This window comes from Sceloporus occidentalis, unplaced genomic scaffold (genome assembly GCF_023333645.1).
Source record: "Sceloporus occidentalis isolate IW3139 unplaced genomic scaffold, rSceOcc1.0.p SCAF_126, whole genome shotgun sequence".
Classification (NCBI taxonomy): Eukaryota; Metazoa; Chordata; class Lepidosauria; order Squamata; family Phrynosomatidae; genus Sceloporus; species Sceloporus occidentalis.
In genome coordinates this window covers 818,802-880,124 of record NW_028317106.1, presented here as the reverse complement: position 1 = coordinate 880,124, position 61,323 = coordinate 818,802, and the positions used below count along the sequence as shown (strand labels likewise).

The 61,323-nt window shown below is 43.6% G+C and overlaps 2 protein-coding genes across 2 annotated transcripts; both read left to right on the top strand.

Moving 5' to 3' along the window:
* The first annotated feature begins 4,081 nt into the window (after positions 1-4,081).
* LOC149281909 (glucagon-like peptide 2 receptor) lies at positions 4,082-26,598 on the top strand. Its single transcript, XM_089498816.1, has 10 exons — positions 4,082-4,165; positions 13,609-13,705; positions 16,781-16,888; positions 18,614-18,738; positions 20,582-20,688; positions 21,105-21,261; positions 21,887-22,046; positions 23,014-23,074; positions 25,233-25,371; positions 26,266-26,598. Exons 1-10 carry the CDS (start codon positions 4,082-4,084, stop codon positions 26,596-26,598), a joined length of 1,371 nt encoding a protein of 456 aa, XP_089354942.1.
* Positions 26,599-31,113: 4,515 nt separating this feature from the next.
* On the top strand, positions 31,114-34,949 carry RCVRN (recoverin). Its single transcript, XM_089498781.1, has 3 exons — positions 31,114-31,494; positions 34,055-34,166; positions 34,837-34,949. The coding sequence occupies exons 1-3, from the start codon at positions 31,114-31,116 to the stop codon at positions 34,947-34,949; spliced, it is 606 nt and encodes a 201-aa protein (XP_089354907.1).
* Positions 34,950-61,323: the final 26,374 nt, after the last annotated feature.

Here is a 61,323-nt window from a genome sequence, read left to right as displayed (position 1 = left end):
TCTCCCCGGCATCTGTCACGGCTTTAATTACCAGACCGGATGACCCGGCGTTTAAAATAAGGGTGTGCTGATTGGTTATCAATATCGCAGTCCGGATTAGCGATCGATTAGCGGATTAACCCCCGGAGATTTATCGGTAACAGGCAGAGGTTAATCACCAGACACGCCATACGGGCGGCTTTACAAATCCCATTAACGTGACCGCTAAATATATTTTACAGAAGCGTCCTTTTTTCCGCCTAAAACGCTGTAGTTATGGGAAATAATACCATCGATACAGAAGGAGCTGTCACTGTCAGAGATTTTTTATTTTATTATCATTTTATTCTATTACGAAGTGCGTACGATCTGTTAAGTAACTCAAAAGATCACCGTAATCAGTGGTCGGTCTCGTCTTAGATTCAGGAGCCGTATGTCTATCCCATGCGTGTTTAATACCCTCACTGTATTACCCTCTACCACCTCTGCTGGGAGGCTGCTCCACTCATCAACCATCCTCAGTAAAGTAAAAGTTCCTTACATAACAAGAATGTAATTGAAGTAATGGCTGTTGGGGTTGATAAACCCGGCCACCAAGTCATGGTACCCAGATGTTCACTTAGGGTTAAGAACACTCCGACGCAAACCGACCGTACAAATGTTAGTCGGCGCAGTGCGTCTTCTGGGTCTCCAACCCTTTAAATACCAAGAGAGCCCAGCACTGAAAGGGTGTCCCTAACCGTCCTCACGCGCCCTCGGGAAATAAATCAGGTGCCGTCTGTTTTCTTTGGCCATTTCTACATTTCTAACTCTCCACGAGCCGACGGGTGTTTAGGACGTCCCGACGGACCTTCTGCCCCAAAATTAATGAACGCTCTGGATTTTTTAAGCCTCCTTATCTTCTAAAACCCAGCGAGCGATCCCCCTCCTGGCACAAAAACTCTATAAATGCATCCCGTTATCGGGTATTTATAATCGCTCATAAAAACGCCGCTGGTAATGTTTAGCGTGGAGATCTTATCTGCCAACTCGGGGGCACAGAGTAACGGCGCTCCAAAGCCCCGCCGTCAGCCTTTAAGGGCCGCACTTCAAGGAGACGATGATGAGGTTTTTAAATAAACTAAACGTAAAGATGCTCCAAGCGCCAAGTAAAACGAGATTTTCCGTGGAGCCAAAGGCTTCCTCGGGGTTTAAGGTGAAGACTCTTTGTGTAGGACAACCTCATTATACGAGGGGTTAGTATGACGCGCGGTGTGATATGGCGTGGCCACCAGCCATGTTATCCAGCGGCCCACGCCGGGGAAGGCGGTCATTTTACGGTGGTGTCCAAGACGTTCTCTCATCACAAGTGAATAACGTATCGATCGAACATGCCAAACCTCTCGTTCCTCAAAGGGTTAACTTTTTTTTTTATGCCCAGTATAAGAAATGCCTGGCTCTGTTACGCGATCTAATCCTGGCTGACAGAGATGATGACATCACCAGGTGATACCTTCTCCTATGCCGTCATCAGGTGACGCAGATAAAAGTCCGGTCCCCCCAGCTATACAAACATTCAGGTTCCTGAGAATGCGAACACGGGAACACACGGCTCCGTCATACAACAAGTAATCCACGGGTTACCGAAAATGTAATTCCCGCGTCCCCTCTCCCCGTAGGTCCTCCTCCCGTTCTCGTTTGGTTCCATCAGGTGTGAAGTTGGAAGCAGCTGCGCGGGGAACGCGTTTCAGGAGGCGTCGCGTCTGATTATGCGAAACTACTCGGGACGGCGCAGTATACGGAAACCACACGGCAACGGATGCCCGTTACATACAGAACCGGTCGCCGCGGCAAGGAACGACCACCAGGATCAAAGAGAAGTAACCACGTCTAAAACAACCCCCCGGGGATTTATCTCCTCGCATTCTTTTAACCGTTTAGGGGTTTCTCCCACTGGTTGAACATATCCCATTTCCGACCTCACCGTGCATAACGGGGGCCGACCTGGAGAGCTTAGAAATTAGCCCTGTATACTGTGTAATATGTAACATTTCTGCAAATTTCATGGAAATAACAGAGTTTCTGCATAATACACAATGATTTTGGGGGGGGGCTGCGGATCGGGCACCCGTCGCGTTTCCTGTCAATCATGTAGTAACCATAGTAAAGGCTGCCGGGACACGTACACAGGTAGCGGCTCCATACATTTTTGGGCATGGGCCACATTCAAACCTTATTTCATTGGGGAGGAAAAAACCGCAACTGCTGCTTATCTGAGATTCCAGGCCGCGCTTTGTGTAAGAACGGAAAAACCCGTCTGAAGAGAGACATAAATCAGCGCAGGATATCGGAGCTGGAACTGATGAACCGCGTCTGCAAAGAGTCATAGAACCGTCTGATCTTTATAGCGGAAAAGCCGAGGGGTAAACGGGGCGCCCGGTGGGTTTCCGGATAACGAGAACCGGAATGGAAGAACCGGACTCCAGATTATTGGAATCACGCTGACCGTAGTTAGAGCGCCTTTTAGATGAGAATTCCTTTTTATTCTGTCTTTGCAGAGACAATCAATTAAAGCCGATTCGTAAAAACGCAGGTTTTAACTCCGTAAAAATAAAGCGCAGGCTCAGCTTTGGTCAAATCCTTTTAGATTCATAGAGATTCGAATATTTCATGAAAAACAATGTAACAAATTTGTTAACAGACCGTTACTTTTACCTTTTTTCTACAAGAAAAGGGTTGGACGCAGGGGAAACACGAATGAGGGGACACCAGTGAGTCCTCCTTGTCTCTGGGGAGATTATGCCAAGAGGGGCCAATTGCAGTTGGTAGGGGCCCTCACGGGGCAGCCCATAGTAAGCATAAGGGCAAATCAGGGGCAATCCCAGGAAACTGGCGCCCTCGTGATTCCGGTTGTTGGATATGGGCCGCCGTGCCTTGTGACGCCGGTAGCCACCACAGGGATATAATGGCTCGGCCTTTGCCAGCCGGCGGGGGGGGGGGGGGTGTTACAGTACATTGGTTATTTTATGTTGATGTTATTGTTTATAAAGTGTATTGGATTGGCTCGGTTGCCAACTCATGCTAATGAAGCTTACTAAATGTTAAAATGTTTGCGCTTATTTGCATATTTATATATTTATATTACCGTTCATTTGATTAAGTGGCATGTTGAGCGTCACGGTGCGGAGATACGCGTGGAAAGCACCGCGGACAAAATGTATCCGTCAATAAAATTGTTAAACTTTTTGTGTGGTCTCATTTATTTGGGGTTCAGGGGGTGCTGACTTGGGCTCCAACTCATTGGTGTGAGATTGGATTCGCATTTCATGGAGGTAACAAGGTTTTGATGGACCGGGGTCTGCTCCATCCCCAGTTACCTGCATTTTATGTGTAGTTTTTCTTATGACCGTTGGCGCCTTAACGTTGGAGGCTGAACGCTGCCTATGTTCGATTAATTACTATTAATTGTATTTATGGATCTCGCTTGACCCCCAAATATCGCAAAGGTTCCGTTTTCTGGTAAGTGAAAGTCTCCGGGTTATTGAAGCCCCCCGTACGGATCCTTTCCCCGTTTTCACGTTGGGTCCACCTGCCCCGCCGTACGAGGTTACAATATTAATAACACTTATTGGAATGCGGCTTTAAGGTTTTCCAAAATATCAGGAGTTGTTCCACGCACTAAAGCGAAACGGAATTGGAAATGCTCGGAGATCGTCCTCTTCTGGATGCGTAGCTTGGAACGTTTGAACCCTCGCTGGAAGCTCCCATTGGATGTCCAGATAAGAAAAAAAGCAGCTGTGTCTGACGGAGAACAAGGAACATTTCTGTCTGCTCCAGAAACATAACTCAGGGGCTGCGATCCGGGCTGTGCGATCCGGGCTGTGCGCTGCGTCATTCCGCTCCAGACCGACACGCAGATGTTTTCAAAGCTTTTTACGACTCGCGGAGAGCCGGAGGAATCAGCCACAGCTTCTCTGTTATTGTAAAGGGGGTTTTTTTTTGCCAAAAAGAACATTAGCGATGCTTGTAAATGTGTCATTTCCAAATGTTTGGCGGTGTCCTGAACCCAGAGCAGAGTAAATAGTACATAAAGGAAACTATCGGCGGTGGCAATCGACAAAGGATGGGGGCATCTTCCAGACGGCCGGACGTGAAGCGCGGTTACAGGACGGCTTTCCTGCTCATCGTGCTGCTCCCCATGAAACAGGTAAGAAGAGTTCTGGCGTTCCATCGCGCGTCTGGGATGTCTCTTAGACAGCAGAGAGGTTCAAGGAGCCAAAGAGAAGACTGCCATAAGGTACAATGAAGTGGCAAATTCCCGCGAGGACTTTTCTAGCCTGCATTATCTATCGAGTCGAAAACCGATCTTTTCTAGTGGGGGACTTTATACAAAAATCACAATATTCATAAAACTTTTTAGATTGATTTAAAAACAAAATAACTGGAATTAAAATAATTATGAAGGCACCTTATATGACAATAGTAAGATTCATTAAGCTTATTTTAATTATTAAATAATTGGAATCAAAATCTGACTTAATTTTATATAATGCTTCCAAAATAGAACCTTAAAACCTATTAAAAATATATATTTTTTAAAGATTCTGTCCTGTCGATGTTGAATGGTATTTGCCCTGCCTGCCACGAGATATTTGTACTGTAAAATATTTTAGAATTTACTTAGATGTTTCCTATTTTTTATTTTGATAACTTTTATAACATTTTGACTTTTGTTTAGCTATTTTTTTTATTTATTAAGTGTTTTTTTTGGGGTCTAATTACATTGATCTGGTTGTATATATTTCGTGATTCTCCTCATTCATTGTCTGCGGCTCGAAATAAACTCATTCTGCTCACCATGCGGAGGGTTTTCTCGGTTTTATCTGGAAACCTTTTGTGGTCAGTAATAGTTTTTTTTTGTGTCAAAGACGCTGCATCATAGTGCAAAGGTTACAAAGGGTTACTTATGAATTTATAATACGGCTCCCTTTTTTTAAGCCAGACTAAAAAAAATAAATAAAAAAAAATGTGCGTTCCCGGAATGAGCAGGTGACTATTTAAAGCGACAGGGTTCTATTTTCTACATTATAGGATGCGACACAAAATATCAGTTAGAACTTTCTAAGATTCTGATGGGATTATAGATTTTATGGGGTCTATTTAAGGCATTTTTAGTTTAGATATTACTTGTTGAAATATATTGTTTTATATATATAATATATATATATATTTTATTATTATTATTATTATTATTATTATGTTTTAAACTTGGAGTTAAGTTGTTCTAAATGTGTTAAATGACCAAAAAATAAATATTTTTATTTAATTTGATTAAATATTGAAATACAAACCTCTGCCTGATATTTCCTAATAAAATTGTTGCATGTGTTAAAAATTACAGGGCGGAAGCCATTTATTCACCAAAGTAAAAATATCTAAATTTTGAGTTTTGGAAGATAAATTAAAAAGAAATGATAAATAAAAATAATGTTTGAAGGATCAGAGGTGAAGCGGACGGAGGGCTGCCTTATATAGATATGTATTTTTGGACAGTATGTCATAGTCCAGAATATGAATTACGTTGGAGTCGTTGCCTGCATTCTTAACGGTGATATATATCAGAATTCCTACAATACCTAAAGCGGCGCAGGCAGCGTGGTGTTTGAGACACAAATCATAAAGTGTTTAAATTACTTAAAGCTCTGTTTTGCGTGAAGGAACGAAAAATTTACCAATCTAGTCAGGTGCCATTAACCCTTTTCTTGGAAATTACTAAATTTACTTAAAGACACGTTTCAAAGATAATTCAGGATTTTTCTCCAAAAAAAACTTCAAGAAAGTTATCTAGATAAGAATTTACGGTCAGCGGAAAGCGATGAGTGGGACGGCACGGACGGGTTTAGGAAAGTTTTTGCTCCAAATGCAACAAAAAGGTGCCTCATAAATAAGCTGAGATTTATGGGGAGAAGGGAAGATCTCCAGTTACTTTTAGGCACCCTGTAGTTTTTTGGGGCTTTTATTATAATATGATATATTGTTGCGCTAGCGTTGGAGGATGAGCTGGCCAACGACGTCGAGATTCCACGTTGGCAAAATAAATATTATTGAAGTCGATAATAGACTAGGAGTGCTGAGTATGGGGGGAAAAAAAGTCTCAAAAAATGAAAAAAAATCAGCCTAAGGCCATTTATTTTATCTTATAGAGGATCCCTTCCCCCATTAAGCCACGCTCTGTAATCAACCCAAATTCAGCTGAAATCTTCCATCACAATGGCAACAGTAAGACGCCCGGCGATTAGAGGCCGCGTCAACAAGAACCGCACCGATTGGCCTATTGGGAAATTCTCGGACCCCCATTTTTATTCCTAAAGATGTTTTTGTTCACTTTTTTTTTGGTTAAAACGTTGCCTTTTTCAGACTCTTCTCTGACCGGCGGGTAATAATAACGATATTCCACTTACATTACAAGAGCAGAAGCAAATCCTGTTTGGACAGAACTTAGACCGTAATGACTGATGTGAAACGAGTCCCAATAAATCCTAGCGGTCAGGCTGCGTGTAAAAGAATGTTTCTGAACTATAGAGAATCTGCAGATGGAAAGTCTACTAAAGACGGAAAAAATCCCCATCACCCCCTGTGTTTGAGTAGCCATTCGATAAAAAGCTCTTGGTCTTAGAAGTTAAAAAACATGGCGACGACCGGCCTTTTGGACAATCAAGCTGAACGGTAAAGTTTATCTTTTGAGGAAATGGCTGATGGCATCAATATTAAGGTGTCTGCCAAAGACATGGCCGTCTGGCACTCCAGGCGCTTGCCCATTGGGCCAGCGGCTAACATCGTTTCATACCCACGCGATCTGTGGCTTCGCCGGCTGGTCATGCGCAGCTATATACTACATGAGCATAAAAGCGCGTGGCCTCTCATACCCATCCACCGGCTGGTGGCCACCAATGACATGCGCGAGCCACCGCTTCATCCCCAGTCCTGCCCTGGCCATATAAACAGCATGCCAGGCAGGAACGCCATTTTATTTCGATGCGTGAAATGCCTGCGGCCAAAGAGGGCATCTGGATGAATGAACTCATTTGTACCTCCGTCTCTTCCCGTCAGCGCATGATCTTATACCGTTTACCATAATAACGCACAATTCCGTTTTGTTGGGAGTTCTAAAGCGTGCGGCCCGAATTGACGTGTTTAATAACTAATGCTTTCTTATTTTACTGGCGATCGTCTCCATTTGGAGCGTTCAAGCAGCAGGTTTATACAAGCACTTAATTTATCATCTGTTTACAGAGACTTGGATGCTTAATAACGAGCAATAACTCAAAACGGCCTATTTACTTAGTAAGATCGGCAATGAGTCACTCGCCGATACGTTACGGGGTTACAGAGAAACCATAAAATACAATCACCCCACCCAGGACACGGAGCGCCGACGCTCGGACGCGGAGATCCAAGCAAGTGAATCAGAGGACGCTCTACAGACTCGAGAAACCAGATCTGCCAAACATCTATCAGAATTGTGCAATTACCCAAAACCCAAATATATATATTTTTTTTAAGGGCAGATGTCGTTAAAAGAAATCTCCAAACCCATCACAACGGACTAATAAAACACCTTGCCAGGTAACCCGAAGTGTTTACCAAACATCTTCTACCGGCTCAAACATCTGCTCACCATCTAATAGCTACAGGAAGAGGAGACCACAGAGGTCTTCAATAAATACAACTGATAACCACGATGGCTTTACAAATTATGCATCAAATGACACTTTACGATCCCCATCGAGGAGCCTTTTAAGAAGAAATACTGAGAGCCTGGAACAGAGGGCATGCCGGGGGGGAAGAAAGATGGATTCAGGTCCGACATTCTTAAGTCTTCTTCAAAAAGTCTTCAGGTAGCCATTCAGCAGAAAGGGGCTCGGAAACACAGTTGGTCCGAGCTGCATTTGTCTCAATAATCGTGTGGGGGGGTTCTCCATTCTTTAAATATTTAATGGCGTCCACATGGAGAATTCACTCAAGATCTAGATTCCCAGCGGAAACCAATAGAACGGATGCTTCTAGAGTTTTCTTTTTACATTCTCCCCAATTCATCGACCCCATTATACAAAATGCAATGGGCAAGAACCTAAGAGTAAACCCCGATACCCCTCACGCTGGGAAAGACCCCCTGATTCTGATACTCTGCAAAGTTCACTTCCATTGACTTCTTGGGCTGAGTTCTCCTGGCTTCCATCTACTCAACGCCACCGACGCTTCATCAAGCCCAGGTTAAACGAGCCCACGTTTTACCGACTTTACTGTATATGTTCTGGAGCGCACTGGAGCATAGGAAATGCATTATTCAGAAAAAGAGATTGTAAGCTCCTGGGATCAGGGCCCCTTCTTCTTCTTCTTCTGTACTAATCTGTCCTAACGTGCGTTAATTTATTGCGGATAGCGTATCTTGTCGGAGTTAATGTTACTGTAAAGTTATCGTTATTGAGTTGAGTATCGGCTGGAACTCTATAAATACCCGTAATGTGAAATCGCTCTTTGTTTAAGAGGTAGATTAGAAATTAAAACGAATAAATCACAGATTTACATTTTATTCCTGCAAAGTCCTGTGCGGGATCACAATATTTATGAAATGTGGGAGATAATTTGTGGGATTAAGCGACGTTCTGTTTATCAGAATTAGAACGCGGGAGAGATTTATGACGGAAACAAAGTTTCTGCGGTTTGGACTTCTAAAAAACCTACATGGCTGGAAATACACAAGCGATGTAAATGTTTAACGGCGCATGAAACGGCCTCTTAGCGTTCGGGGTTTCATCGCAGCGTTGGAAATTGCCGGAAAAGCACCGGTTTCATGGGAACGGAACCGAAGACGTAAATTCTTTAGGCCAGAAACAAGATGTCATTTTATGATGGAAACGGGGAACAGTATGCAGGGTGAACGTGATCAGGAAAGACTGGTGCGGCCTGGGGGAGGAAAAAGAGAGAGAGAGAGACAGAGAGAGAGATGGAGGAGAAAAGAGAGAGAGAGAGAGAGAGAGAGAGAGAGAGATGGAGGAGAGAAGAGAGACACAGAGGGAAAAAAGAAAAGCAAGAGAGACGGAGGAGAAAAGAAAAGCGAGAGAAACACAGAGGAGAAAAGAAAAGCGAGAGAAACACAGAGGAGAAAAGAGAAAGAGAGATGGAGGAGAGAAGAGAGACACAGAGGAGAAAAGAAAACCGAGAGAGACAGAAGAGAAAAGAAAAGAGAGAGAGAGAGAGAGAGAGTCAGAGACAGAGGAGAAAGAGTGAGAGAGAGACTGAGGAGAAAAGTTAAAAACAAGAGACTGGAATCTAACACTAGAGGGTCAGAGGCTGAGATGGACTTGAAGGGCGTTTCACGTTATTGAGTGGTAGATAAATGGAACAGCCTCCCTGCAGATTTGGTAGCGGCTAATACAGTAGAGGGTTTGATTCGGTGTGATCGGATTGACTGTTTACAAGGTGTAGGTGAGAAGATCTGGACTCTCCAACATCACAGCGAGTGCGGATTTCACATCATTTTCCGATTGAGCAAGAAAAAAAATGAAAAAGGTGCAGATGTCCTCTTTTTGTTGATGCGTTTGGGCCGATATCTTGTAAATGTTTAGCGTTCCCGGTGACTTATGTGCCAAGTGTAGAGAAAGTATCAGCAGAGGTGAAACGCGAGCACACGGGGCGTTATATGAACATGATTTCAGAACAAACCTCTAGGACCGGCCATCCCAAAACCATAGCCTGCAGGTCCCGTCCGCGCATGGGAAGAAGAGTCTGCAGCCTTTAAAATAACGCGTTATTAAAAGCCCTGGTTTCAGGAAATGGTAGTTTTATGATGAAATGATTAAAACACAAATCAGGATTATTTTAATTTACTATAAAACCTGAAATTAGGATTATTACAAAGTATTAACCATTCTCTGTACCGGCTGAAAACGCGAATAAATTCCCCCGAGCTTTGAGCAGAATTCGGCATTCACAGCCCTGTCAGTTATGCTAAGAAAAGGCATAATTTGGCAAACGGTGTGGCCAGATGTTTAAAGAGAAAAAGAGAAAAAAAAAAGGTTTTCTCCAGACGCACATCTGTGTTTAATTATAGCGGCCGTTTCTCGCTACTGTCTTAACGGATACAAAAAGCAAAAAAAATGAAATCTTATTCTAAACACGACATGCCCCCCCCCCCCAAAAAAACTGAATCCAAAAATATCCAAAAAATACCAAGAAATTCACTCTAATTTTACAGTTGCAGCCCATAAATGTATCTCGTGCCAGCTGTCCTGTAGTCATACACGATGTATTTTTTTCATTTTTTCAGCTAAAAAGGCGTTTATACATTTTAGCCAATATATTCAGTGCCGACAATGCATTATTGTGCAAAGTTTAGTAAAATAATATTTAATTATCTGAAAATGGGTTTAAATGTCGTCCTATTTATGATTTTTAATGGAAACATTTGTCATCTGACATAAAAGCAGGCACTGATAGGTTGTTGCCATACGCTGGAAAAAACTTCATAACAGCTTCTAGGTTGTTTTTAATGCGAAGAAAGAATAAAACGGATCATGCGCTTAACGGGCTAGAGAGTATAAATGAGATTTTCTTGTGGGTGTAGAAGAAACTTTTTCTCTGCAAATTTTTTTTTTTTTTTTTGTAAGAATTTAAGAAATGTTACTTTTGTATAATATAATTTGATTTGTGACGTCCAGGTAATCATTTCTTATTTTTTTTTTACATGTTGTATTTTTTATTTTTTTTTGTACATTTTTGGTATTAATAATATCTTAAAGTTTGAGAAAAAACAGACGCGCAGAAGTTTATACATTTAGGGAGTTGTTTACATTTTAGCGGCCGGTGGCGAGCATCCAAATAACTGCAACAAGTTCTGTAATAACAGAAACAATAATTAATAATACGAGAGCTTTTAGGCTAATTGGGAGCCAACGGGAGGACATCAAAAGTTCTGATGTTCCCCATTAATTATTATTATTAGGATAATGGGACGAGAAAATGAGACGCACTTACTGCTCGTATCCTCGGCCATCTCTTTGATGTAACAAACAGGAGGGGGGGAAAAAAGGTTTGTTGGAAAAGTTTGTGTTATTTCAAATATGTAGAATTACGCGGCGATGTCGTGCATTCCTGATGTTTGGGGCAAAAAAAAAAAAAAAAATCAAATAAATTGTTGGGAAGTGGAATAAATGCTAGAAGTTTTTAAATAGGAAATGAAAGCCAGAAGACAAAAAAAAATAAAATAAAAAAAAATAATAATTTAAAAAACTTTTGTTAAGATACAGCCTGGTAGCCCCACGACTGCATATTAAAGTATTCTGTGAGTATCTCTAACCCGCTGTGAGGATTTTATTACGCATTCATCAAAAAGAGCACCCCGTGCATGTTTAATACCCTCACTGTATTACCCGCTACTACTTCTGCTGGGCGGCTGTTCCACTCATCTACCACCCTCTCAATATTCAGGATAGCAGCGTGCCTATCCCATGCGTGTTTAAAGCCCCTCACCGGGTTAAACGCATCTAGTTGTGCCGTAAGTCGTCTATAACGTTTGGAAGCGTTGAATGATCGATGACCTCTAAAGTCCTCTGCAGACGTAAGGTCATGATCAAGGCACTGGATACATTTGTGGGTCATGTTAAGAATGTAAGAATATAAATAATGACAGACACCGATTGGATTTTGAAAGGCCACAGTTTTATTTATGGTAAGTACTGTGACACGTAAAACTTTATTTAAACTTAAAAACATACATTTGTTGAAACTTGTGTAACCTCCAATCTTAATGTATAAACTGCCAGATTTAACTCTTTTAAAACCAAGGAAGTTACAACCACCGACCGTACATAACATCGATACCTCATCACAGGTAACTCACACCAACATGTTGCCGCGTACACCAACCACGGGCCGTAAAGCCGCACTAGCCCGTGGTGTAAACGAAGGCCCTCCCTTTCCCATGGGACCCTGCCCGTGGAAAAAAGGCCCGCCATAACTCACAATACCCACGGATTCCATACCTCGGATGAAAACCGCGACAATTTCACCCCGTACCATGAATAAACCAACCGTAAACAACCTGACGGGAACCTCAGTTCCCCGCCACACCAAATACCGGCAGAAAAAACACTGGGAGGGTAAAAAAATTCTTTCTGCCTCTCCTTCCTGCTTTATAAAAAAGGTAGAGGATCAGAGAAAACGTCCCTATTTAAGGACCTCTTAACCCCACCCCACCATGACCCTGACCTATAGGGAACTGGCCACAGGGTGATCATGCCCCACTAGCATGATCCAGGCCTGATCATGCGGCCCCTTCTTTTGTTGCTGCGTATCCGGGGCCCACTGGCTGGGAGCTGTAAAGGGCGCAGCACCTTCCGCACGAGATATTTACACATCGTTGTATCCTTTCCTATAAATATTATTACCACGCGATAAATGTTTCATCTCACACGGTACATTTTGGGATATTTACCTCTAACACAGTAGGAAAAATGTGTTTGGTGAAGGATGATGAAACCTCGGGTACTTAAAGTATTTATATGCATTGGGATAGATATTCCAAACATCCATGTCGGGGGATTATAATTCCTGAGAATAAATTAACACGGGGGCTACGAAAATCAAACCATTAACTGCAGGCGACGGCGTTATCATTGGTGGAATGGCAGGTGGAGGGGCAGGGATATATAGGAGTATTACTATTTATAAATACTTTCTATATATCTAAAAAATTCTCAATTCCAAAAAATTTTACAAAAAAAAAAAAACTGCCTATATCAAGTTTGCGTTTACAGGAAAGATTTGCGTTGCGTCTTCTCGATGGCGTGTGGCCCGAGCCACTTGATACGACGTACACACCACAGAGCGGCGTTACGGGAGGGGGGGGGTCATGATTATTATTAAAAACTATTAGCATATTTTTAATAAATAGGGAAAAGGCCGGGTTATGCGCATGTTGTAAATGATCTTCCATGAGATGGCGTGGAGGAGAAGACAGGGGAGATTTATAAAATCCGGTAATTGAATTTCCATGCTTTTTTTAACGGCTCCATTTTTCATCCGTCCAGCGCTTTCTGCAGCGAAATACCTTTAGTTTGCTAAACGCATTAACGAGAAGGAATGGGTTCAGGTGGGGGCCGACGCGGCTGTTTCTGCGTATATTTAAGTGGTATATACCATACACGATTAAAATACACTGCAAGGATAATTTGCATAATCCTACCATCTCTGCCCAGCGGCCATGGAGATCTCAACTATCAGAAATATTGGTAGATAAGTGGAACAGTCTCCCAGCAGAAGTGGTTGAGGCTAATACAGTGAGGGAATTTGAACATGGCTTAAGTAATATCAGTATATATATATATATATAATTATTATTATTATTATTTTACTTTATTTTTTCATTATTTTATTATAATGATGATTATTTTTTAAACGCCCCAAAATTGGAAGGTCTTGTTTTTTATTCCTGATCGCACGCCTGATGAATCTGTTTGCGTCTGACATTCAAACCATTTGCCTGATTCACATCTGAGTAAAGGACTCCCACGTTGGGAACGTGATCGTTCGTCTAATTCAGTTTTTGTTTTGTGTTTTTTTCCGAAGTATTTTGTGTGTTTTTTGCAGGTCGGGGGGTCCATGCTGAAGAACACCATGAAGAAGTGGTCTCAGTATAAGCAGGAATGCACGGAGCGGCTGGAACGAGAACGCGCTTTGGCAACCGGTAAGAGGGATGATGTCAGATGAGAAAAATACAATTGATGAATGCAGGAAACGTGCAGATTCACCGATCTTTCTACTTTTCGATGTGGTACAGAAACGATATATACTTTTTCTTAAAAATAAAATTCTTAGGTTCGCTGCGCGTTCCGCCCAGAATGGATTAAGGTACGGTGTGTGATCAAACGATTTAAATACAATGTAACAGAACAGAGAGAATTAGGCAGCTGCCTACAGGTTGGATACCCCTTCCCGAAATCAATTAAGTGCTAGTGGTTTTGCTGGATGGAGGGGGTCGCCGGCAGCAGGAGGTCCCCATCGTGTAAGTATTTTGGGGCCCCAGGATCTGCTCTTTCCCCCCTGACTTTACTTAATATGGAACCCACTCTCAAAGAATTTGCCATTGGATAGGGGCAGTTCGTCTCATCTAATCCGGCAACAGTAAGAGCTCAAACCGCGCTTGGTCCTTGGTCTTATCTCATGTCCAGGATTGCCTAATGCCTACCCCACGCAGGGTTAAATTCTGCACAATGGATCGGCCCCTACATTCCTACCTCCGTCTCTCCTCATGTCTAGCATAAAACCACCGGGGGGTAATTGGGACGAGACAGGGGGTAATTGGGACGGGACAGAGGGGGTAATTGGGACGGGACAGGGGGGGTAATTGGGACGGGACAGGGGGGGTAATTGGGACAGGACAGGGGGGGTAATTGGGACGGGACAGGGGGGGTAATTGGGACGGGACAGGGGGGGTAATTGGGACGGGACGGGGGGGTAATTGGGACGGGACGGGGGGGCAAACTGGCGAGGGATGCATGTGTGGCACATTATATACGCAGAAGCGGACTCAGAACTCTCAGGCAGCACCTGGTGTGAGTGGGAGAATCACAAAAGAAAAGGAAAAAAACAAACTCCCAAGCATGGCAGGACTCCCAGCAATTCGTTAGCAGGTTTTTTTTTTTTTTTTACTTAATCATCCTGATTACAAGAAAAATAAGAGAAGAATATGGTTTCAGAGCGAGGAAAATATCCTCTCACGCGCAGGAACATTTTTTATTCTTTATGAGTTTAAAATCTAATATAGAAATTTCAAGGTGAAACGCCCAGCGATGGAAAACAACTTCAGTTTATAACTATTGGAGATCAGCGACAGATCACATGTAATCGTGAAAGAGTTAAGATGGTGAATCCCTGCATGCACGGAGCCATTTTGTCTCTGGAAGAGCCACCCCTTTGAGGCTACCGGGTTTAACCACCTACAGAGGTACTGCTTGGGGACACCTTTGGACTACTCCATTAAACCCAGTAGGGGGGGTCATGGCTTTTAAATACACTTCTACCCACAGCAGCATGCCCCATACAAAGATTAATTCTAGAGCAAACATGAAGTAATCTACAGAAAGACTATGGTTTCCATGGTAACTGCCCATAGTGTAAAACCTGGCCCCAGAACCGTTTTTCCTAATTCAGGCCCAAGATTCCATATTTTGTTTTAACGTTACATGGCATATATATAGTGTGTATTACTGTATTACCCAAAATGCTGAAAAAACGGTATCATTTACCCCATTTCAAATCTAAGTCCGTATTCAATGATTTAGAGGATGCAGCACAACTTCCTGTTTCGCCAAATAATCCCGACTTGGAGCTGTTGTTCTATTATAATAAATTCCTTAATAATCTATGAGATGCCGTTAATGCGCATCCGTCAATCCCAATTGGGGTGTCTTAAAATTATTTCCTCGTCAGCATTTCTGTGGATGCATTGGAGCAAAACGGCGGCATTTCACGAAACGATAAAATCCAGTAGCGGAGCGTTTAGAAGGCGAGGGAGGATCGGATTCGTCACGTACGCATGAGCCCTCGTGAATGTAGATTGTTCATTATCTTTCAAGTATTTTTTCCCCTTGTAAAGCGCTTACTTTCCTTAAACTGCCGCGGCTCGCTCGCCAATGGCAATACACAAAAGGAAAACATAGGGGTCCACCGTATCGTGCAGGCAGCACGATAGCTGACCATACAAGATCCAAGGTGAATGAGTAACAAACGGGGTGATTTCTGTGGTTCTGGAGGGACCTCTGGACCTAGAAGACATGTTTTTATGGAACGGAGTTTCCATAAGCGTCAGTAATCTTACTATGAATATGATTAGCGGGGCTAATCCACTAAACAGGGAGTTTGCAGGAGGGTCAAAGTGACATCAGCAAACGACATCACATTAATATGAACTCTAAAACGAGAGGTTATATGGTTCCCAGCCCAAACATACTGGAGACGGGCTACGCATGGATTCCGGACAGAAAGGAAACCCGGTGCTGGAGAGGAGGCCACAGAAGCCCAAGGTCGTGCCTCTCGCCCGCACATTTCAGCATATGTTTTTAGTACATACTATTCGATCATTCGTGGCCACATTTCAGGGTTAGCTTTCCCTCCAGAGCTTCTGCAAAAATAAACCGACGAGATCCTACCGCATAGACGAATTGTGAAGCGAGATGCGTGACAGAGGCAGGAAAATGCCCCCGCAAGCATCCTCTCCAAATCTCGAAGGGTAAATGGTATGGTCCACGATCCTCGCTCTGGAAAATCTATCAAAGCAGGGATTTCCTTTGGAAAAAGCAACAAGTAAAGTCTATACGCCGTTTCATTCCGCGTTCCAGATTTGACTGCGGTATTTGCACTTAGATTATCCATAAATTTAGAGCATGATGGGAAAAAAACGTGATATTGATGTCGGGGGCCCTGAAAGAGGCAGGATGTCCCATCATATCTTTGTATATTCTGTTCTTTATTGGGTTCTAGGTTGTCATCCTAGAAGAAGAGCCTTCAGAGTTGGGCGACTCAAGCGCATGTTGTACCTTTGGTGAGGCCTGATCTGGTCTCCTCAATTCATGATTATCCATGGCTGGGATTCCAAAACGGTCCCCACCAAGCTTGGCCTCGATGAAGGTCCACCACACTTCAGAGATAAACTGCCTTTTGGCACTGGTTTTAATCCATTATTCAGCCCTAGCCCTGCTGTATGGATAAAGAACGCGGCACAAAGCCAACGAATCCGACTTCTTTTCTTCTTTCTTCGCAGGGGTATATTGCAACGGCACATTCGATCAGTTCGCCTGTTGGCCGTACTCTCCGCCAGGAAATATATCAGTTCCCTGCCCGTGGTATCTACCGTGGATGGACCAAACAGGTACTGGGGATCCGTGGACGCGCGCAGACCACCTGGCGGCCATATTTGTTTCTTATTTTTGTATTCAAGCCCATTTTCCGACCCTAAAACCTCTCATGTATAGGATAATGTATATCTACACATATCTTCATAAATTATTCTCATTAAAATGCATGATTTAAGATATCTCCAAATTTAGTTTTAAAGGAAAACATGGAATCTTTGCTCAAAATTATACTTTTTGGGGGTTAAAAAAAAAAGATACTTCTTGCATGTTACTGCATATAAAGTGCCTTCGTCTGTATAGATTCCCCAAACCTCCATGCAATCTCATTAATATACGCAGGATCTGTGGTACCCGAGGACTTCTAACGAACGGCTCGAGCTAACGTGGCTTAAACAAACTCCCGTCATCGTACAATCTGTTTCCGCTTACCGAACACGTGCGCTTGTATATAAATGTAAACACGCGTGTTCCTCACCTGTGTGGCCCCAGGGGACTAGCGGTAATTTTATCAATCTCCGAAGGTCTAGTTTAATCAAACACATCGCAGCATCTAATAAGAACAAGGAACGTTTCTCCCCTTGTTTACAAGCTCTATGCGAACACGATGAGAAAAATGATTTGTTTTGGTGACAAACATGTTTTACGAGCCTTGATTTAAAAAGCTCCAAGGCCGAAACTCTAAACCAAGTTTTGTTTACAACTTTAGCGCAAGCCGCACACGCGTGTATATTATATGTAATCCCCCTTAACATGAGAACACACACATAAAAGTCAATTCCGTTTTGGTGAGATCTCCATCGCCCTTGGTATAGGGGCATTTGCAGTCAATTTATAAAAATAAATTATATATTTTTTTATACGTTATAAAACAAATAACCTGAAATTATCCACAAATCATTGTACGGGGGATATGACAGAATATGGTCATACGAGGTCTGGTTTGTGTAAGAAGCAAGATCTTGGAATGTTTTTCCTCCATCTGCATCCAGTAATTGGCCATATAATAAACACACGGCTAGAAACGTACTAAAGACCCAAAGGGTTAAGACGCGGTCCTAGCCAATGGCGACAAGACTCAGAAACACAATAGACGCGAAGCTGTAGGATACCGAACATGTCAACGGTAAAAGCATTGCCAGTTGGGATGAGAAGTCCATGGCCAGGAATCGGGTCATAACTCATATACACTAAATACCCTCATCCGTGTGACGGTCCCATTGTGTGACTGCAAACGAGGTATGGATTATTTCATAAACACTAAAAAATAATCACTATGTAGCCAATCATCCAAAGGGTCGTAAAACCCAACAATTATTACAACGTAATAGCTTAGCGTTCCTGTCCATCGAGGGCTTCCAATGTTCCGCCATCGTTAACGGTTCCAGATCTCCAGAGACTTTGTAACAAACAGAAGTTTCAGAAGTGGTGAACCTGGCACCCGGCGAGATTTCTGAATGAGAAATGTAGATTGAGGGTGAAAGTTCTGATACGAGCGATATCTGTTGTTTGAAAACCATGGTTTACGCTGAATGCGCGAAGCCGATGGATCAGAGAGAGAGAGAGAGAGAGAGAGAGAGAGAGAGAGAGAGAGAGAGAGAGAGAGAGAGAGAGAGAGAGAGAGAGAGAGAGAGAGAGAGGCCACGTTCTCACCGAGTAAAGCCAAAGTATTAGGATGTTAACACATAAGACACAGAAGATGAATGCGATGCGATGGGTTGACCTCTCGTGTTTAATTCTAGGGAATACGGGATATGTATACAGATACTGCTCCGACAAGGGTGTCTGGCAAACGATGGAAAACTCCACAAACATTTGGCGGGATGTCACGGAATGTTCTGCTAATAGTAATCTCTTCAAAGAGAATGTGAGTCAGAAATCTTTCCTTTTGCATTTTTTTTCTTCTTATACTGAATTTTTAGATACTTTCGGGGTCTAGATATCTTGCGCTGTAAAAGGCGTCGTAATGTGCATCTCGTATGGTTTGTATGGTGGGTTTTGATTGATTACCGTTGGTAGCCGATTCACTGTGGGCCGATGGGATGGGAACGACCCTCGTTAAATAGCACAAAGGTGACATGTCGCATCATCAATTAAAACTTCAATTCGGTTTGCCGTCTTGGTAGATGTCCTTTCAAACGACTTGGCCTTGACATGTTAGGTTTAATGTATCACATGACAAACCAAAGAAATATCCCTTTCCAGGCAAATTCAGTGTGGGGAAAGTGTATTATATACAGTTCTGCCGAGTTACCGCTCTTTTTGTCTCCTGTTTTACCTCCGTAGGGGTAACTTGAGATCTCACCCCTGGGGGTTCCTTTTACTTGTCACTTCCAGCTGGATGTATGTAGAACGTTACATTTTATAATATGTGATCTCGTGGATTTCTGGCCTCATCGACAGCCTCTGAAGGTCCCGTTCATGGCACACGCATATAGCACGCTGTGTAAATATGTTGCGTTGCACTGGATACGTCGCGTTGGGTTTTGTTAACCCGGTGCTCTGCTTTCTTTGAAGAGGAATGGGAGCCGTTCGGTGTTTGGCAGTGTGTAACCCCGCTGATGTTTAGGACTTCTCCAGCCATATGGAATCCTTCACAATGAGAGGTTAAACGGAGAACACTTTGGATCTATTTTTAAAACGTTAACATCTGTCTTTGTACAAAGAAGGATTTATTTGGTTTACAAAACATGTCATACGGTTTGTCCCGATTCTTCACTTTTTTCAAGGATATTTCAATGTATTTAATCACCCTCTAACCGGAGACCAACGCAGACCCGTTGCTCTGCCAAATCTAACCCTTCATCCTCAACATGCTGGAGTGTCTTCAGATTACAGAAGAGTTAGACAGTCACCTTGTTTGTATACCACGGGAGCGGCAACCTTCCCTTTCCTCTTCTAATAGCAGGATTTTTCTTCAGGAGGAGAAGCGAGGCAGGTTCTCAATGATGCAGGTAAAGACGATTTGCCGCCGTCAGATACTTAAAACACAAAGACACACAAATCTTTGTATATTTTTTAAATCCCAGTTCCGGAAGGAGACGTTCTATCGTTGAGAAACCCATGCAGGCCTCAACGATCCAGGTTTCCTGATGGATTATTGACTGCGTAGGTGGCCCCCATGTCCAAGACAATGAAATATCTTCCAAGGACTCATCGTGGCCTCTCCACCCAGCAGATGAATAGGGTAGGAAGAAACACCGTGCATTCTCTTTCAAAATGAAAGCACACACAACACTTGAAAATAATCAACAAAGAAAACCAAGCCTGGTTGATATGAGATTGTGGCTCTCCAAATGCATTTCTGTTCCCGGCAGATCTCTTTGATTTATGTTAGAAATCGCACATTTAAGCCGGCTCCTCAGAAGTTGGGTCTATTTCTTGGGCTGTGAATGAGCAGCGAGCCCCAGGCTCTGACACGAGGGTCTCCATGGACCACGGCAGAAGACATCTGATCACCGGACAGTCTCGATAGCTATATAAGCCTGGCTAACGCCTAACCTGGGGGAAGCTCGAATCTAGACGTTCCAAAGGCAATTATTGGGCGACTGAGTGAAACACAAGACCATCCAGGGTTCGGCAAAAACCGTCTCTCCATAACGTGTCGAGAAGAAGTTTTCTCAGAGTTTAGACATTATCCAAAATCTTACATGTTTACTATGTGTATTTAAAGGCTCTCTAATTTAATAAACCCGTTTTTATCTCGACAGGAGAAAGAACACTCTCTCCTTACGCTGATCCGCGTGTCTTACACCATCGGGTACTCCATATCCCTCGTCACGCTGGTGCTGGCTTTATTCATTCTTCTGATATTTAGGTAGGAAGCAAATGGTTAAACCGGTGTTTAAATTTGCAGAACACATCCTGAGTAACCGGACACCGTAGCAGCAGAGAGCCCACAATCCCTGGATTTACCGCAAAAATACCATTACAGCCATTGTGATGAGATTTATGATTCTGTTTTTCCATCTTTAAGCCGGAGGTATCTCTGAATACGCCACTTTCTCAATGACGTGTTAAATCCCCCTTAGCCAGGAGCAAAGACAAAAATGGGGCAATTGGGGGGGACGCGAGGGTGTAAATTTCCATTCTAGGAGGTTTATATAGAAAGTATGAATAGTTTATATATATATATTTAAACAAAAATCTCAATATCAGAAAAAAAAAATGATGCTGAACAGCTTGGCGTTTGAGAAATAATAGCATACATGCGCGCACCATTTATTTCTGCAGAAAACTCCACTGTACCAGAAATTACATCCACATGAATATGTTTGCCTCATTTATTATGAAAGCCGTGGCCGTCTTGATGAAGGACATGGTTCACACGAACGCGTACGCCAAGAAGCCGAGCGATGAGAACGGGTGGATGACGTATTTGAAAGGAGAGGTAGACGTCGTCTCGTGTAGAGCTGTGAAACCGAGTGACGCGGGCGTTTAGAATGGGATAGCATTTAGAGGGAGACCCATGAGACTTGGAGGTCTCGGTGACTCGTTTTCATAAAAATGGCCACCAAAAGCCATCGCACTCTGTACACGGCCTCCAGATTGGGATGGAAGAAAGACTAGGTCCCAACAAACTAGAGACCAGGTGGCCACCAATAGTCTGGGATCTCCTCTAAGGAGATTTTATTGTAATCTCTCGAAAACCTCTGGGATCTAGGATTTAGAAGCCACCTGTGATCCCTCTAGGCCACCGGTTTTTGTGTTCACGGCCCTGTATTGAGAGACGCCATTGCCATGGCTTGGGTGGTTTCATCTTCCAAACTGTAGGCATGGAATGAGGGCGAGGGGGTAACTGGCCTAGTTTGTAGGAGACCAACATTTCTGAGACTTTATTGTGGATCTTGGCCAGCGTAGTTGTGAAGTTTAGGGGAAGACAACATCAGGAATGGCTGCCAACTGTACAGCGTTGAGTCATGTATGAAAGTCGCGAGCCATCTTTTTGTTTTATGCTCTGTCTGCTCCGCTGCCCTCTAACTAACCCCGTCTCGTTTCTCCGCTCCCTTTTCCAGGAAGCGACGGCATGCACCGTCGTACAGGTCCTCATGCATTTCTTCATAGGAACAAACTACTTTTGGCTCCTGGTGGAAGGCATTTACCTGCACACTATACTGGTGACCGTGGTGCTGTCGGAGAGGGGGCTTCTCATGAGATATTTCGCAATTGGGTGGTGTAAGTAGACCGGTCCCATTTATAATTATTTACAGAATATTCAATATTCAAAAATTTCCCATGCACATATCATATAATTCCACCATAATTGACTCAATAATTGATAACAACATAAACATTTGATAAAAGAGAAGTCTGTCTCGTAACGCAATCCGATGAAAAAGCAAAGCCTCAAAGCTCCTCTCCCAACATAAAAACGCACAAACCGCGGTGAATGTTTTTGGATCAATCACATCAATAAGTAGCGTTTTAACTAATTAAAACCCTGGCAGCTTCCACTCCTTCGACAGAACATCGCGTACAGGTTCTCCTAACTTTCTCAACTCATTTCTTAATTAACGTAAAAGGATTTTTTTTCCTTTAAGATCTGTTTATCATAAAATTTTCCAAAAATAAATAAAAAAAAAAAAGAAGAAGATTTTTTTGGCCAAAACCACCTTCCCTCTTTTTGAGATCTAGGGCTTTAATGACGTCCGCACTTTGGATCAGACACGAGAGGTCATCCAAATATTTTGGGACACAAAATTCATGCTTTTTTTCCCCCTTAAAACTAATATACGATTTTGTCCTCTCTCAAGGCCACTAATCTTCTGTATAAACGGCCCCTGTGGGCAGTGGACCCAGAGCGCGAGGCCAGGGTTCCTGGAACTAACAGGACAAACCACGACACCATTTATCAATGTTCTCAATTACTTTCACTTAATAAATATCTTAATAAATATTTAGCTTCTATTATTTTGACCTAAAAAACCCCACAATAATTTAGAACTAAACACGTATGTCATTTTCAAAAGTAATTTTAAATAAAGAGGAGAAAATTAGAGCGAAGCCCTGATTTGAAGACTTTCCTGTGCGCTCAGTTTTGAAACAAAATCCCCAAAAAGTTAAACCCCCCCCCAAAAAATCTAGAGGTCCAAGAGTTTTCATGCGTGGCTTAAGAATCTTTTTTTCTCTTTACGTTCCGCAGTCTGCCCGCTGCTCTTTATGACGCCGTGGGTCGTAGCCCGAGTGTACCTCGAAAATAACGTGTAAGTTTTTACTTTTTTTCTTGGAATGTGAGTGTGAAGATGTCGCGTGTTATGGGAGAGGCGTTTAGGGCACAAAACTACACCCAATTATTTTTTAATGTACATTATCTTGAATAAAAACATAAACATGACACTTTATTCTCTAGTGATTCATGTTTTCTTTTTTAAATTTAAGGACAGGTTGTTTAAAAAAAAACAAAAAACAAAAAAAACTTAAAATACCCCACCCAACACAAAAAAATGCATTACATTTTAATTTTGCCGTTTTAATTTTATTAATTACCGTACTTTCTGAAATGTTTGTAAATATGTTTTTTAATAATAATTCCCTATAACCTATTGAATTTAGGTATAATAAATGATGTCTCCTGAGATGTTGGGGTTGATTTTTGGGTCACAGTGATTGCCTCTGAACCAAACGACACAATGATGCATTATCCGTTCCCTAAAGACGGCATACACGGTGTAAATATCGATCATTTAACTACCCCCCCATAAATCAGAGGCAGACAAATGGCAGAACCGGCTGGATAAGAGGACTTCAAAGGATCTGATATATTTCTGGATAGTAATACAGTCGCGAGAAACACACACACGGAGTTAATACTTTTCACCAGGAAAAAGGCATAAAAAACAATATTTAGCCATTTTAATGCAGCTTTATAAATTATATATATAAAAAAAAAAAAAATGCAAGGATATTCCTGCTAAATAAAAAGAAAAAAAAAAAAAAAAGTCTGATTGGATTTTTCTGAGATATCTCATTCAAAAAGTGCTTTAAACAAAAATAACTATTTATATTTGTGGGTTTTAAGGTACATTTGCTTTGCACTCTCCTTCTCTGGTGGAGCCGTTCGCTATTAAAGTCTATGGACAAGCAATAAGGCTCGGTAAGGGCAGGTTAGAAGGGGTAGGACAGCCGAATAACCCGACAAATGTTTTTGGACGCTACCCCTTAATAAATAGACACAGAGGAATGCTTAAAACACTAAGGAGCACAGAATGGATCCAGTCTGGATGCTGCCAACTTTTATCCAAGACATCCCCTGTGTGGCCAACATGGGAATTGCATGTAGAGGGAAAAAAACTTGGAAAGGGTTTCTCTACTGCTCTAAATGTATCCAATATATGGCAATATTATATCATATTATATCATTTTGCAAACTTAAATATTGTAACAACCTCCAGCTCCCGAGGCACGATAATCACAACTACACTTCTTTCTAACGTAACCTTGTCTGGTTATCCAGAAGTCGCATTCACTCCTCGGGCTAAAGGTCTTCATGTTAACAGAAAGCTAAAACAATGATCATAAGAACCATAAAATTCTATTTCTGAGCATCTCGGATGAGGGGTTTGTCTCGATTTAACATTTTATTTTCCCCTTTTAGGTGCTGGGGGAGAAATGAAAAAAAGGGGATCTGGTGGATCATTAAAGGGCCGATGTTACTATGTATTTTAGTAAGTAGAACACAGCTCGTTAGGTCAGAACTCATTGTGCGGATGTCAATATGTTGACTTATTAGAATTAATCTTTTTTTGCAGATAAACTTCATTATATTTCTCAAGATTTTAAAACTTCTGCATTTGAAGCTCAAGGCTCAGCAGGTGAAGTCTACAGATTATAAACTTCGGTAAGAATAAAAATCTTCTCAATGCCGCAGCAGAATGGACAGTTTACCCCGGAAATAGAAGTAAAATCCGAATGCCGGAGAATCTAATGAGAAAGCGTGAGATTTTAATTTGCTAAACCTAGTTTTTTCACTTATTTTGCAATTATTGTTTTTTTGGTTTTTTTTTTTAAATGTTCACCGTAAAGAGATTTTAGAGTATAAAAAATGGATAGCTGGTTCTCGAGGCTCTCCCATGAGTCCTCCAAGTTTCGAAAGGTCTAAATAGATACATATCGATCAGCCAATCAGGAAGGAGAGACCCGGTGCACTGCGGGAAAACACGCCGTAAGAAGAACCTCCCAACAGTAACGTTATTGCGGAACGTTCTATTATAGAATGACTTCAACGAAAGGAAGAAACGGAATGTTTAATAAAACCGTGATAAATATTTGACTGGATTGAAGTGAATTTTAATTCTAGACCTTAATATTATATAAAAACCATATAAATATGTATATAACTAATACGTTGAATTTTATTTGAAGGCTGGCCAGAGCGACCCTTATACTGATTCCTCTGTTGGGGACGCACAAGCTGCTCTTCATACTGATTAACAACGAACAGTTTGAGGGTCGCACCAAGCAGGCGCTGCTGTTCCTCGAGCTCACCATGGGATCCTTCGAGGTGAAGTTGGGGAAAAAAGGGACCGTTTGGTTTCTTGCCTTTTAAAGATGAGGCGCTATAGGGGATGGGGGTGGATTAGATGTACGCCGAAAAAAGCGCGGCTCTCCACCAAAAAACGGATACCGTTGCATGACCTTTCAGGGTCCGACGTTTAGTAAGATGTAGTCACTTAGGCTTTCAAGACCTGAAGAGGGGACGGCTGAGATCTCGGAAGGTTACGTGACTTTACATCTTACTAAGTGTTGGTCAATAAAATGTTTTTTTGACTTTCACCCGGTACGTACAAAATTAACGCATTCATCCTGTTTTGTTTCCTAGGGGTTCCTGGTTGTCATGTTATATTGCTTCAAAAACGCAGAGGTACGTTAAAGCAGAGCACGAATTAAATGTTCAAGCAATTGCCCCCCAAAAAACCTAGTAAAATATATGAGGGCATGCAGTGTGGGAACTAAATCCCTAATAATCATACAAAAAGACTTAAAATCTCCATTTATTCAAAAATATATTAAAATGAATATAGAAAGTGGTGGGAAATTGAATTATCCCAGTTATGGGCTATAATCAGACCAAGGGGGAAAGAACACAACCCTCCAGAATTCTGGAACATCTTGGGACAATCCATCGGAATATTGATACTCCGGTCTCTGACATGTCAGACGTAATAACGATGAGACCTGTTTGACATTTACTGGCATAGAGTTAGTTACGGCTGGGCCAAGGGGGGGAGGGGGACACCAGATTACTCCAGCGGGGTTCTCCTGACTTATCGGAGGAGTCTTCTAGAATTATTATACGAGGTGAATGCCAAGGAAGATGATTTTTTTTTCCAGGAATGGCAAATACTTTATAATTCAGGTGGGAATTTGACGTCTCTCTTATCTCCTCCGTTGCTAGGTACAAGCAGAGCTCCAGAAGCAATGGAATCTCTTCCTGCTACATTATGTCCCCTGCCAAAACTGTCTGATCGGGAACAGAGACAGGCATCAAACTAAGCGTTCTAAACCGCCGCGGAAAAAATACCTAATAAGCAACGGGTTCTACCAGGATGTGAAGAGGCCCAGCAGCGTCCAGCTCCTCCACGTGACCGTTAACGTCACCGCGGAGTCGGACCCCCAGAGAAGCACCCAGCTGGAGTACTTTGCAAGGGGAAGCGTCTCGGAAAGCAGCGATGGAGGGCTGACGTTGGGCGAAACGTTAGAGGAGACAATGGTAGAGAGCGAGACATAACGGCTTCATACAACATGGAACGTATTCGTGTATGAACACCTCTAAGTCTCTAAAAAACAAACAGAAAAAAATAAATCATTGAGACATGGATCCCAAGGCCGCGTCGGGGCCCCCGGAGTCCGACCTTAATTGTGTTCGGAGAACTAATTACCGTGAACAATAAACAAACAGCTTCTTAGAACTTTCAAAATATACCATCTCGGAAAAACAAGTCAACCTCAACATCAAAAGAAGGACATTTCATTAAAAAATATGTAAAAAAACCACAAAATCAGCAATTAGAACGACATAAGGAGTAAAGAAAACGGCACAGGGAGCTCAAACGTTGCATTTTGACTATTTGGGTGGGTTGGCCTTCAAGCAGTAAACAGACAAATATGCAAATGATTTCATCTGCATATTGGGCTATGATGGAGACAGCTCAACATTAAGCACATTGAGCCAAAACTGCTTTATTTAGCCCAAAAGTTTACTAAATCAGATACACAGAATATCAAATAAAGTCACATTTTACGGTTTATTCAGACACTGTATATGATTTTATAATAAATACATATTTTTAGAATATATGGGGGAAAAAACAGAACCCTTAAGGTAAGGTTAAGGGGTCACAGGTGTGTCAAAGAGTTTAGGATTTCTCTTAATTTTTTAAACAATGGGTTAAAAATTGTAAAAGCCCTGGATTTCAGGAAATTCTTTTATCATTACAGGGGCATAAACTTTGAAAATAACCTTTAAAAAAAAAAATAAAAAAAATTTCAATATTCAGATTTTTTAAAATTTTCATTAATTGTATTATTCAGTAGTATATTTAAAATATATATAACTTTAAAAAAATGATTTTTGCAGCAAGGAAATATGTATATAAAAATGTAAATTACTGGCTTAGATTTTTTTTATATCAATGAGGTTGGTGCATAAAATATGTTATTAAAACTGAGGAATTTGTAATATAATACAAAAAAAAAAAAATCTACATTATATTTTTTACGTTTCCCTCCAGTAACTTTTTTTTCTGTGTTTTACAAATAAAATTGCATCGTCTTTTACATTGCAGAGGATAAGATTTATTGCCAATTAATCTCCTTTCTGATACGCGATACAATGAAAGATGGCGTCCGTAAATTTTGCACACATGTATATAATCGTTTTTAATTAAAATGCGCTAAAAATAAACGGCGGTCATTTGGGTTTTTATTGATAAAGACGTTTCAATAAACAACTAATAGTGTTTTAAAAGCTCATCGGGATGGAGACTTTTAACAAAAGGAATCTATATTAATCACGGCTTTCAAATCACCAATCAGTGCCATGGAAATGAGGTTATAACGAATCGTCTGCATTCTAAATTAAGGTTTCGTTAATGGTTTTTTAATTTACTTACATCACAGAGATGTCATAGCCTAAAACACGGCAGGGTAAATAGCCTAAAACACAGCAGGGTAAATAGCCTAAAACATGGCAGGGTACATAGCCTAAAACTGGCCTAAAATAAATCATTGTTATACAAAAAGCTGTATAAATTTATTATTTTTGAGAGACGGTCACATGGTTCAGAAGCGGAGGTATTTTAATGTGAAAGTAGGCGCATCCTCGTGGTAACTACATACCGGGATAAGTCACAGGTCAGGCTACCCGGAGCCTTGCAGCTTTTGGGGAAGCGGCTTAGTTGGGGAGGCGGGGCTAGTCACAAAGATGGGCGGGGCACATTGGCCACACAAGGGGCGGTGCTATCCCCAGATAGAGAATTGTTTGGGCATTGGAGGGGAAACGGGCGGAGAGAGGGCACGGCACGGAGACAGAGTGACCCGAAGACCCAGGAAAGTGGGGCTTCATCCAGAGACTCCGGGTGAAACCTAGAGAGTTCCGAGGATTGGGTAACAGTGAGCGTCAGGGCCAGAACAGACATAACGAGGCGTCCCTGACACCTTCTACCGCTCTTACCCTCTCGCAGCACACTGCTGGACCCGATCTGTCACTGGAGCGGCAGTAGTGGCCCTTTGGTCCACCGACCCACCAAGGGGCAGATGGCGAGTCAAGAGAAGAGAGGTGCTCAGGACTAATGAGTAATAATTAAGGGCTTTTTAGTCCCTAATTAATAACAAATATCTGAAAAAACTATTAATGGTTTGCTTAAAGTGCATTTTAAGTCTAATTGGTGACATAGCCACGTTAAGATAAGAGTCTTTCCTTATGCATAAACGATAATTTCAGCTATACTTTTACCAAATATGCCCTACAAAAAAAACCTATAAAAGTTATTTATACTTTGCATGCGTTTGCTGACAATTTAATTGCTGGAAGATCCATCGAGTAGGAAAATAAATCTCGGTTAAAAAAAAAAACCTGGTAGTGAAACGAGGCATTAGAGGGATGTATATATTATTTCAGTGACCTCAAAACGCAGATGGCGAGTTAATCCAACCGGCCTTATTGTATTTGTTAAAGTCGAATTAAATTTTAATGCCGCACAGAAAGAGACCTAAGCTGATTAGCTTCCAAGTGCCTTTTGTGGCTGAGAGTAATTCAGCCATTAGAAAGATTGCGATTTGAGTAAATTACCCCCTAAATTCAATCTTTACCAACAGAGACTAAAACCACCAGATCGCGGCGTTCGGCTACGTTTTACCTTCTGGAATTTTAAATTGCAGACCAGGTCACATGACGCCAGGCGAAGCTGCCGATAGGCTGGAAGGTTCGCTCCGAAAAGAAAAGGTTTCTGTGATTTTTAAAAAAAAATGTATTCCGGTATTAAAACCTTAACAGATTTTAGAGGAAAATATAATATAAAAATATGCGGCGCCGTAGAACTTCAGTAATTATTGAAAATATAACGTTATTATAACGGCGGGGATAAATTGTGATCCCTCGCAAACAATCACCATATTATCCCGGAATTATTACGAAGTAGAAGCACTGAAATAAGCAGACGTAAAAAAAAAATAAAAATAAAAAAATGAACAAAAAAAAATAAAATATATATATATATATATATATATATAAAAAAACTTGGGAAAAAAATAAAAATCACAGAGTTTAAAATGAGCAGGCTGAGCCGGCAGAGGAATGGGGGAGTTTGTGATGTTTTTATTATATACACAAACGTGAAGGCTGTCTGACGAGCTGTAATTACTTACCTTGGAAATAGGTAAAGCCAATTCGCATTTATAACGCATTCCTAGCCGCAGAACCAAGGCAACAATAAAATATTCTTTTAAGATTAGACGTCATTACACACAATCACGGGAGGCATGATTTGCTTTGATTTTGTTTGCGAAAGATATGTTTAAAAGCTGGCTATAAAAAAAATGAAAAAAATAAAAATCCTAACTTTCGATGGAATTTGTTCCCTGAATACATTGTAACTATAGTTTGAGTTTTTCAAAGAAAAACGACGATAATAAAGTAAAGTAGATTCCCTGCCAAGTTCAAGTTTGTCTGCCTGGCAAGCAGAGGCGCAGACAAAAGCCTGCCGAATCTAGCGAGCAAACATGCCTGGATCCTTTCTTGGCTTCTTCCACGACTGGTCTGAAATTTTTGTACATTTATTGGGAATTTCTTTATCGAGACGGATAAAACATATTTCTAATGGACGGGATACAGAGGCATGTAATTTCATCTTATACCCCCCCCCCCCCAGCTCTACACAACATGGAAACATCGACATTCTAAATAACAGCCAGAAAAGTCTTACGCCAGGCCACCAATGCTTGTTTACGTAAGTGGATTTAAAACACCCAGAGAAGTATTTTTATACGCGGACTTCGAGATGCAGAGCATGATTGGAGCTCGTGGTAACTTGTATGGGACAAGCTCTTGTATCTGGGACACACGGTCTTTTTGTTGTCCTGGTCATTTGAGGACAATGAGGAATTCACCACCGCAAGAGGACCTTACGGCTGCTACAAAATATTTAATAGTATTAACCATTTTTTTTCCATGGACATAAAACGCTATCCCATATCAGAAGGGTGGTCCATTCTAGTATATGTGGGGTTACATTGCTTAGGGAGTTTGCGGGAAGTCTTGAGGGCCACCAAAGAGCCACAAGGTCTATCCATGAACGTCCGCAGATTGAACGTCACACCAAGATTAACCATCGGAATGAATCACAGAATATTAAACTATAATCGAAATAAAATTCTTACATGGTATAGATTCTAAATTAAAACTAAACCAATCTTTGGAGGATATATCAGTATCTATTCACAAAGCCAGAGTACAAGTGATAGAATATCATGTTTTTACCGAATCAGCACAAAACTCATCTACTTCTACTCGACATTGTGATTGGATTCACATTATTAATGAACTAATTTGAACGCTCGAGTCCTGCGGTATCACAAAGTGAACATCAGCCACCGAGTGACGTCTAAAGCTTTGTAATCCTAAAAACGCCTTATCTGGATTTAACCGTGTGCAGAATCTCTTTGTCATTGCCTCCTTGAGCGCTGTAGTGTAGGGCAATATAGGTTTTTGAAACCTTTAGTAAATAAAATTTGAACCGTAGTCAACATGGGGAACAGCAAAAGCGGGGCTCTTTCTAAGGAGATTCTGGAGGAACTTCAACTGAACACCAAGTTTACTCAAGAGGAACTGTGCACTTGGTACCAGTCTTTCCTGAAAGAATGTCCCACCGGGAGGATCTCCAAAAACCAGTTCGAGGGTATTTATTCGAAATTCTTCCCGGACGCCGACCCCAAAGCTTACGCCCAACATGTTTTTAGAAGCTTTGATGCCAACAGCGACGGCACTTTGGACTTTAAGGAATACATGATCGCCCTTCATATGACGTCATCTGGAAAGACCAACCAGAAACTGGAGTGGGCTTTTTCTCTATACGATGTCGACGGGAATGGGACTATCAGTAAACCAGAAGTGCTTGAAATCATCACGGTAGGGTATTCAACCTCTTTTACATCTGAGAACCACAGGATATAGCCTCAGGCAGTCTAAAAACTGTCGTTACTTCTCTAGAGAGGAGTAAAGGGTACACGGAAATAACGAGATAGGTTTCAGTAGCCTCAGCTTGACATGGTAGAACATGGCTGCATCTAGGAAAACGTGGTGAAGGTCGACACATGCGCCTTACGATGACGAGGTCACAACTGTCAACGTTAGGATCTACGGCTTGGGGTACAACAAAAATATGAGGGTTATAGAGGAAATAGATGATGCGCCAAACAAAATCAAAAAAATTAAGCGGAAAAATACAGGAAGTAAAAAAATTATATGTAATACAAAAATTTTTGTATTACTGTTCTTCCATAAAAGTGTGTATATATATATATATATATAAAAAATAATTCAGCTGTTCTTTTAGAAATTTTAAAATACAGGTGGATTTTCTTAGGCTGGGAATACAGAAATAGGTCACAATAACAATTTCATTTTTTTTTTTTTTTTTTTTTTTTAAAAAGGTTGACAGATCTCATAAAAAAGTTAAAGATTTACAAATACGGCGTATCATTGGAATTGCATTTCATTTCCTGTACGCAGCGCTCACAAAATGAGCTTAAGTGATTAAGAAAGCATTAAGGGAGTCAAAAATATTGCCTTTTTACGTCACTCTTCTATATAATGTATTGCAAATTCCCTGGGAGTTAAGCATTTAATTAATTCATGGCTTCTGCAGTAAATCACCCGGGTCCCGCTAGCCATAAAGCACCAAGTCTGCATTAATCGAGTGGCAAAGTTTTATATTTGCACTCATTTTCCTGATTTTTTTTGGTTTATAGTCTACTTAACATAAGAACATTTTAATATTTGGGTTTGATTTAAGAAGAATATTTAGCATTGCCATCGCTTGCTATTTCCAAATGGAAGATGCCGTTTCTTACTTTATATCCCGCATTTTTCTCTTTGACAAATTCACGGGAGCCAGAAAGAAAAAAAAAAAAGTTACGATCAACTCACCGGGTTTCCTTGGATTCCTACGATTTATCCATGAATAATAAGAACTTTTTAGTGAAATACTGTATTTATTCTTTGTAATTCAGCATTATGTCAGACGGATTACGCTAAATGCGTCAGGACTGTAAAAGGCCAAAGAAATATGACGCTCGACTACATGTGATGTCATAAATCCGAGGATGTGGTGGGTTTACGGAGAGGTGGAAATTGGAAGGTGATAACCCGGGTGGTATTTTGTGTTACAATGTAGCAATCTCATTCTTTTTGTTGGCCAAACCATCCTCATATCTCGAATTATCCTCTCGTGCTCTAGGTTTCAGACAGTTTATCATGAAGTCCGATCCTTTCCTATCTGCCCCGAAGCTCCGTCCATTCCACTTTGTCCTTTGGCGTCTTCCATATGGTTTCTCCACTCAAGGCTCCCTCCATGGCCGTCGCCATTTTCTCCTTTCTACAGTCAATGTTCCCCATTTACGAAGCCCCCTTCTGCCTTCGCTCTCAGCATTGTGCAATTAATTACTAAGTAGCGATGACTTACAAAAAGATCCACTGAGAATCACCGGCGGGATCTCTTTTTATGTCCCGTTTTATTCCCCGATAATCTACAGAATACATATTCCCCTGGCACATAAATGATGTAAGGACACGGTATTCCGTCTGCTACCGCACCATGTTCAATTTATTATTAGTAGAAATCCTGAAGCCTTTTTTACCAGATTTATTCGACTCTTATAAAGTGTGGGGGGAGGGGGATCCACCTTGGAAAAACAATCAAAAATATACCATGTCTGACCCATACATTTCACCCATTTCCCTACAAGCCGCCTGAACAAGGAGAATAATGGTTTCTAACAAATCTCCAAAAATATAATTTGGACACGTACCATCCATGTACAGCAAATTTTAACATTTTTACATTTCCCCGAATAAAGTCAGGGATTAGGTCCAGAAACGTGTGTTTTCTAAAAGTTTGGTGCATCTTATATTCTTAAAAAATTGGTCATAGACAGCAGAGACGTAACTCTTCACGGGTTATGCTGAGGGGGTCCAGACAATATTTTTTACATGGCAGATAATACGTATATCGTTTCAGAAACCACGGTTACCCGGTTTATCCGGCTCGGCTCAAATGATATATTTAAATCTAAGATTATTTCAGAAAATGACTGTTTGAATAATAGAGGCTGACACTTTAAATCTGTTCCGCGTTGTGAAGCCCCTATTAGAAGCCTGGGTGCCGGCATACATTACAGGGGGGCTGACGGCAGTTGGTTAACCAGGAGAAGACGATTAATCAAACACAATGGGCCATAAAGCAGGATTTTCCCCCGTTTGAGTCATTTTCGTATTTTATCCTTTCACCATTTATCATTCGCGTTGCCCAGCGGACTGAGCGCAGCTTTTGCGGCCGGTTACGGGGACGCTCCGTCTGGTTTAATACCCGGTGACGACGTGTCATCGCTGGATTTAATGCATGCTCGGTGCTTGCGATATTTCACTGTGCATCTCGTTAACCGTGTGATAAATGGATGCTTTCTTCCAGGCAATATTCAAAATGATTACTGCGGAAGACCAGAAGTCCCTACCAGATGACGAAAATACCCCAGAGAGGAGAACTAACAAGATATGGGATTTCTTTGGAAAGAAGGACAACGGTGAGCACAATACGACAAGTTAATAAGTTCAGCTCAGGCCCATGTCTTAGGTCAGACCAATTATGGCCAATTTGACAGCCTAGTTAGACAATTTATTACACGTTGAAAGAAAAGCCAAGCAAGTCAAATGTTTTTTCTAGAAGGTCCTGAGTTTCTAAAACTCCCAGGTCCCCCCAAATTTTGTGTCATTCGATGACCGGGCGCAGTAAGCTCTGAGGATCGCATGGATCAGAGCGACCATGAAGTCCTTCAGCAGGAGACCTTTCCATCCCCATTGCCCTTAAAAAAAGGTCATCTACTTGGTGAAGACCACCAAGAATCTCACCATAACCACCATGCAAAACAACAACAACAAACAGAACGTGTGTTTAATGTTACCAGTCTCCAAGACTACAATGTAGAGTGTAAGTAGACCGTATTCACTAAATGATGAATCGTGTGTGACCTTGGTGATCAGCCGCTTGACCCATCCCAACGCATAGTTTGTGAATCTCAATGTAACTCACCGCTACGTGAATTCATCTCATTGACTAACGAAAGGCACTTAGCTTTCCATTAGGTTTTATTTCCCGTAATACTAAGATGACTTTTACTGAAGTCCGAGCTTTAAAAACGGAGGAACGGTGGTGGAACGCCAGAATTAATACGCCTTTCATTTTGTTTCCCCCAGATAAACTCTCCGAAGGGGAATTTATCGAAGGAATCATGAACAACAAAGAAATCCTTCGTCTGATTCAGTTCGAGCCTCAGAAAGTCAAGGAGAAACTAAAAGAGAAGAAGTAGCGGAGCGGGCGCCGGCCGAACAATACCATAAAGACTGTCCATGCAGCCAATTCACTCCATCAGCCAGAGAAATGCAGATTCTAGCAACATGTGAACTCATCTCAAACACGTGTGGCCCTAAATCTTCATTTACACGATACACCAATGCTCGCGGCATGTACCGGCGCGCTCTCTGTGTTATAATGAGGCTAACTAATAATCCTTAGATTACAGCTGAAGCCGTTTTAGAACTTGAAGGTCATACTCCGTAATCTCATTACAGCTTCTCAAAGACAACGACCTGCAAAATATACACAATACAGAAGGGGGGGGTGTATAGCGTCCGTCCCCCCGTCCCCCCCGTGTTACAAAGCGGTGCTGTGTTGTACAAGGTGCTGGAGCATTATGGGTCAAAAATAATAATAATAAAATGCTACAACTATACAATAACATTTAGCGTTGTCGAAAAAGCGTGCATGCGAGGGGGGGGTATTTATTAATTGTGTTATGTCAACCAGTGCAACAAAATATGAGTTTTTCTTACCACTAGAATATTTTTTTTAGCTATTAATCATCAGAAAGTCATTGGAAGTCCTTAGAAGAAAAAGCTTGACACAGCTCGGCTGATATGAATTATAACCAAACAGGACGCTTTTAGCACATTATTAGTCGTCGGTTGCTAAGAGAAAGACAGAGCCGCATGTAACGGGTCGGGCAACCTGTTAGCTCTGTATTATTATTTGAGGGGTTTTTTTTTTGGTTTTTATTGAGATAAAGGCCAAGTGGATTTAAAATAAATAAGAATTAATTCCAAACATTCGGCTTCAGATTGCCGAGGACCTTCGCCCCCGGAGACCACCATGCTCCTCATCAGTGATCGTGATTCTTTTACCTCAACATATCAGTGAAGTTTTCGACGTTAATCCGTTTTATCCACGCGCTGCATGTCTAGGTGTTATATTTATTTCGCTTGTGATGGGAAGTCGTTACAACAATAAAGTTTTTCTTTGTATTCCAATTTCTGGCCCTCTCTCGTCAGACAGACAGACATCGGTCCCTCGTTGTATTCGCCTTGGTGGTGGAAGTGTTGGCGCGGATACAATCGCCGGTTTCTATTCTGATGCGTGTCAGCGTCACTGTAATAATAACTTGCGTGGAGAAAGACTCCGCAGGCTTTCTCGGCGGCTTGTGGACAGTTTGACACATCTACGAAATAAAGCCAGACTTTGCCGCAGCCTCCTGGGCTTCTTAAGCCAAGAAGTCCACGTTTGGCCAACACTCTGTTGGGTTCGGTATTTGGGAACCGCTGGGCATTAGCAGCTGGTCACGTTCCTCCCCAGTTTAACTCAAACCCTCAACGCCCATCACACAACAGTATAGGAGAAGAAAAGCTTCCCAGTCTAGATCAGGGGCGTCCAACCTGCGGCCCTCCAGCTGCTGCAGGACTACATCTCCCATAATGCTCTATCAGCTAAGGGGCTGGCTGAGGAGTATGGGAGATGTAGTCCTGCAGCAGCAGCTGGAGGGCCGCAGATTGGTCACCCCTGGTCTAGATCCAACATGGAAGAGGTTCACCTCTTCAGTTTACTTGCTACAGATTTTCCACCACATGATACATAAGAAACAGCATCCTTTTGGTGACCTGACTTGTCATGATGATGACCTGAGCGTACATGACCCTAGATGAAGGGTCTCCAAACTGCAGACCTCCAGCTGTTGCAGGACTACATCCCCCATGTTCCTCTGCAAGCCTCTGAGCTGAGAGGGCATTATGAGAGATGATGTCCTGCAACAGCTGGAGGGCCACGGTTTGGAGACCCCTGATCCACATGTTTTTATAACCAATGCATTCATTCACAGTCTCGAGTCTTAACTTACTTGGAGGTAAGACGATGCGTCGAGGTTAGAGGATCACGTGAAGTGGCAGCGGGACGTACTTGGATCACGCGTGGTCCTCATCCAGTGGGGAAGCCGATGTCGCTTGATACAATTGATGTTATTTCCAGGCAATTCCTCCGCATCTGTCTGAAGAAACAAGAGAATTGTGAATTCGGAATGGATATAAAATCTTAACACTTTGCCGCCCCAAGCCCCAGAGTGGTTTTCGCTTACCAAGCTGTCAGTACGCGCTCGGCGCCCCTCTCTCTCTCTTTAAAAAAAAAAAAAAAAAAAGGGCTTGGGGCGGCAAAGTGCCGCCCCCCTTCAAAAGTGCCGCCTGGAGCGGTTGCCCCACTCGGCTCCATTGTCGGGCCGGCCCTGCTAAAGGTTACTGGGCAACGAAGGAGCTGGTTACTGGGCACTCAGCATTACAAGCCGGCACCAACACCGAACAGGGAGACTCGCCGCAGGACTGCTGAAAGGTAAGAACAAATGGGGGGGGGGTAAGGGTAGATAATGGGGGGGGGCGGCAGGGACGGAGAGAGAGGAAGGGTAGATAAGGGGGGGAGAGGAAGGGTAGATAATGGGGGGGGCGGCAGGGATGGAGGGAGAGGAAGGGTAGATAAGGGGGGGGGCGGCATTTTAAAATTGGCCCCAGGCGGCATTTTGCCTTGGGCCGGCCCTGACCTTAAGGATAATCGGGCACGATCTCCCGCAGTCCTGCCGGTCCGTCTGTGCTTCTGGTTCAGATAGGTGCAGATCTTTGTGGACTACAAATCCCATGATCCTCAGACTGCCTTAAATTTGGCTGAGCCTTATGGGAAATGTTGTTCCTAAAGATGTGCTGCTCATCTCTGCCCCCCCATAGGGTCATCTTATATTCAGGACTTTTTTCTTTCAATAAGATCCAAGGTTTTTCGTGCGGGGGTGGGGGGCTTCACTGTCTTATAATCGAGCAAATAAAAGGTACATATTTATTTTTTTTATAATAAAACATTTTAAAAAACTATTTTTTTCCCCAGCTATGAAGACAGATTGGCCAAAAAAAAAAAAAAAATGACTATTTTGCCGGCCATTCGTTATCGATCTGAACCCCTAAATTCCTGGCAAATTCATATATCCTGAAGCCAATATGTGATTTATTCCACCCCGGTTGGGGGGTTGTTTTTGCGGGGTCTGTTCTAGATCATCGGTGTATTTGTAGCCTTGCTAGGATAATACATGGAAATCATTTGATTTCTGAAAAGCCAGTGAAGTCATTGCATATATTACATCAAAAAAAGTCCATGGAATTTGGGGCTATTAATTACACATAGGTCGGGGCTGGGGCTGATTTTACCAGGGCCAGGAACAGTTATTGTATATTCCAGGGACACGTTAAAAGTTCAGCCTTTTAATGGGGCACTTTTCATAACGCCCCGTTAATGGGTCCAATTACCCCACTTTAGTATTGAAAGAGTGCAGACCAGCATAATCCGTGTAATATTTGGGGTAATTTGCTTGTTTCCCATCCGCACATGAAATATAAGATTATAAATTATCGCTTTATTGCTTCATGTACCCCGGGGTCTCACAGATACCCCAATACCCTGTGTACCTGCTCAGGTCACCCCCGGGATTTAATGCGGGGCCTTATTATAATTAGTGACGTGGCGTCAGATGTTAGATATTACATAAATCCCCAGCAGATTAATAATATTGATTATTATTTATCACTTTCTACCCATGCTGGGGCATTAACGCCTTCCTTCACACCAGTCACCCCCCCCCCCCAATGCCCCCAGCCGACCCATTACCTCAAACACAGTCCGCTGCGGGGCCCGGGTGCCATCTCAATGAGGATGATGGGAGTTAAACCACTTCCTGTGCCTCCCAGGTTTGTGGATTTCCCCACCGGGCCCAGGTGGCTCCTGATTAGCAGAGCTCCAGCTCACCTGTGCAGGGCCGAGGAGATCCTGACGGCTGACAGGGCTGAGGAGATCCTGACAGCTGGCGGGGCTCAGGAGATCCTGACGGCTGACAGCTCTGAGGAGATCCTGACGGCTGGCGGGGCTCAGGAGATCCTGACGGCTGGCGGGGCTCAGGAGATCCTGACGGCTGGCGAGGCTCAGGAGATCCTGACGGCTGACAGCTCTGAGGAGATCCTGACGGCTGGCGGGGCTGAGGAGATCCTGACGGCTGGCGGGGCTCAGGAGATCCTGACAGCTGGCGAGGCTCAGGAGATCCTGACGGCTGGCGGTGCTGAGGAGATCCTGACGGCTGGCGGTGCTGAGGAGATCCTGACGGCTGGCGGTGCTGAGGAGATCCTGACGGCTGGCGGTGCTGAGGAGATCCTGACGGCTGAGGGGGACGTGAGAAGCGGAGCGGAGGTACTGTGTGCGGCACAAACGGGGCAGAAAGGGGGAAATGTGTCTTATAATTACCTCACAATCCGGCTGTTTCCTGTTTATTACCGCTTGATGGTGCCTCTCCCCTTAATACCTTCAAGGAGGCAGGTTGCAGCTCCGCACAGAGGTTACTAATACCCCCTAAATGTACTCTGCTGGGAGCAATATGTGCAGTCACCTACAACGGTCCCAGTCAGGGGGTATCTGTGGGTGCCTCAGTCTGATTAACCTTTCATTCGTATACCTGTAGATAAATGTAACATAGTATAATTTATACATTCTCCGTCCACACAGCATGAAATAATCCCGCACTTTTTGCTTTTTCTAGTAAATGTGTTATTTTTTTTTTTTTATATAGCACCTTCAGTTCTGTAGCGCTGTATACCGGGTAGACATCTGCCAGTGAATTGTTATTTTTCAGGGGCCGAGACATTTTGAATTCGGTATTTTCAAGTTTTGGGGGTTTTTTTTATGTATAATTATTACATAAGCTGCTTTCTACCAGAATGGTCCTGGTTTTGAGTAGTAGCCCCGGGAGCGGGGCAGTTTACCCCGGCGTGGGTATCAGTGGCACATAGATACATCCTTGGTTTTGTCTCTTCTCATGGTCTTCATCTTCTGGAATGATCCTCGGCTTTCGTGTCGCTGTGCTTGGCACGCAGATGTTAACGGGATTTATCATCTTAATTGGGATCTGTGTGCCAATATCCTGCGGGTGCCGCGCCAGCTTTATCCTGGCACAGAATTCCGCACCGCCTGCCCGAGGAGATGTATCTTAAAGAGACGATAGCTGTGTAGTAATAATCAGTGTGAGAACGGGCTCTCCAACGCATACCGAGGCCTGGCGGGGTTTTATCTCCTCTCTCCGTTCATTCGGCAAAAAGCTCGGTGTTTCTGAGCAGGCATCGTGTTGCAGGTTATTCGTAAAGTTCTATACGTGGTTACTGAGGGACCTTGAAGCCCCGTCCTCTGCGTGTCTAACAGCGTGCTCATCAATCATGTGGAATGCGAACAGGTAGACAGAATCATGTGGGACGAGACAACGTCAGATGAAGTTCAACGCGGGCAAATACAAAGTTACGCAGCTGGGACGGGGAACCTGCGTGCTGATGTCATACAGGACAGAAATGTGTGAAAGGAGGCGCCTGAATCCTCTCTGAAAGTCTATGGTCTGTTCATGAAGCTCGAGCTCAACCGTCCGGAACGCGGAGTCCACCCAACCATCCCACGCGGGTGTCATGGCGTCCGTATGGCTGTATCCCCCCTAATATATAATAGTTAATCTTGGATGGGAACTCGGTAGCCCAAAAGCATGTAATTAAAATCTCGACGGCTGCTCGGTGTTAAGACCTGAAGTGGAAAGGCAAATCCCTTAGAGTTCCTGTGTACGATTTGATCCTGCAGGGTCTATTCACTAAAGGGTGAGTTGACAGGAGAGTTGGGATTTCAGCTCCTTCACTTTCCATTAAGATCTCCAGTGAGCCTTGGCTGCATGAGGAGCTTGGCCAACCTGTATCACGTCTGGCGAAATCTCCAAGGGCTCCTCTGCATTTCAATTACACATGATACGGGGCCAAATTTGGTCCTTCATAATGAATAGAGAAATGAGGGAGCTGAAACCATTACTCCCCCTTTGGGGAACAGACCCCAACATGAGTATATTTTTTGTTGTGAGAATCAAGAATTTTGGTCAACGGCCAGTGTTAGACCTCTAAGCTGAAAAATATCAGCGGTTTGGTCAGTCTGTCTATTCGATGTACGCTAGGATTTGGAGATGAGGAGCACTGGTTTGTGGTGTTTTTTTTTTTTTACTCCAGAGAAGCTGTCCAACCACCAAGGACCTTCTGAGGACCAAAAAGCACTTGGCAGATTCATACAGATATCGAGTAGATAAGACCCCACCGAAAGTAGTGTCTTCCCGTAAAGATTATTGCCACGCACTCCCCACCCAGACTGGACATCACTCTGTGATTTAGAGCTTTGCAGCTTTCATGTTTGTTTGTAGACCCCATTCTGGTCTCCTCTTGGCCCCCATTCTGTCTCCTTCTCCGTCGCAGAGTAAAACGACCCAAATCTTCCTTTTTTTTCCTCTGTATTCACCCTGGCCCTGTTGGAGACTGAAAAGCGTTGGTGCGTTTTCTGACCCCTCCATAACCCTCCTTTGCTTTCTGTTCAGAGACTCCGGATGATTGTCTCGTACGAGACGCCTTGCAAGGAGAAGGTTAATGTCACGTTGGAGAAAAGAAAATGTAATTGTTCACAGAATCGGTTCAGCTCGCAGAGCAATAAGCGTAATAAAATCCAGGCGTTAACGAGGAAAATTAATCGGGAACCAGAATTAAAATGAGTGAAAGATCGCAATGAGCCCTGATTGGATGATGGGGTATTTATTATTTAACTAGGAGCTAATGTGCCATTTCAGCCGTGTTTCTGATAAAAAAGCCATTAAAAAGAGCTAAAGAAACAACGTATCCAGCCCTAATATTTACACACAGATAAAGCTGGATAGCCGTACAAAATCTGATTGGATAGACCAGGTCATGTCATTGAGAAAGCCGATGATGTCACCAAATAGGTTGCCTAATCTGAGAATGTATGACATCATCCGGATCTCTGCCAATCAAAGCAGCATTAAAATAGTGCCAGCTATTTCTGTTTTGTTTTTTGCCAATAATGCTCAATTCTTTCCAAATAACGAAACTTTTTTGTAGCAATACCCACAGATTTTATTATGTGTCTCCTCTTGTGTCGTGTCGCTGTCACGAGTGATCCTCTGTAACCATTGCCAGGGATACGATGTATCAGGGCCGCCGTTCCTTAATAATACACCTGTATATTCTCTCTTTGATGATTGGTGAGGACTCGGCCCATGTTGGACTTGCCCCAGCAGCTGCTGTAGACCAGAATATTGCCCCAGGTGGTGAGTGTCGGAACGTCTGGTTTTAGGTGGCCAAAGGGGCACGGAGTTACCCCCCTGCAAACTGTTGACCGTATTGTGATGAGCGGTTGAACCAGTAAGTGAGATGACGCGGTAACCGACCTTTCTATGTGTCGGGACCTCGAAGTCCTCATTTACTGCTGGATTCGATCATTTATAGCTTGGAGGAGAGACGAGGAAACAGAGAGGATGCAACTGAAATATTCCAATACAAAAAGTACTAAGGAGGATCCGGAGGCCACAGTCTAAAATGAGAGGATCTGGGGCTTCGATGTGATCCTAGGAAAAGGTTACTTCACTGACATAGAGGTGGACGAGTGGAACAGCCTCCCAGCAGAAGTGGTAGAGGGTAAAACAGCGAGGGAATGTAAACCTGCATGGGATAGACGTACGGCTCCAGACGAGACTGATAAAGGTTTGAGTCCTCAAGGCAGGAAAAACAGGAGACTAGACGGGGGCCGAATGGGGGCCGATCTGCCGGGGTAAACGGCTGTTATCTGCAGGTAGGGCTCTCAGGTCTCTTGTTGGATGGGGTAATTTTCGGTGGCCGCCCCCTCGCTGCTGGAGATTGATATCCGTGCAGAATTAACTTCTAAAAGCTTCGTTGGGAAACGACAAATAATTGAAGTTCCAGGTTTGCAGCGAGTTCCGAAGCGTTCTATTTCCTCGGGGGGGGGTGAAGACGGAATACGGGGAAGGATCGATCCGTGAAGATGCTGGTATGACCCCTCCTTACTCATCTCTTCCCGGTAAAGGATTGATTTCACTTGGCGAGGCTGACACATTGTTATTCATGGGAAGGAACCGGCGTTATCTGGAAGTATGAGGCCTGTCAACGTGTCTCCACTACTCGCATCACACGACACGCTGCTCCTTAGAGAGGCTAACCCTCCGAAACCCGTTGCGGTGCCTGATACTGACTCACCTGCTGCGGGGAAAAAATATAATAAAAAGTCAGGAAAGAAACCCGTCGGGGGGGGGGGCTGTATAATTTCTCTTTAAACTTGGCCTCCCTTCAAGGAAAGTCTCCTGCGAGGCCGCTGCCGGTCCCAGTCATCCAGGCACTTTTAAGGAAAGTTATGCGCTTGGATTTCATCAGCTCGTGGCAGCGTTCTTCAGACAATTAGGTATTTTGTTTTGGAAAGGGTTCCGGGTCTCGCCGCTTCGCACATTCAGTATGAGACGACCCTTCGTCCCAAAAGTCAGATGTAGGGGAGAAAAAAAACAAAACCCCTCAGCGACTGATGCTTTCTCCCGGCCGAGTCGGGATGTTGGCGGCCGACGAGCGCAAAGCATAGAGAGGAAATCGAGCGTTTTATCAGAATTTCGTTCTATTGTTTGTTTTTTTACGCATATGAAGCCGTTTCAGACTTCAAAGGGGCAGCAGATACGCCGAGAAGAGTGTTTCGTAATTTCAGCTGTCAGTTTCCTCGGCTGCGCTGAGCTTTGGTTCTAGTAGATTAAATTTCACAGGCGAATGGATTCTGGAGAGAGAGGAATCCATGAACCTCCCGGCTGCGAGTCCCGATCTCAGGAGCCCCCGCCGGAGGCTGCAGAGCCCACAGAGCAGGCGTTGGATTTAAATCAGGGGCCGGGGGCCCAGGTGGAAAGCTCGTCAGGTTGCCCGGATGACGGAGAAGCTGGCTCAGAGCGGAGCGCTCCTCCTTGCCACGTGCCACAGGCTAACGGTTTAAAGGAGGTCTCGGAGGAAGTGAGTGCGCGCTCAGCGGACGAGGCTCAGGTACGTCCTTATCTTTGCTGCAAGGTGTGTGGCTGGCAGGGTGCGGGGGCTGACCTTCAAAAAATGGCCACCTGTCTTTTAGACTTTACTGCATTTATTAGTTATTTGTCTTGGTTTTCATTCCCCCCCCCAATTTAAATGAATGTTAAAGTTTAGACTGTATTGTTTCTATTATCATTAATATTTTTTATTTATATAGCGCCATCGTATTCCGTAGCGCTGTACAATGGGTAGACATAAGAAGTATATAACTTAACAACCCGACTTACAGAATGTATCCATGTGTTGTTTGTAAGTTAAAAGAAAAAGATACTGAGATACCGACATAAATACATTGTTATAATTTATAGATACATTTAGCGAATTTAAAACGTGACCTAAATATGCTGAATTTACAGAAGATCAGAGACGTTTCCAACCTTAAGACTCAAACCTTAATCAGCCGTTGGTCTCGTCTTAGATTCAGGAGCCGTATGTCTATCCCATGCATGTTTAATCCCCTCACTGTATTACCCTCTACCACCTCTGCTGGGAGGCTGCTCCATGCACACACTGTCCTGTTCTCTAATGTGGAGTTAGAGCTGTGTCTCGCTCTAAGGCCGAGGAGCCCGGCGTTAGTCAGTAATGGTTTATATGAGTTCACCAGATTTATAACATTTAAGGTTCATTTCCAAGAGTCTCGCAGAGTTCAGACTCTGGAATTTATCACGACTTTTGGTCATAGTAGACGCTACCTTGCTGGGAGAAGAATGCGCTCCTAATTCCTCAGCTGCAAGAAGCATTACAACAAAGTGAGAGGAATTAAATGCGCCTGGGATAGGCATACGGACCCTGAATCAGGATAAGTGGAGCAGCCTCCCAGCAGAGGTGGTAGAGGGTAATACAGTGAGGGTGTTAAACATGCATGGGATAGACATACGGCTCCTGAATCTAAGACAAGACCAACGACTGATTAAGGTTGGAGTCTTTACAGCAGGAGAAACGGGCGACTAGATGGGGGCCGAATGGGGGCCGATCTGCAGGCAGGTTCTGGGTTTCTATGTTAATATTATAGATTCTTGGAATCTGCTGAGTTAGTCCCCCCGACGACATCATTTTACATTAATGGCCCCACCGCGAACCCAGAGAACCACCACAGAACCCAACGTCCCGCCGCGGAACCCTCTACGTCCCTCTACTTTAGGATCTCTTCTCCTCACCTGTCCGCAGCAGGAAAGCAGGGGGCCACCTGCGCGACTTTCACCCAAGATCCCGACGGCGAGTTATTCATCCCACCCCCCGACGCTCTGACCGCGACCTAGAACGATACGTATCTCTCTGTTTATGGGATGTCTGCGGAGATCGTGGAGGACACGCCACGCTTTGGGGATTTTGGGGGTTTTTATAGCATTTTGTAGCGTTGGTTCCTCTTTTCTGTTTCAGAAAGAGCTGCAGAATAACCGAGCCGACCCGGTGAAAGGACATCTGTTTCCCGGCAAACCGTTTGCTGCCGAGCCCCTACAGGTCGGTACCGGCTTTAAAAAAAACATAGAATGACAAAAAGAATTTCAGAATTGAATTCATTTTGCCCGTTTTTAAATAATGTTCTTGCTGCGAAATATTCAAGGTTGCGTAAATCGTACCCCCGCCGCGTGAGCTTGTACCGAAACAAATGGTAAGGTTCCAGACGTGGCGAGAGCGCCTCCTCCGCTGGTGCACCTGGCATCTCGCTGCCGGTCTCGCTGCCGGTACAGGTGAAGTCGTTCACCGTATGGAAAACCCGAGTTTTGGGTTCCGTTTCTGTAGGAGACGCTCTTTTTTCCGGTTTTTCCGGTTACTTAGACATTTAGACTCGCGTATTATTATTATTTTAGGTTTTCGGCGATCCCGAGGGAAGCGGGAAAGAAGATCCAGCGAGAGACGGCAAAATGACCTTCGAGAAAACAAGCGAACGCAACAAACACCGAGACGACCTGGAGGAAGCGCTGAAAAAGTAAAATACCGCAAGCTCCCTTTTTTTAACGTGTTGTTTCCGGCATCTCGCGTATTATCTGCCGATGACGGAATGGCGGCCGCTAAACGCCTTCCCCTCGAGAAACATCAGCCGAGACGCTTGGGGTAAAATCTTCCGGTTTAAACAGTGCAAGGGGGTAATTTACATACAACACTCTCAATCAGGTCCTCCTTTGCTTGGCATTTGCACTTGGCCCACCTCGGCCCAGAAGCGGGTCGCTATTGTAGTCTGTGGGGTTAAACATGGCGGTTCCCTGACAGGCTGGATCATCGGATCTTGGTGCAAATACTAGCCATAGAGGTCTCTCTCGGTGTCCGAAGCTCGCAGTCTTTAAGGTCTCTGGTAGTCCCACCTCCCCAAAAACAAGGCCAGGGCCCATAGTCTGTAGGGAGGAGTCTGGCCCCCAGGAGCCCAGGGCCCGGACCCTTCCGTGACACTGCTCCATAGTTACCTTTCCTGATTTATTCCCCGTGGGAGAGGACGGGAGACGCGGGGCTTTGATTTATTTATTTATATACGGAATAATTATTAACATAAAAACGCCAGCGAACCCGCGTTTCATTTTAACCTTTTTTGTCCCATTCTGGAAGCGCGTGTCCGTATCCGGCCCCATTGGTGGTGGTTAAGTAGTTAATATTGACGGTATAAAATGTGTATTTTTCCGCACCTGATCCATTAATCTTCCCGGATCTCGGCTCCGAGGAGATCGTAATCCCGTTTTTATTTGTCAGAAATATCAGAGTCTGCTGAAACCTGCGAAACCGCCGGAGTTGCTGCGTCCGACGCGCTGCGCGGCTTCCGCTATATATAGAAAAATTAAATATATCGAGGAAAACGACCCCTCAGAGCAGAAAATCCCACCGTTCCATGCTGTATATAATCACAGGGTTCCCCATCCTCCACTTTCTCCTCCTCCGCTCTCTTTTCACGTTCTTATGAAGGGCCGTTTGGGTCACGATAAATATATTTTATTTCTAAAGAGCCGTTGTGGTGAAGCGTTTGAAAAGTTTTATTTTATTACCACGGCAACCAGATGTCTATCGGTTGCTATGGTTATAAGTCTACTTTTCAAACTTTGCACTGTAATTACTCGCGTGCTATATCTCTCGGAGCGCGGGGTTGTTGTAACGGGGTCTTATTACGTGGCCCCCTTCCGGCATGCGCAGGTTGTATACGGGCTGTAAGATGGAAAGCGGGGCTCCTTCCCCGGCGCGTTTTGCAGCCCCACCGTGCGTTTCATGCTTCTGGTGATCTGTGCTGTGCGCCTCCGGAGCGCCGTTTAGGCGATCCTGATAAATGTCTGTTTCCGTACGGCAGAGACTCGGAGCCTCAGGGCAGCTCGATAAATCTCTCCGTCTTCCAGCAGAGAGCTGCTTACTTGGCGTTTAACCCGTATAACCCCGGCCTCGGAGGGGGATTTATCGGCCTCCCCTGACATCGTAAATCACTGCCGGGCGCTCAGCGTTTATTAAGAGTGGATTTTAACGGCCAAAACTAAAATGGAATTTACAAGATCTGCAGAGAATAAACATTTCAGGACGCGCCGTACCTGGCCGGCCTCGAACGCCCGAGAACTCGCAGGTTCCCATGGCTTTAGTAAAAACACGTGAATTAGCGGCACGGGGGCCGAGACGAGCCTCTTCCAGGCCGACCTCGTGGAGGACGATAAATCCCCGGTGTGGGCAAAATTATAAAGTCAAGCAGTCCTTCCACTCGAGGCATGGTGTTGTCCTCATGGAGAAGACCTCCTGCTTCTCTAAGTACAAAGATATTCCTCATGAACGAGGCCGGATAATAATTATTATTATTAACGATCATTAGAGGCCAGATAAAAAAAACAAAGGCCAAAGATTTTACACAATTATGGCACGAATTATGGGTGAAAAGGGCAAATGAGAGAAAATATGAAAAAAAAATAGTGTCTTGAGTAACCCCAGGTCGCCGTCTACGTTCCGCTCACCACGATTCCCACGAACCCCGCGGTTTAAAGCGTAACCAGGTCCGGCCTGATCACCGTGACGAGTTATTCGCCGTTTTTATACAAATCTGTTGAATTTGCTTTGTTTTCTTGTTAATGGAAAATCTGTGCCTGGGGCGGATTGACCGGAAGACCCTCTTAACTAATTATTATTCTTTAATTATAAACCTTTTGCTCGGGACGCTAAACTCTGGGAAATTAGTTTTTTTCCTATAAAGCCGATGAAAGCTGATAATATAATTTTGACGATGCAGAATTCCTTTGTGGCTTCAAAACGATGTTTTCTTCCAACCTCTGATATATACGCTTTCCCCCAAAACCGTTATCTTAACGGAGCCGAACTTTGCGGTTACTGTCCGGCCCAGACCGGCCAATCGGCACGCCGGGCAAAATATCCAAGCTTATGCCATCAGGTGGCTGCCGGCCTTAAAGTGCCGGAGCCGCCATCACCGCCGGTTACCGTCACCGTGCGTGGAGTGAGACTTCCGTATCGTGACCCATTTCTCAACTGAAATATTTTCCCCTCAAGCTATGAAATTAGCAATTAATTCCGTTAAACATCCTGACATTTGCTAGCTAAGTAAATGCGACCCCTGCGCGTCCCGTTAATAAGGTCTCTTAATGCAGACGAGTGAACTGTAAAGTCGAGTTGGGTTAATGGAGGTCGTCTCCGGAACAAACATAATAAAAGGAAATCAGACGAGGCTTATTTACCTTGTCAAGGTGAACCGAGTTTAATCCCAGCGTCAAAGCATCGAGGCGTCTTGGACGCGGCTGTAGGGAGCTGCCAGGAACTGGGGCCATACGGACGACTGTAACGACCCAGGGCGCCCAAAGATGGAGTTCAGGAGATCGGCAGGCAGTAGCGGAGTCTCAGGACAGGGCCTGGTCAGGGCGACTGCACTCACCCGAGTGGTGAGCATCCAGGGCTGTGCAGCCAGATACCGGCGCCCTGATATACCAGCGGATGTAGACCAGAACGAAGATAAATCCTGCAAGCACCCTGGAACTGGCATGAGACATAGCACAAGACTCATGTGCGGGATGCTGCAGGCTGGGAGTGCGGAAGCTAAGCAGAGTATATTGCTGAAACATAGGGAGACCAGGCAAGAAACATAACCAGACAAGATATACATGTTACAGGGCACAGCAGCGAACAAGACAAGGAATAAACATAACCAGACAAGATATACATGTTACAGGGCACAACAGCGAAGACAAGGAATAACCATAACCAGACAAGATATACATGTTACAGGGCACAACAGCGAACAAGACAAGGAATAAACATATCCAGACAAGATATACATGTTACAGGGCACAACAGCGAACAAGACAAGGAATAAACATAACCAGACAAGATATACATGTTACAGGGCACAACAGTGAACAAGACAGGACACCCCTCTACCTGGGATACCAGACAGGACACCCCACAGGTTACATCACAGACTGACGCATAAATACAGGAACTAGCCTAGGACTATTTGAGAACCATTGGAGATTCCGTCACATCTTACGGCCAAAGTACTCCAATGACGGTGGGGCCCAGGGCCGGTCTTAGGGGTGTGCGACCTGTGCGACCGCACAGGGCGCCATGGTTGCAGGGGCGCCTGACCGGCACTTAGATTAAAGCATCGGGGTTTTTTTGTGTTTTTTTTTAAAACTTTATTTAACATCATTCATGTTAAATAAAGTTTAAAAAAAAACCGATGCTTAAATCTAAGTCCCGGTCAGGGGCGCCGAGCGGTTGCTCGTGAAGTTCTCGGCAACCTCTCGGGGCCCCTTACTCTCCGTGACTCCGTCGCGGTGCCGGCATCTCATGTTGAGTGCCGGACTATTCCGGCTCTCAACATGAAATGCCGGCACCGCGGCAGAGCGAGAAGACGGATGCCTCCCGCTCTCACCGCAGGACTCCGGCAACAAGGTAAGTGGGGGGGGTGTAGTTTGAAGGCGCAGAGGGGGGGGTGTAGTTTGAAGGGGCAGGGGGGGGTGTAGTTTGAAGGGGCAGAGGGGGGGTGTAGTTTGAAGGGGCAGAGGGGGGGTGTAGTTTGAAGGGGCAGAGGGGGGGTGTAGTTTAAAGGGGCAGGGGGGTGTAGTTTGAAGGGGCAGAGGGGAGGGGTAGTTTGAAGGGGTAGTTTTAGGGGCGGTAGTTTGAAGGGGCATGGGGGGGGGTAGTTTGAAGGGGCAGAGAGGGCGGGTAGTTTGAAGGGGCAGAGAGGGGGGGTAGTGAGGGGGGGGCGCCAGAGGAGTAGTCCGCACAGGGCGCCACAACACCTAAGGCCGGCTCTGGTGGGGCCTAACGCTAATCCCTGCTGACAGCGGTACTAAACATGAAATCCCAACACATATCAGAGAGACATACCTGCGGACTGCAGACAGACAAACAGAACACACCGGTGGGGCGCACCTTATAAAGGAAACAGAGCTGACGCAAAGAGCAGGACTGGAAACAAGGAATGGGAGATCAGAACCGAGCATACGGAAATCCAGGAATGGATTAAAGCAAAACAGAAAAACTGAAGCAAGATTGAGATATGCAGCTCCACAGCCTGGGTAGGACGTGACAGAGCTGTTGGTGTTTGAAGCTTCATTTGAGTTACATTGGAACAAGAACTAAGTGCGTCGGGTTCTGCTGATCCAGAAGAAGGCAAAGACCTCGCATTGAAGCGATACCCAATTGTCCCTCGAATAAGGTGAACAAGTCCTTCTAGACTCCGGAATTTCATGAGTACTAAAGTTCTAAAGTCATGTTATAAAGTTCTAAAGTAAAGTAATGCCGTTGGCTCCAAGCCGCGTCGTACGCCAGCTTGTAACCCATGCTGTATAGAAAGCTATGATCTTGTGTGACTCTTGTAGAGAAGACCTGCCGTTTCTACCAAATGGTTAATTCCGGGAAGTCTAGAAGGAATTATTCCCAGGTCATCGTTTCATTAGAATAATAAAACTCTGCGTATGTCGGAAAGATAGATTAATGACCTTGGATCTTGACATCCCTATTGATTCGGAGCACGGGGTCGTCTCGGCTTCCTAATTGATATCTGAAATAGCCGTTATCGATCAGACTATTATTATTGATTAAATGGCATGTTGGGATTGGAGAAATGTCTGGCTTCGGGGTAACGAGGAGAGCTTTATGTTTCCCGCTGGAAGTCGGTAACGTGAGTCCTGCCGTCCGGTTCAAATCAGTGAAAAAGAATTGGATAATAAAAAGCATGAGAATTTGGGGAAAACAAATGAAAAACTAAAAAAACAAATAACCCAACTTCCAATAGAAGAATTATACCCAACTATGGCTCTCATGCCCCCCCCCAGCGCAGTCTACATGTGTAACCCAACTCTTATCGACGTGTTTTTGGACTCGATTCAATGTATCGTAAATCTTTGTTCTCCCCTCCTTTTTGGACGTCTTCTGTTTGCTTTTTATGGTTGTCTTTTGTTTAAATTCCGTAACGGAGATATGCCGAATATGAATTGACGGACGCCTTGAGTGTCTCACAAGAAATACCTGTCTTTTAAGAGAATTCCTCAGGTTGGGATTCTATAGAAATGCAAGAAAGTAGCGAGATTTAGACAGAGGTCTCCAGACCGAGACGGGCGACACAGCTGTCTTCTTCAAGGCAAGGATTAGAGAGTCCATAGTACGTTCTCACTGAAGGGACGGAATCGGGGCCTCGGCGTCCATTGTATTAAAAACCCGCCGGTACGGCAGGGAGAAGGTGGAATTTATTGAATTTATCGAAGTTTTTTCCCCCACCTCTAGGAAGGAACTGGAGATCACGTCGATGAGCATGAAGCTGGAGGAAGAACGCTCGTTAAACCTGGACTTGCAAAGGAAGAACAAGGAATTTTTGGTAAATCCAAATTTTATTATTAATTATTAAATCACTGTTTTTTTATTTATTTGACTTCTTATAAATATGTTTATGAGAGAGGAGAGCTTCTGGAAGGCAGGAGCGGGTATCTATCCGATATCAGTGTCTTCATGGGCAGCCGCGGCGAGGCCGGAGAGATGACGGGAGCCGGAAAAAATGATGAATGTTTGGTTTACGTGGCTGAAATACCTCTGCATGCGCGATGAGCACAGATGCTGTCATATGACAAATGACACTTTCCAGAATAGGGCTTTGTGAGGCGGGGGGGGGGTATTCATCATTTCTTCTGTTTTGAAGGATCCGGGGGAAATACTTGGTTTAAGGAATCTGTTATTTGCACCTTTTTCTTTGAGATTGCGGGTATTTTTAATGCTTTCCCCCATTTATTGAGCCAAAGAGATACAGAAGCATCTTATATTCTGGAGCTCTTTGCGACGTGTTGTTAAACTTGCGGCCAGCAAATTGTGATTAGTGTTATTCTGCTTGATAAAGTCTTGGGGTTTTTACTTTACCAAGGGTGTGGTAGAAGTGGAAAAGCCTCCCAGAAGAGGTGGTAGAGGGTAAAACAGTGAGGGTATTAAACATGCATGGGATAGACATACGGCTCCTGAATCTAAGACGAGACCAACGACTGATTAAGGTTTGAGTCTTTACAGCAGGAGAAACGGGCGACTAGATGGGCCGACAGGGGGCCGATCTGCCAGCTGGTCCTAGGTTTTTATTCCTTAGAAAACCAATGTGGTGTTTTAGGTTTTCTTTTCTAACTATTAATGTAAATATTCTTTATTATTCTTCTCCCGTCCTCCCTGATCTCCAGGCTTTGTGCTGGCATGTCTCGTGCGCTGTTACAAACCGTCCTGCTTCCCGCAGCTAATTCTCCTGTCGCCTTTAAAAGCTCATCTGTTTCCAGACCGCGCTGGAAATATTTTCTTTTCATCTTCTTTCTTTTCCTATTTGTGCCCAAAATGATCAGCGTTTTGTTGTTATTTAGCGTGATAGAGCTCGTCTGCGGGTAAAGCTTCTAAGAATTCTCATTGTTTAAGGTCCGGATCCGCCAGAAGCCCCTCTTACAGAGCCGTCTATTGTCCTCCTGACAATATATCCCATTAGCCGGTCTCAGCTTGCCTTCTGAATACAGATTGGGGATACAATGTATCTCAAGACGCGGTCTGGTGTAAATGGTTTCACGCGTATAGAAAAAGTACAATTCCCTGCCTCCCCCCTCACCTACATTTTAATAACGACGAGTCGCACCTGCATCTTTGTAATAAAAAGGATGTTTATTCGGCGCAGAATTACCCCGACGCAGCTGTGGATGACGCTGTAGAAGTTGGGTTATCGTTCATCAAAATAATAACCCAAAGGTTTGTTCAAATATCATAGTGGGGTTTCCAGATAAACGTCCTCTCTAGGTCTATTTTAGGGCGAATGAATGAATAACCTGATCAAGACGTGTGTCAAAAATGTCATTATTTTGTCATTTTTTGGGACATTTTTCTTCTTAAGTGACGAGAGATGTTGTTTCTTACAAAGTTAATCAGACCCAAACGAGATGTTTAATAGGAGACTAAACTTTGTCCTGGAGAAATTATCTTAACAATAACATATTTGAATTCATTTAAGATGGTTGAAGATGTTAAGGAATGAGAGTAAATGACGGAACTTCTCAGGAACATCTTGTATGCCGAAAATCTTAACATTCTCATTGCCACCTGGGCCATCCGAGCTGCCGCCTTATAAGTTTGGTCCGGGGCAAAGTGATTGGGGTAACTGCAGCAAGTACATCTCGCCCTGCTGGTACTGAGAGGATGCCGGTATTTCCAAGAGGTTAAGTGTTTTCTCAGCCCACCGTGGATCTCGTTGTGGGGAGAGTAGTCCTGTCTTTTACAGACCTGCCCCCTCTTGATAATCGTTTTCTGCTGTTTCTCACCGGGTTGGTTAATTCACTCGCACTCAATTTTGTAGAATGAGCAAATAGACCAAACCATGCGCAAAAAACCTCCAATTCAATGCACCGTTTCCCCAAGCTTTACACCCCAAACCAGCTCCTCGGTCATCAGATTACTTGAGTGATTTGGGGGATACTGGAGGTCACTGCAATGAACGTATCTGTTGTGTTTTGGGGCACTTTTATCGTGAAAGCAATAAGTTGGTATCGGAGTCCTTTGGAGCTGAAGGTGAAAACTCATCAGCTCTTCAATCTCCTCTGATGTCTCTCCAGCTCTTTCCTTGTCTCTATTCATTAATCCATCATGATTTCACCCTAACCTATTCCGCGTACAGGAGATACGTTCAGAACTGAATTGGAATAAAGAAATAGATACAAAGTAACCTCCAAAAGTGGAAACCCAGAACATGGGTCAGGAACATGTGTGACCTCTGCTGGATAGATGTCCGTTCATTCATTTGATGGGCGAGGGGTGCGCGTAATGAGCGTTCATTTAACGATATGATGTAATAAACCACATGATTCCGTTTGGAGGAGCAGCGCGACTAAACAGAGAGGAGGAGATGGACTTCATATTAAAATGGATTTGTTGAGCTATGGTTTTCTTGAATGAAAGTATTGAAAGTGAGAAGCTGGTCGATATCCCATCCCCGAGGATTAAGGAAGATCAGTAAGTTGGCAGACAGGATCCCGAGGACGGTTAATAATGAATTACTGTTAATCAAACGGAGCACCGAATGGCTTCGCGTACGGTCTGTGTGTGTCGGGGGTATATGGCTCTATAACATAGACCCCAAGCTAATGAGGGGCTATTTAATGGGGTTGGGCAGATGGGGTTCTCATGTATCCCGTTGAAGCTAGTTTTGTTATTTTTTGTCATTTTGTTTACATGTATTGTTTCGGTGTAAAGCCTCTATATTATTCAGTTTTCATTTATTTAACCCGAATAAGGTGTTACAAAAAAATCAAAACTGCTTTTGCATTGGATTCAACTTTTTTAGATCAATGCTGTTGGCCTATCTATATTTCATATTTTCTTTCTTTGAACAGTTCTTGCGGGCAGACAGCAGCCGCGATTACATCATTAAAACCGTGTCGCTCTTTATCTTAGGTGCATATCGAAGAACTGGAAGAAGAGCTGGAGGCAGAAAAAAGTATCAGAGCCAAGGTACCGGCGGTCCCCGCTTCTAGATAACGTGCAAGTAAACGGAGGCTTCGGAATATAGGAAACCGACAAAGAACCTGGGGGGGCTCGTTCATCTAAACGGGAATATCTGCCTATTAACTGGGGAACTGGAATAGAAAGTATCACAACGTTACCCAGGCTATTGGTTACATTCTGGAACAGGAAGTGATAGGTAACGTTACATTCTAGAACAGGAAGTAATAGGCAGTGGCGACTCTAGAAACAATATATAGGGGGGGGCACACAAGATACCACAGTCAAACTGGGGGGGCATTAATAATTTCCACCATTAAATCATACCACTGAAAAAACACATATATATATATATTGCCAAAAGTAATGTGCTATGGAATGATACTTTTGTTATTGGACAATACAATACTTGATCGTTCAACATGGGAAGCCTGAAGCCACAATTTAGTAAGACTAATCCTTGAAATCCTTTAAACAACACAATACCTTAACTTTTCCACTAAATGACTTCAGGGCCTAATATTAGTCCCTGCTGCTGATATATATATAAATATATATATAAATATTAGACCCTGCTGCCGATATATATATAAATATATATATAAATATTAGACCCTGCTGCCGATAGCAGGTATAGATCAACACATTAACACACAAACCCAGCTTTGCATGTATTTGCAGGTACACATAAATAATATATGGAAACATAGCATAGCAGATATGGATCTACAGAATAACACAAAAACCCAGCTTTGCAGGTGCAGATCAATTGGAATTCACATAAAAACACGCCATTAAAGGTACATTTAAAACCCCCTAAATTACAGGGATAGATCACAGGTTGCACACCCCAACCACGCTGCCCACATAGAACCTGGCCAGCACCCAGATAACACACATAAGATTTGCCATCTTTGTCCCATATACACCCGGCCTGTGCCATCTTGGTCCCCAAGGCTCAAACATCCTGCTAGTGCCATCTTTGCCCTTCCACAATTATACATCTATGATACACACAATCACATTAACTCATGCGCTCCCTCATTCAGACAAATCATCCACATATTAACTCATGCTCTCCCTCATTCAGACAATTCATCCACATATTAACTCATGCTCTCCCTCATTCAGACAAATCATCCACATATTAACTCATGCTCTCCCTCATTCAGACAATTCATCCATTTTAAGAAACTACACCCCTTTGAGCTTCAAATGAGGGGCTGCATGTATTTCTAGGACAAAAGTTGAGTGCACAAATAATGATGGAATATGTCGCTTTGGCTTGAAAATATGTTTTTTCTAACCATAGCGACATGTTCATTTTTGTCTTGCGCACTCCAGGTTTGTACTAGAAACACATCGGCCCCTCATTTGATGCGCCAAGGGATGTCGTTTTTGCAAATGTGTAAGAAAAAAATCACTTTTACAGCAAAAATAAGTTTTGCAGTAAAAATGCAAGGTGCTGCAGCGATGAGATGGTTACTCACGTACCGCCCAGGCTAAATGGCTGATTCTAATAATATTTGCAGTTCCTCAGGATTTCAAAAATTGCCTCCCTCTACCGTTGGCTAAATTTAACCCCATGATCAAAGGGATCATAGGATTAAAAATTAGTATCGGCCATTTTTAAAAAGGGAATGTGACTTTTTATAGCTATATGATGGCTGTGGTAACATTGGCTACCACAGTGATCATTTAGCTAGAATACTTAAACTTTTTTTTTTTTTTTTTTTAAAGTTAAACTACTTTATGTTTAGATAATTTAATTTGGGAGTCTCTAGGCAATTTTGATTTTTTTTATCTGCCTTTAGAGACCCCCAAATCATTTTTTTTACATTTTTATTTTTTTTAACTTAATATTTTTTATTCTTTTTACAATCTATATACCATTGGAAAGGTGAGGGTACCTTTCCAATGGTATATGTTGGGAGTATGTAGCTGCTTGGATGCCTGAGATACAGGCATCTAAGCAGCATGCCCCCATACCTCTTTAATTGACAATTGTCAGTTGTTAATAAAGTTGCGCGGTGACGTCATCGCGCGAGACGTCACCGGGTAGATTGGGTGGCCCCGGTGATGCCCTTCAGTGTGAGGGGCAGATCGCCGGGGTAGGTGGTGATGGAGGTCCACAGACCTCCATCAAGGTAAGATAGTGCTAGTGACGGCATGGTGCCGTCGTTAGCACCTGACTGGGACTGCTAGCGAAGGCACCATGCTGTCGTTAGCAGTCAAGGACTGTCCTGGGTGGTTGCAAATTCGGCAGGGGGCAAGTAATAACCTAGGGGGGACAATTGCCCCCCCTTGCCCCCCTGTAGCGATGCCACTGGTAATAGGTAACCGTTACATTCTAGAACAGGAAGTGATAGGTAACAGCTACATTCTAGAATAGAAAATAATAGGTAACAGTTACATTCTAGAATAGGAAGTGATAGGTAACGTTACATTCTAGAATAGGAAGTGATAGGTAACGTTACATTCTAGAATAGGAAGTGATAGGTAACAGTTACATTCTAGAATAGGAAATAATAGGTAACAGTTACATTCTAGAATAGGAAGTGATAGGTAATGTTACATTCTAGAACAGGAAGTGATAGGTAACGTTACATTCTAGAATAGGAAATAATAGGTAACAGTTACATTCTAGAATAGGAAGTGATAGGTAACGTTACATTCTAGAATAGGAAATAATAGGTAACAGTTACATTCTAGAATAGGAAGTGATAGATAACGTTACATTCTAGAATAGGAAATAATAGGTAACAGTTACATTCTAGAATAGGAAGTGATAGGTAATGTTACATTCTAGAACAGGAAGTGATAGGTAACGTTACATTCTAGAATAGGAAATAATAGGTAACAGTTACATTCTAGAATAGGAAGTGATAGGTAACGTTACATTCTAGAATAGGAAATAATAGGTAACAGTTACATTCTAGAATAGGAAGTGATAGGTAACATTACATTCTAGAATAGGAAGTAATAGGTAACAGTTACATTCTAGAATAGGAAATGATAGGTAACGTTACATTCTAGAATAGGAAGTAATAGGTAACAGTTACATTCTAGAACAGGAAGTAATAGGTAACAGTTACATTCTAGAATAGGAAGTGATAGGTAACGTTACATTCTAGAATAGGAAGTAATAGGTAACAGTTACATTCTAGAATAGGAAGTGATAGATAACGTTACATTCTAGAATAGGAAATAATAGGTAACAGATTATAGAATAGGAAGTGATAGGTAACGTTACATTCTAGAATAGGAAGTAATAGGTAACGTTACATTCTAGAATAGGAAGTAATAGGTAACAGTTACATTCACAACGTCTACATACCGTTGTACAGCGTTACGGAATACGATGGCACTTTATAAAACAATAGTAATAATTACAAGAGCCGTAAGACCCTTCTGGGTTCAGCTCTGTGGCCTTCAGAGGGGATTTAGATCTGCCAAGGGGTCGCGCAAGTTCATATGCAGTCTACTTTATGAGTAGACCTACTAGCCACTTAGACCGTACTCCCCAATCCCTGCAGCCTCTTAGGGCTAATGTAGAAAAACCGAGGCTGTCTCATGCCCTGCGCAGCCCGCAGTCTCTCTTTTACATTTAGATACACTGCTGGATCCTAATTAAAAGTGGATTTCTTCCGTTGCTCTGACAGCCAGCCATAACTCCGGCTCCTTTTGAAATGGCATTTATTAAATGTAGAAATGTTTCATATTGAAGATGAAAGGCCGGCTCTCGCTCCCAGGTGACCTTGCTAGAAATGGAAATGGAATATTGAGTGCGTATAACGGTCTCGCCATCCGAGATGTCCTCACTCTCCCGACAGCTTGGGATAACGCGCATCCTCCCTGTGACGGAGGCGCCATCAATCTGACGGCCACTGGAGCGATTCACGCCGACCAAGGACTTTCTCACTGTCTAAAATATAAAAAATATTTTTTAAAAAAACCTACTTTTAGAATGAAACAAATGAATAACGGAATTTTTCTATAAAAGTTGGTTCGTGTATTTTTTTGGATTTCTTGTAACATTGTTGTAAATAATAGAACTGGATCTATCCCTATTTCTATAGAGATACATCGTATGGATCCATCCGCTCCCTGAACTGCCCCAAAGCTCTGCTAAGGGGAAAAAAATAGGGGGAAAACGGCGCTTTTCCTGAAAAATGAAAAGCTAATTTTGTGCATTAACAGTTTTGTGTTATAATCGGTTAAAGACGAGGTTTATCGGAGTCGTCCGTGTCCCCGGAGAAGGGAAAGTTTCTATGTTTTGTTTTTTTTAGTTTGGGGCAGTAGATTTTTTTTTATTGTATATTTTTCTTTTATTTATTTTTTACAGGAAATTAATGTAGGAAATGTTTTTTATTTTTCTCGAACAGGTGGAAAAGCAGCGATCGGAGCTCTCCCGGGAGCTGGACGACCTTCACGACAGACTGGAGGAGGTCGACGGATCAGCTGCCACTCAGGTAGGGGGCGCCTTCCGATACGTGTTTATTAACCGACGTGCCAGGGGCACGCAGGGCCCTTTCCGTGCCGTTTCCGGCCACTGAGTTGGTCGCGTTTGTGGCGTTTAATGTCCGAGCTGGACCTTGCTTTATAGGTTGAGATAAACAGAAAGCATGAAGCGGAGCTCGCCCGTCTGCGCCAAGAGCTGGAGGAAGCTCGGCTTCAGTCCGAAGCCACCACGTCCGCCCTGAGGAAGAAGCACTCGGCCTCGCTGGTGGAGGCCACCGAGCACCACGAGAACATGCAGAGGGTGCGCCAGAGACTGGAAAAGGAGAAGCAGAGTCTGAAGACAGAGATGGAGGAGCTCGCCTCCGCCATGGAGAGTCTACAGAAAGCAAAGGTATCCGAGGAACGGACATTCTCCTCCATTTATCTATTTATCTTGGTAATCATTTTATTTTACTAGAACGTTTGGAGAAACGGTAATTCTGGAGCCATTTTCCTACTCTTTACTTTGAGGACATCGAGCGTCCAATCAGCCTGTCCTAAATCAGAACCTTACAGCTCTAGAAAAGGCTACAGAACCCCAAAAAGTTTTAACCGATGAATAGAAAGATCTTCCGGAGTGAAGTTAAAATAATATTTCTTGACCAAATCCCCCCGAATCTCTTGGGGTCGATGATTCTTTTGCCCCAAGTACTTTATACTCCGTGTGGTTACATTTTGGAAATAGCGCTCTATTCGCCACTTTCTCTACGTTGGTAAACGGGGAGATAATATCCAGCCCGATGAGACCCTGTTGGCAAAAAACAAACGCCCCCCCCCAATAAAAATAAAAATAAAGCACAAATGTAATTGCCCGGCTCGGTGGAGCTTCGTGTTCCTCTGCGCTCTAGAGCGTTGTCTTTATTCGAGGCTCTTTAACACTTTTTCGTAAATAACACGCTGCTAGATTCTTTGTATCGCGCACACGGTTTGAGCTGCTGTTCTTGACGCGCATGAAACCCGCGCGTTGCGGTTGACACGTGACGCCGCGGTAACAGCCGGTGCTTACTCCGATGAATGGCGTTCTCACCAGCTGCAAACCCAGAACCCACCGGCAGATCGGCCCCATCCGGCCCCCGTCTAGTCGCCCGTTTCTCCTGCTGTAACGACTCAAACCTTAATCAGTCGTTGGTCTCGTCTTAGATTCAGGAGCCGTATGTCTATCCCGCGCATGTTTAATACCCTCACTGTATTACCCTCTACCACCTCTGCTGGGAGGCTGTTCCACTTATCTACACCCACATTTTCTCTAGACAAACTGGAATAGCCAGCTGCTCCCGTCGTTATTTATATATTCCTCCCATTCTAGACTTTTTTTTTTAATTTTGTTTATTTTTAAGATGGCATTTTTTTTTTGTAACAAATCACGAGGTCGCTACATTTTGCTGCTCGCTGCGCGTTACTTTGTATTAATGAAATGACTCTGACGGGTTTTTCTGTTTCGGACAGGCCGGCAGCGACGCACAGATTCGCAAACTGGAAGACTTACTTTGTGAAGCAAACTCTAAGACGGAGGAACTTCAGCGGATAATCACCGAGCAAAACGTCTGCAAAAACCAGCTAACGGGTGAGAATAGCGGGGGGCGCGCGATAAGAGCAGAGCGGCCAGAAATAGGATTCCCAGACCAAAAAAACATACGTTTCGGTAACTACGCTACGGAATCTGACGGCGCTATATAGATAAATGTAATGTCAGACCCAAAGAGAGGTACCGTCGTCTTATACGGAGGTGACCGATGCGGCCGTCAGCCCTGGGGTCAGTATAACTGATGTGTGGATTATGTAGGTGGGTTAAGCCCGGCGCCTCTGATTCTTAGGGGTATTTGGGTAACTGAGAGGCAGCTGCGGAGGTTTTTTTTTTCTGGCATCGGTTTAAGGAAACTCACCTCGAGAGACGGAGGCGCTGAGGGAGAGAGGCTCGTGATATGGAGTCCTCTTCGCCTTCCCCGGCTTTTCCATTATTCACGGCGTTCGGAGAAGTAATGGAAAAATGTTAATGCA

What these genes read in the sequence shown, in the direction of transcription:
- LOC149281909 (XM_089498816.1), top strand. Translation starts at nt 4,082, where the DNA reads ATGGGGGCATCTTCCAGACGGCCGGACGTGAAGCGCGGTTACAGGACG. An exon ending in AGAACGCGCTTTGGCAACCG is followed by an intron (nt 13,706 to 16,780) that starts GTAAGAGGGATG and finishes CTTTCTTCGCAG; the next exon opens with GGGTATATTGCAACGGCACA. An exon ending in GTAATCTCTTCAAAGAGAAT is followed by an intron (nt 18,739 to 20,581) that starts GTGAGTCAGAAA and finishes TTATCTCGACAG; the next exon opens with GAGAAAGAACACTCTCTCCT.
- RCVRN (XM_089498781.1), top strand. Translation starts at nt 31,114, where the DNA reads ATGGGGAACAGCAAAAGCGGGGCTCTTTCTAAGGAGATTCTGGAGGAA. An exon ending in AAGTGCTTGAAATCATCACG is followed by an intron (nt 31,495 to 34,054) that starts GTAGGGTATTCA and finishes GCTTTCTTCCAG; the next exon opens with GCAATATTCAAAATGATTAC. An exon ending in CTTTGGAAAGAAGGACAACG is followed by an intron (nt 34,167 to 34,836) that starts GTGAGCACAATA and finishes TGTTTCCCCCAG; the next exon opens with ATAAACTCTCCGAAGGGGAA.